The following is a 72,089-nucleotide window of genomic DNA, read 5'->3' as shown; positions in this document are numbered from 1 at the left end:
CAAACTGTGTAAACATACCTTGGTAGCCACCAAGGTAGTGAGTTTGCTTCTTTGCATTATTGAAAAAAAAGGGGGAAATTTTTCTCTAGCTTTCAAATAGAATTAGGGCCATAATGTTGGCAGCATCTATGGAGACCATCTTGTGTATTGAGGTTTTACTCTTTTTTGTTTTTTTTTATACAATGAGAAAATTAGTTGCAGAGACTTAGAGAAGTTGGCAAATATTTTACAGCAGAGCTCAAACTTCGATCTGAGTAACTGGACTTGCGTTCATCTATTCTTAATGTCATTTACTGCCACCACGTGTGATCCATGGGATGTTTGGGAGAAGAGGGAAGGATTATTTTCCATGTTCTTAGATCCAGGTTGTGAAAAGGTAGTTTCTGTTTTGCTGGCTTTCAGTGATAAGAGCCACTTATCTGAAAAATTTGTTTCCCTCTTTGTTAGCGAAAAAAATTTGAATTTTATGACATCTGTTCTGTGGATATAACCTTAGCATGCATACGTTACTTAGATACTGAGTGCTAAAAAGATGAAAAGCACAAGACTACTTCTCAGTGTTACTATAAATATGATGAAACAGTAGCGTAAATAATATAAAAATCATCAGTATGTAACACAACTTAAGGTTTTGGTTACTCAAAAATTTATTTTCCCATTTAGGAGTCATTTAGGTTAACAACAGCATTCTTTTTTTTGGGGGGGGACAACATACAAGCTGATGGAAAGATATTGCAGAAGGGTATTTTGGGTCACTAAGAAGTTATTCTGCATTTCAGTATATGATACCACAGTCCACTGAGTGTATAGGCCACTCAGAGTTAATGTGGAGTTTATTACTTATTAAAGTATATTGCCATTTACTTTGACCCTTGACAAATTCTATTCTTCAAGGTTTTTCCTTTGCCTTCCTTTCCCCCTCTTGACAGGTAATGATTTCAAAAGATCTATTAGATATTATATGCATAATGAAAGTGCAAAGCTTGCTGTCAGGTACAATAGACTGCAGTTTTTATTTGAGGCCTCAAAGTTACACTGTGTCACAGGTATCTGGAAGGTCAGTGAGGACTGTGCCTTTTTCCTATCTCATTTCTTTGGCAGACATTGGCAAAGTGACTTGGTTAATGCACAATAGTTTTCCTTTCCTCCGCTTTTATCTTGAAGGACAGTTTTTACTTTTCCATTAGGAGAAGGTCAATGATTTTCTCTACCCTAGTTTTTTTCCTGTACATTGTTCTGTACTTTGTAAGTTTGTAGTGATATAATATAATAAAAGTTGGCTCATTAATTTATTCTTATAAATGACATTATATCATTTAAATACAACCATTTGTTTAAAGACAAATTCTCAAGGAATAATAACTTTAAAACATCAGCCGTAATTCTACACTGTTTCCATTTCTGTATATTCTCTTCCATGTGCATAAAACATTTTTACATAATCACTCTCATAGTGTATATTACATGTTATGGAACTCTTTTTTACTTAAAATTTTGGTCTTAATAGTTATGAATAGTAGCTATGGTTAGTATTTTAAGGGCTTTTGATAATTTTACCATTTTGATGTACCAGGTTCTGTTTAATGTGTCCTCAAAGTTTGGACTCTTTTTTTTTAGTATTACTGATAATGATGCAACAAAGGTTTTCATGCATATTATTTGAAACTCTACTGAATTATTTCCTAGGGTAAAATCCTAGAATCAGAATGACTTAGAAAAGGCATGTACATTAAAAGACCTTTGCTGTGAGTTCTCATAATAATTTCCAGAGTCTACAAAATGATAATCCCATCAGCTCTGAATGAAAATGCCAATTTCATGACAACTATGGCAACCACTCAGTACGGTCATTTATATTTGGTTTGTTATAAAATTTTTGCTCACTATTCCAGGTGCTTTTCCACAGTTCTTTGATAACTTGCAAGAAAGAACATTGACATAAGTTTTACTCTACTAATTTTATTTCTTTTTGTATAAACTCCCATAACCTTTTATATACTTATATTGGAAACTTCCCTTTTTCTGATAAATGTTTGAACTATTACGTATCTTATTATCTTCCTTTTTTATTTTTTATAAGACCAAAGTTTGAAAAGTTTTTATCTTTAATTTTGTCATTTTTTTATGATTTATTCTGTAATTTAAAAGCAAGGAAATTCATAATTGGTCCACATGGGTAACATATATTCCTTATCTCTTATGAGTGTGTTTATATAGATCTTACAATGTTTGATTTTATGTGAAGTTTATCATGGTTCGCAGTGTTATATGACTATGCTTATTGCTCCTTGAGTTATTATTCAGTTTTCCTAAGGTTGCTTTTCTCTAAGTAATACTTTTAACTTACAGTTTTGGAATTCTCATTATATGTGAATAATAATTTTGTCCTGGGTGTTCATTTTTTGGAGGTATCTCCATCAGGTAAAGTTTCAAGAACCATGTTTAATAAGTTGGTTATGTTTATCATATATTTTTTCATGAATTTTATTGTAAAATAAGTTTAGGGAAATGAATCATGGACATTTTAAGAAATGGTTCATAGTTTAGAGTGAAAAAAGTTTACTAGATTCTTGATCTCAGATATTTTGTTTTTATCTAAATCCTATTTTACTTCTTTGCATTATAGCTTTTACAAGTTAAAACTTGGGTGAAATCTTCCTTTTTATTTATTTTTTTTGGCAAAATTTTCTCCTTGCATGCCTGTTAGTTTTGACTTTATGCATTTTTATGAGACGAGTTGGAACATTTAGATTTATTACTATTATTTAAGCATCATTTTTATTAAAATATTCGGTTTTCTTAAATCAGAAGCTTTACTTAGTCTAGCACAAAATTAGTACCACATATATATTTATGAATTACTCTGGTCATCATTTCCCATATAGTCATTCATATTTTTATGTTATTTTGAGGCTTTGTTGTTAGTCCCAAGTCATTGGGATTTTTTTTTAATACTCTGCAAGTTTTCATTTGTTGTCTTTGCTGATTTTATTCATTAGTAAGTTTAAATCATAATCGTATATACCACGATTGGACTGTCACTGTATTTACTTTTAAATACAATTTGTTGGAAACTCTCTTTTCAAATGCTTTTGAATAATCCACAATAGTTTATTGTTTCCTTTCAAATCTTATAAGATTTTGAGTGCAAATATCAAATTAGCATTATTTGTGATTAATTTGCTATTCAAATTTTTTTTCATGCCAATATCCTCAATAATAACCTATTGAATCATAATCATGTTCCTGCATTATTAATTTTTTAAGTATTGAATTATTAAGGGCTTAAAACCTCTTGCTCTATTTTCCATTTCCACTGTCTATTACAAAATTAAAAATTAGGATCATGATTTAGGCTTTGGTTACAGCTCTGTTTGGATCCTGTGCACCTCTAACGTATATCTCAATTACCAGATTGCAAATGTGGGAATAGGAGATTGGGCCAGCCATTCCAATTATTTCAATATCTGGAATTATTTCAGTATCCTATTCTAAATTTGCATATTGAAGTTATTATATAAGTATAATTAACATACAATTATACATGAACATAAAATTTCAGTGAGTTCTGAAAAAATGTTTATCTACATCTAACTAGCATCCTAATAAGGATGTAGAACATTTCCATTCACTCCATAAAGTTCCCTCATTCACTTTCCATTTCATTTCCATCCCCAAAAGGATGGAACATGGCTATTTTTGTCTACTGTAGAGATTCATATAATTAGATTTATACTGTGTGCACTCCTTTGTGTTGTCTTTCCTTTGCTCAACTTATCTATGTTGTATGTAGCAGTGGTTTGTTTATATTTGTTGCTATGTTGCATTTCATTGTTTATCCTATCTTCTGTTGAAGGTTATTAGGGTTGTTAACCAGTTTGGGGCTATTTTGAATAAAGTTACTACACACATTTTTAAATAGTTTTTTTTTTTTTTTTTTTTGGTGGGCCTATATTTTCATTGTTGGGTTAAAAACCTATATGTAAAATTGCTGGATCAGAGGGTAGGTGTACATTTAACTTTGCCTAAGTAGTTGTACCACTTTACAGTTCTTGCTACAATGTATGGGAATTCCAATTCTCCATATCCTTAACAACACTTGAAAGTGTGATATTCTTGATATTTGTTATAGATGCTAGTGAATTTTATTCCTTTCTTGGTCAAATTCAATATATTTTACCAAAGAAAATAGGCAAAAGTAATACCTGATATTTTTACTTACTAACCTTACTAACCTATCTAATTTTTCCTTTCCTTTTTGTAACATTAGAAAAAGTAGTATAATACTTATGGAAAAGTAAAGAAGCATAATTGTTTAAACAATTATCATAAAGTGAAAACCATGTAGACAATACTATAAAACCCCCTCTTGCTACACCTCATTCATTATGTTCCTTCTTCTTTTCAAAAAATAGCTACTATCTTAACTTAGAATTCTATTATTTAGTATTGGTTGACTTACAATTTGAGCGTTATAAAAAAAGTCTTTAATGTTTGAATTATTTCATCCAATAAAATGTATGAAAGGATTACCCATATTATTGTGTGTGGCTCCAATGCAGTAATTTTAATTTACTTAGTTATGTCCTCCTTTATCTATTCTGCTAATGAACATTTGAATTGCTGTTATTAAGAATAAAACTTCTGGGGCGCCTGGGTGGCTCAGTGGGTTAAAGCCTCTGCCTTCGGCTCAGGTCATGATCAAGCCCCGCATCAGGGTCTCTGCTCAGCGGGGAGCCTGCTTCCCTCTCTCCCTTTGCCTGCCTCTCTGCTTACTTGTGATCTCTCTCTGTCTCAAAAAAAAAAAAAAAAAAAAAAAAGAAAAGAAAAGAAAAAAGAATAAAACTTCCAGGGCACCTGGGTTACTCACTCAGTTAACTTGACTCTTGATTTCAGGTCAGGTCATGATCTCAAGGTCCTGGGATTCAGGATCTATGCCCAGGGGGGAGTCTACTTGAGGATTCCACACCCCACCCCACTTGTGCTTGCTTACTCTTGCCATCCAAAATAAACAAATCTTACAAAAAAAAAAAAGGAATAAAACTTCCATGAATGGTCTTAAAGATGTCACTCGATACATTTCTGTTGCATATATACCTAGAAATAGAATTGATGGGTCAGAAAGTCAGCATATATTACCCATGGTAGATAATAACAGGGTTTTTAAAGAATGGTTTAACAACCTATACTCTGTTAGCAGTGTTTACAAAATCCAGTTTCTCCACACATTTTCAACAAGTTATATTTTTAGTCATTTTCATTTTAACCCTATCAGTGAGAGAATTCATATGTCTGGATTATTGGAGATCAAAGTTTTGTAAGACATATGGATGTATTTGTTTAATTCTATTATATGTTTTCTATCCAGTTTTCAGTATTTTATCAATTCATGACTTCTTTTATATTATACTGAATAATAGCACTTTCTTATATGTATTGCAATTCTTCCTTTGCATGGCTTACTTTTTCAGTTTATCAGTTGATTTGATCAGTTTATCAGTTCTTTCTCTTATAGCAATTGCTTTTGTATCCAATTTAAGAAACCCTTTCCTTATCTAAAGTCATAAAAATTGTCTCTGTATAGACTTCTAAAAGCTTTATTGAACTGGTCTTCATAATTAGATGTAGAACTTAATAGGGATTGATGGATATGTGAAATCTGAAGCTGAGAATTGGTATCCTTTCTCTACATTGGTTATTTACCAAGTATCCACATTTTATTGAAATGATTGTCATTTATCCATTAATTATAAAGTGTATCTCCATATGTAGGTGTGTCTATATTTGGCCCTGTCTTTGTTACTTTGGTTTTGTAGTTCAATTTTGGGCCAATAGCATGATATCTTAATTATTATAGCTTTATATTAAGTTTGATATTCTGTAGAGAAAACCTCTGATTTTGTCTTGGTAAGTATTAGCATTTCTTGGCTTGTTCCACTGCCATATAAATTCTAGAATTGCATACATTTCTGCATTCTCACCTCACGAAACATGAGTAATTTAATTTAAGAAAATGATAATTTTTATTATGATATAATTGAAACTATATCACAATTTGGGAAAATTTAGGTTTACAGTATTAATCTTATTGCATTTTATTTTCTTGTGTTTTGTATTTAGAAATGAAATTGATTTTAATATAGTATCTAACAAATTCCTGATGGATTCTAAAATTTATGAAATGTTTGTAGATGGTCCTGGGATCTGGATATAGTGAGAATTTTCTTTCTTTTTTCAATCCTCAGATTTTATTTTATTTTATTTATTTTATTTTTTGATCTTGTTTGTTATATCATCTAGAAGCTCCCATAAACCATTCAATTGAAGTGATGTTATCAGGCATCTTTATCTTAAAACCGATGTTGGAGGGAAAATGTTCACTATTTCACCATTAACTGTAATTAGGATATGTTTTCTCTCTTTACTGTTCAAAAAGTAAGGATTCTCAAGTGTTGGTATTATATAAAGAATACTAGTAAGATTAAACCATTGAAACTGAAGTTTTCCCTGTCAGAGGGGATTTGATTATATATTCAAATTATTTAATAAATACAAATTTTTAGTTTCATTCTTGCATCAGTTTTAGCCTATCATCTTAGGAGTTTGTACATTTTATCTACATTTTTTAAAATATAATGTTATAAAATCACTCTTAATGTAGTGTAGTCATATTTTCAGTGTTCATTGAATCTATAATTATGTCTTTTTTATATATTCCTGAAACTATTTTTTTGGATACCCCCTTCCTCTCACATTTTTCTTGATCAAGCTTATCAGAATTTACTGATTTCTTACTTTTTAAAAATCGTTTGATTTTGTTGAGCCTTATTTTAAGTGAGAGAGAGCATGCATGAATGGGAGGGACAGGGGCAGAGGGAGGAGAGAGAGAATCTTATACAGTTCCATGCCCAGTGTGGAGTGGGATGCGGGCTCCCTTTCATGACCCTGAGATCACGACCTGAGCCAAAATCAAGAGTCAGATGCTTAACTGACTGAGCTGCCCAAGTGTCCCAATTGAGTCTTTTTAATTAAATACATATACTTTTAAAAGTTTTAACTAATTTTTCTTACGTACTTTCTTACACTTTATTTGGCTTAAACTTGCTGTTTTAATTTCTTGAAATGATTCCTAGCTAATTGCTTTTTAGCATATCTTGCTCTAAGATATGAATTTATGGCTATAATTTTCCCTCTAAACACAGCTTAATCTACATTCTCCACATTTATATGTATTGTATTTTTTATTTTAAAGTATTTCCTAATTTTTTAGTGATTTCTAACTTGATAATATGAGTTACATTTATGGTTTAATTTCCAAATACTTGGGGATTTTTCCTTTTTGTCTTTTGTTCTTAGAAGCTATCTTAATTCCATTTTTGTCAAAAAGCATGAGTTTAAACCTTTGACATTTCTTGGGGGCTTTTTATTTTTAAATTAAGTTATTTATTTTTTCAGCGTAACAGTATTCATTGTTTTGCACAACACCCAGTGCTCCATGCAATACGTGCCCTCCCTATTACCAACCACCTGGTTCCCCCAACCTCCCACCCCGCCCCTTCAAAACCCTCAGGTTGTTTTTCAGAGTCCATAGTCTCCTATGGTTCACCTCCCCTTCCAATTTCCCTCAACTTCCTTCTCTTCTCTTTCTCCTAATGTCCTCCATGTCATTTGTTATGCTCCACAAATAAGTGAAACCATATGACACTTGAATTTCTCTGCTTGACTTATTTCACTCAGCATAATCACTTCCAGTCCCGTCCATGTTGCTACAAAAGTTGGGTATTCATCCTTTTTTTTTTTTTTATAAACATATAATGTATTTTTATCTCCAGGGGTACAGGTCTGTGAATCGCCAGGTTTACACACTTCACAGCATTCATGATAGCACATACCCTCCCCAATGTCCATAACCCCCTCCCCCTCTCCCAACCCCACCTCCCCCCAGCAACCCCTAGTTTGTTTTGTGAGATTAAGAGTCATTTATGGTTTGTCTCCCTCCCAATCCCATCTTGTTTCATTTATTCTTCTCCTACCCCCCTAGCCCCTCATGTTGCATCTCCATGTCCTTATATCAGGGAGATCATATGAAAGTTGTCTTTCTCCGATTGACTTATTTCACTAAGCATGATACCCTCTAGTTCCATCCATGTCGTCGCAAATGGCAAGATTTCATTTCTTTTGATGGCTGCATAGTATTCCATTGTATATATATACCACCTCTTCTTTATCCATTCATCTGTTGATGGACATCTAGGTTCTTTCCATAGTTTGGCTATTGTAGACATTGCTGCTATAAACATTCGGGTACACGTGCCCCTTCGGATCACTATGTTTGTATCTTTAGGGTAAATACCCAGTAGTGCAATTGCTGGGTCATAGGGTAGTTCTATTTTCAACATTTTGAGGAACCTCCATGCTGTTTTTGAGAGTGGTTGCACCAGCTTGCATTCCCACCAACAGTGTAGGAGGGTTCCCCTTTCTCCACATCCTCACCAGCATCTCTCATTTCCTGACTTGTAAATTTTAGCCATTCTGACTGGTGTGAGGTGATATCTCATTGTGGTTTTGGTTTGTATTTCCCTGATGCCAAGTGATGTGGAGCACTTTTTCATGTGTCTGCTGGCCATCTGGATGTCTTCTTTGCAGAAATGTCTGTTCATGTCCTCTGCCCATTTCTTGATTGGATTGTTTGTTCTTTGGGTGTTGAGTTTACTAAGTTCCTTATAGATTTTGGATACTAACCCTTTATCTGATATGTCGTATGCAAATATCTTCTCCCATTCTGTCAGTTGTCTTTTGGTTTTGTTGACTGTTTCCTTTGCTGGGCAAAAGCTTTTGATCTTGATGAAATCCCAATAGTTCATTTTTGCCCTTGCTTCCCTTGCCTTTGTCGTTGTTCCTAGGAAGATGTTGCTGCGGCTGAGGTCGAAGAGGTTGCTGCCTGCGTTCTCCTCAAGGATTTTGATGGATTCCTTTCTCACATTGAGGTCCTTCATCCATTTTGCGTCTATTTTCATGTGTGGTGTAAGGAAGTGGTCCAATTTCATTTTTCTGCATGTGGCTGTCCAATTTTCCCAGCACCATTTATTGAAGAGGCTGTCTTTTTTCCATTGGACATTCTTTCCTGCTTTGTCAAAGACTAGTTGACCATAGAGTTGAGGGTCTATTTCTGGGCTCTCGATTCTGTTCCATTGAGCTATGTGTCTGTTTTTGTGCCAGTACCATGCTGTCTTGATGATGACAGCTTTGCAATAGAGCTTGAAGTCCGGAATTGTGATGTCACCCACTTTCGCTTTCTTTTTCAATATTACTTTGGCTATTCAAGGTCTTTTCTGGTTCCGTATAAATTTGAGGATGATTTGTTCCATTTCTTTGAAAAAAATGGATGGTATTTTGATAGGGATTGCATTAAATGTGTAGATTGCTTTAGGTAGCATAGACATTTTCACAATATTTATTCTTCCAATCCATGAGCATGGAACATTTTTCCATTTCTTTGTGTCTTCCTCAATTTCTTTCATGAGTACTTTATAATTTTGTGCATATAGATTCTTAGCCTCTTTGGTTAGGTTTATTCCTAGGTATCTTATAGTTTTGGGTGCAATTGTAAATGGGATGGACTCCTTAATTTCTCTTTCTTCTGTCTTGTTGTTGGTGTAGAGAAATGCAACTGATTTCTGTGCATTGATTTTATATCCTGACACTTTACTGAATTCCTGGACAAGTTCTACCAGATTTGTAGTGGAGCCTTTTGGGTTTTCCACATATAGTATCATATCATCTGAAAATAGTGATAGTTTGACTTCTTTTTTGCTGATTTGGATGCCTTTAATTTCTTTTTGTTGTCTGATTGCTGAGGCTAGGACTTCTAGTACTTTGTTGAATAGCAGTGGTGATAATGGACATCCTTGCCGTGTTCCTGACCTTAACGGAAAAGCTTTCAGTTTTTCTCCATTGAGAATGATATTTTCAGTGGGTTTTTCATAGATGGGTTTGATGATATTGAGGTATGTGCCCTCTATCCCTACACTTTGAAGAATTTTGATCAGGAAGGGATGCTGTACTTTGTCAAATGCTTTTTCAGCATCTATGGAGAGTATCATATGGTTCTTGTTCTTTCTTTTATTAATGTGTTCTATCACATTGATTGATTTGCAGATGTTGAACGAACCCTGCAGCCCTGGAATAAATCCCACTTGATCGTGGTGAATAATTCTTTTAATGTACTGTTGAATCCTATTGGATAGTATTTTGGTGAGAATTTTTGCAACTGTGTTCATCAAGGATATTGGTCTGTAGTTCTCTTTTTTGGTGGGATCCTTGTCTGGTTTTGGGATCAAGGTGATGCTGGCCTCATAAAATGAGTTTGGAAGTTTTCCTTCCATTTCTATTTTTTGGAACAGTTTCAGGAGAATAGGAATTAGTTCTTCTTTAAATGTTTGGTAGAATTCCCCTGGGAAGCCGTCTGGCCCTGGGCTTTTGTTTGTTTGGAGATTTTTGATGACTGTTTCAATCTCCTTACTGGTGATGGGCCTGTTCAGGTTTTCTGTTTCTTCCTGGTTCAGTTGTGGTAGTTTATATGTCTCTAGGAATGCATCCATTTCTTCCAGATTGTCAAATTTATTGGTGTAGAGTTGCTCATAGTATGTTCTTATAATTGTCTGTATTTCTTTGGTGTTAGTTGTGATCTCTCCTCTTTCATTCATGATTTTATTGATTTGGGTCCTTTCTCTTTTCTTTTTGATAAGTCTGGCCAGGGGTTTATCAATCTTATTAATTCTTTCAAAGAACCAGCTCCTAGTTTCGTTGATTTGTTCTGTTGTTTTTTTGGTTTCTATTTCATTGATTTCTGCTCTGATCTTTATGATTTCTCTTCTGCTGGGTTTAGGGTTTCTTTCTTGTTCTTTCTCCAGCTCCTTTATGTGTAGGGTTAGGTTGTGTACTTGGGACCTTTCTTGTTTCTTGAGAAAGGCTTGTACTGCTATATATTTTCCTCTCAGGACTGCCTTTGCTGTGTCCCACAGATTTTGAACCGATGTTTTCATTATCATTTGTTTCCATGAATTTTTTCAATTCTTCTTTAATTTCCTGGTTGACCCATTCATTCTTTAGAAGGATGCTGTTTAGTCTCCATGTATTTGGGTTCTTTCCAGCTTTCCTCTTGTGATTGAGTTCTAGCTTCAGAGCATTGTGGTCTGAAAATATGCAGGGAATGATCCTAATCTTTTGATACCAGTTGAGACCTGATTTGTGACCCAGGATGTGATCTATCCTGGAGAATGTTCCATGTGTACTGAGAAGAATGTTAATTCTGTTGCTTTGGGATGAAATGTTCTGAATATATCTGTGATGTCCATCTGGTCCAGTGTGTCATTTAAGGCCTTTATTTCCTTGTTGATCTTTTGCTTGGATGATCTGTCCATTTCAGTAAGGGGAGTGTTAAAGTCCCCTACTATTATTGTATTATTATTGATGTGTTTCTTTGATTTGGTTATTAATTGGTTGATATAGTTGGCTGCTCCCACGTTAGGGGCATAGATATTGAAAATTGTTAGATCTTCTTGTTGGACAGACCCTTTGATTAGGATATAGTGTCCTTCCTTATCTCTTATTATAGTCTTTGGCTTAAAATCTAATTGATCTGATAGAAGGATTGCCACCCCAGCTTTCTTCTGATGCCCATTAGCATGGCAAATTATTTTCCACCCTCTCAGTTTAAATCTGGAGGTGTCTTCGTGTCTAAAATGAGTTTCTTGTAGGCAACATATTGATGGGTTTTGTTTTTTTAACCATTCTGATACCCTGTGTCTTTTGATTGGGGCATTTAGCCCATTAACATTCAGGGTAACTATTGAGAGATATGAATTTAGTGCCATTATTAGCCTGTAAAGTGACTGTTACTGTATATTGTCTCTGTACCTTTCTGTTCTACCACTTTTAGGCTCTCTCTTTACTTAGAGAACCCCTTTCAATGTTTCCTGTAGAGCTGGTTTGGTGTTTGCAAATTCTTTCAGTTTTTGTTTGTCCTGGAAGATTTTTATATCTCCTTCTATTTTCAATGACAGCCTAGCTGGATAGAGTATTCTTGGCTGCATGTTTTTCTCGTTGAGTGCTCTGAATATATCATGCCAGCTCTTTCTGGCCTGCCAGGTCTCTGTGGGTAAGTCTGCTGCCAATCTAATACTTTTACCATTGTATGTTTCAGATTTCTTTTCCTGGGCTGCTTTCAGGATTTTCTCTTTGTCACTAAGACTTGTAAATTTTACTATTAGGTGACGAGATGTGGACCTATTCTTGTTGACTTTGAGGGGGATTCTCTGCACCTCCTGGATTTTGATGCTTGTTCCCTTTGCCATATTAGGAAAGTTCTCTCCAATAATTCTCTCCAATAGACCTTCTGCTCACCTCTCTCTTTCTTCTTCTTCTGGAATCCCAATTATTCTAATGTTGTTTCATCTTATGGTGTCACTTATCTCTCGAATTCTCCCCTCGTGGTCCAGTAGCTGTTTGTCCCTCTTTTGCTCGGCTTCTTTATTCTCTGTCATTTGGTCTTCTATATCACTAATTCTTTCTTCTGCCTCATTTATCCTAGCAGTGAGAGCCTCCAGTTTTTATTGAACCTCATTAATAGCTTTTTTGATTTCTACTTGGTTAGATTTTAGTTCTTTAATTTCTCCAGAAAGGGCTTTTATATCTCCAGAGAGGGTTTCTCTAATATCTTCCATACCTTTTTCGAGCCCGGCTAGAACGTTCAGAATCATCATTCTGAACTCTTGATTTGACATATTACCAATGTCTGTGTTGATTAGGTCCCTAGCCTTCGGTACTGCCTCTTGTTCTTTTGTTTGTGGTGATTTTTTCCACCTTGTCATTTTGTACAGATAAGAGGATATGAAGGATCAAATAAAATACTAAAAGGGTGGTAAAGACTTGGGGGCTTTTTAAAGCTCATATATGCTGAAAGTTGATAAATGTTCCATGTGCATTTCAAAAGAATGTGTATGGGGACGCCTGGGTGGCTCAGTGGGTTAAGCCACTGCCTTCAGCTCGGGTCATGATCCCAGGGTCCTGGGATTGAGTCCCGCATGGCCTCCTTGCTCGGCAGGGAGCCTGCTTCTCTCTCCACCTCTGCCTGCCTCTCTGCCTGCCTGTGTGCTCTCGCTCTCTTTCTCCTTCTCTCTGAAAAATAAATAAAATAAAATATTAAAAAAAAGAAAAGAAAAGTAAAGAATGTGTATGCTGAGTTTGTCCAGTGCCTTGTGTTATAGAATCTGGTTAGGTCATTCTTTTAATCTTATTATTTAAATAGGTTTATCCTTCCTAACTTTTTTTCCTGTTTGTCTATTAGTTACTGAGAAAGTGTTTCAAGATATTTTTGTTATTTTTTTTGTTTTTACTTTTAGTTCTCTCAGCTCTTGCTTTATTATTTTTAGATAATGTTATAAGGTGTATACAATAATGCTTTTTGCCCTAGTCCATTTTTGTTTGATAGTAATATAGCTATATGAACTTTGTTTTAGTTAAAGTAATCATTACATTTTTTTTCCATTGTTTTTCTTTCAAATGACTTACATACCTGTTTTCAGGATCCTTTGCAAGCAGCATGTAGTTGGGTTTTATTCAGGTGTATAATTCTTGTCTTTCTGCTATAACATTTATTATAAAATAATTACATTTTCAGTTTAAATTTATTATAATGTTGCGTACTTTTAATTGCTTTCTTCTCCCTCCCCTTTTCTTTCTTCATTTCTTTTTGATTATTATTATTTTACCTTACCTCCCTGAAAGTTTGACCATTATAGACTCCTAGTTTTCATTCCTTTACCCTAGAAACTGAGACTTGCAAACTTGATTTCTCAAGGCTTTTATAATGTTGTATTTTTATCTTTTCCCTCCAAATGCAGAGGTCTTAGACTTCATTAGCACCATTTAACCTTTTTATGCCTACGTGCTATCATTGACAATTTTAATTCTATGACTATTTCAAACCTGTAAGAAACATTGTGTTTGTTTTTAAATTTCATATTTATTTTGAGTTAATGACATTTCTGTTGTTTTCATTACATTTTCGGTCTTTGGCCTTCTTTCTGAGATCTTTTTCTTCTAAGCAATACCCTTTTACTATGTCCTTGGCTGAACATCTGTTGGAGGCAAACTATGCTGAATTAACACTTTTCCTTCTAAAAACCAATGTTTCCAAAACCAGTGGGCAATCTACATGTTGCTCCATTGAAGGTGGTTGTTTTGTTTTGTTTCTATCTGATTTAAAAATGTGCCTTGTTCTTTTCTGCTTTTTTATATGCTCAGCCATGAGTGCCTCAAAACTGCTTCTCCTCTATCATCTTATTTTTTCTGGCTGAGATTCCAATTACAAATTTGGTTGGCTTTATTTTTCTCTTCTATGGGTCAGTAAACATTTTCTATAAGTGGCCATGGAATATATATTTTAGGCTTTGTAGGCTACATATAGTGTCTGTTACAAAACAGGCCAAAGGTCAGTTTTTTGGCCCGTTGCCCTGTTTTGTTACAGATAGTAGTATATTTAGATTTTTGGGGACAGGGGAAAATGCTAGTATAGCTGGAACAAAATGAATGGAGATGAGAATAGCAGGAATGAAATCACAGTAATAATAAGGTGATAGACATTGTACGATATTTTTCAGGCTTAGATCCACAAAATAGGTCTTAGTGGATCATTTTCATCCACTGAGAATTATTCAAACTTCTTATGACCCTTAATCCCAGTTTCAGTAATATTCCTAGTTCCTGTTTATTTTCCCAGAGTTTTTTAAAAGCACTTTGTACTTTTCTTATATAACTTTGATTAACTTCACATTGCTAGGTTCAGTTTTACTCTATTTGGTTATATTGTAGTCTCTAATTATACAGTTTAACTATGATTATGTTTAACACATTAATACATTAATATGAGTTTGTCAATTTATTGAATGATTAGAATAAAAATATTGACCAATCTCAGATATCGACATTTAAGCCAAATACTTGTATTTCTAATATGACTGGATCAACAGAAGAAACACTTTCATGTTTAATGTAAAACATTATAGACCAGGCTAGGAACAAAATTGTCAGGGGATATGTATTATCATATGTATATTCCCAAGTAGATAGCTGCTAATTGAACATCTCTATCACAAACAGTGAACAAAAATCTTTGAAGACAGACTTTAGCTTCTAATTAGAATGTGGAAAGCTGCAAGAGATGTCACTCTTGCCTTAACAAAACCATGTAGATAACTACAGATATTATAGTGGTGGTGGTGGTGGTTTTGTTTTAATCCATCTGAGAGATAAAGATGAAAAGAAATGGTAATGAACTAAATTCTAAGTAAGGAGCCTTTTATGGGAGCACAGGGATGCATGATTACTTTTCATACCTGCTGGAGTCCTAGAAAAAGTGGAAATTTACCATATCCTAGGGTAAGGAGAAACTTGCTGAACCTTCAGAAACTTTTGGCCTGAAGAGCCCAGTCACAGCCCGAGTCTGCATCTACTTATTTTTTTCTTTCCCATGAGTTATCCTATAGCATAATGCAGTATTAGGCTGAAGACTGGAAGGGGAAAGGGAAATTTGAGTGATACTTCTCCTGGGTATGTGGGCCCTTCTGCAAAAGCAAGGAAGGACCCTCTAAATGCTGATGAATGAAGTTCTCTAGGGTATTGCATGCCTTACAGAGGGTAAGACAGCTCTCTTCTAAAAGCTTGGAAAGCTGAAGCAAGCATGGAGAGTAAAAAATCCTCATGGCCCTCCAAAAAAAAAAAAAAATTGATTGCTAGGAATTAGAGCAATTTGAAAAGCTGGTCAGTAAGCTATAAAACAAAAGAGATTACTTGAATCTCGTCATTGCTCAGATTTCCATTTCTGATATGAGTTGAATAAAGTTGCAACAAAGCCCAGGCCCAGCTGAACTCAGGTCATATGGACTCAGCATCCTAAATCTAGTGGTCTTTTTCTGGAGGTAAATATTATGTACTTGAATCTTTACTGCTCTTATTGGGTAATAAATGTTGAGAAGTTATAAAATACATAAACATTTGGGATTTTGTGAAGGTAATCTGTCAGATTAAGGGCCTTTGAATATTAAAGTATTCTATTCTAAGTCACTTAAGTATAGGGTGAAAGAGAATATAAGGCTGAGCAGGCTCAAGGAAGAATGGCTTTGTTTGAGGGGAAAATGCTGAGGTTTGTGTTGATTGGCATCTGTTCTAGAATTTTTAAAGATGAAAAAAATGTAACTGCACCAGTTCAGTTAGCTACTTCTGTCTAGCAAACAACACCCAAACTGAATAGCTAAAAAATAAATAAATAAAATAAATAATTAAACAAAAAACACAAACAAAAACAACAAAAGCCACAAAAAAACAAAGAACTTATTGTTTAGCTCGCAAAACTATTTATTGGCTCAGTTAAGTAGTTTTTCTGGAGTCTTCTGGGACTTCTCTTCTATCTGGGTTCAGTTGCAGGTTTAGCAAAGTCTCCTGGTGTTGAGAGTTGACTGAATTTTGCTTGGAATGACAGGCTGGGGACTGGAGAATGGTTTACAAGGCTCTCTTCTCATCCATCAGGCTTGCATATACGTATTTCATGGTGACTGTGCAGGGCTCTGAGAGAACTAAAAACTGCAAGGCTGCCTGAAGCTAGAAAATGTCAGTTTCACTATTTTTGATTGGATAAAATAAATCAAAAGGCAAAGCTGGATTAAATGGCTAAGGAAATGGTCCTACCTCTTGATGGGAATGACTGCAAAATAACATTGCAGTGAGCTGGGGAGATGATTTGGTGGCAGTAGAACCATTATGTTTTGATAATCCAGGAAAAGAGTTCCTGAACTAAGGAAGTGACACTTCTAAGTGAAAAAGAGGAGAACTACTCTTTATATGTGGAATACGTATAGAGTACATGTACCTGCAGCACATTTTCTCTTTAATCTCTTCCATGTCTATTCCTTTTTTAAGTTGTGATTATCACACAACACACAGCTGTTATTAAAAAACATGTTTAGAAGTACATGTATTTTCTGCGTAAGTAGAACTGGGCATTCTATAGAGAGAATTTGGAGTTAGAGGTCAACAATGCATAACTTTATAATTTTTCTTGGAACCCAGTGATGTTATTGAATAACAAGAACAAAGCTTCTTCTCCCAAAAGCTGCAGTGTAAGCTATGCCATCCTTTTTTATTTGATAATGTATATTTCAGAAAATGATAGTGTATTATTTGAAAAGCTCCAATCTATAGGGCATTATTTGGTTGCATTTGGAGTCAAAATATTCTTTATGTATGTATTATAGACAATAGATTGACATTTTAAGTGTTTTATTGCTCATTTTTCTGCCTGAACGTCTCTATTTTTATAGTCACCATTGGGTGAAATGTAAACTAAATAGAGAGTTGCCTTTATATAAGAAAGTCAAGAAGTAACACAGGAAATCTGGAATCTGACTTTATTGATGATATGGCAATAAAGAAAACCACATGTTAGAAAACAAATACCAGTACTAACACTGCCTAAATTTGATGAAGTGAGAAAACTGCCACCAGAATATCTCTCAGAAATCATGTGATGAATGAAATATTTTGTCACCATTATATGAATATGGAAATGTTTATTCTGAAGCAAAATCTTGTACTTATTCCTCTCTTAAAAGACAACCTTAAAAAATACTGAATCTTCAAAATATTCAATATTGAATGCTGGAACTCGAATTAAGCATGTAATTTCACACTGTTTTAAATTGAGACTCTGTCATTTTAACATGACTATGATATTTAATGACCTATGTCCTTTCTTTTGCTCTTTTAAAAAATTCATTATAATTAACATACAGTGTTATATTCATTTCAGGTGTACAATATAGTGACTGAACAATTCTTTACTCAGTTCTCATCACAATAGGTGTACTCCTAATTCCTTTCACTTATTTTACCCATCCTCCCACCTCCCCTTTGGTAACCACCTGTTTGTTCTTTATGGTTAGAGACATTAAATCTGTAGTTTACATTAGGTAGTATGGACATTTATCTTATTTTTTAATTGCATTTTATTTTTAAATGAGGTCAATAGTATATATTTCACTGGTTTACAATGAGGATTTTTTTTAGTTTCAAGTTTTAAATTCCAGTTAGTTAACATAGAGTGTAATATTAGTTTCAGCACCAGAATTTAGTGATTCATCAAACCGACAACAACCAGTGCTCAGCAGAACAAGTGCTCTCCTTAAGAACCATCACCCATTGGATCCATCCCCTCACCATCTCCCCTTGAGCAATTGTCAGTTTGTTCTCTATGGTTAAGAGTTCATCTGTTTTGTTTCTTAAATTCCACATATGAATGAAATCATATGGTATTTGTCTTTCTCTGATGGGCTTATTTTGCTTAACATAATACATTCTAGCTCCATCCGCGTCATTGTAAATGGCATGATTTCATTCATTTTTGTGGCTGAGTAATAGTAAATTCTATATATATACACAACTTTCTATCCATTCATCAGTGAATGGACATTTAAGCTCTTTCCGTATTTTAACTATTGTTGATAATGCTACAGTAAACATCAGGGCGCATTTAACCCTTTGATTTGGTATTTTTGTATTCTTCAGGTAAATGTCTATTAGTGCAATTTCTGGGTTATATAGTAGTTCTACTTTTAACTTTTTGAGGAGCCTCTATACTGTTTTCCAGAGTAGCTGCACCAGTTTGCATTCCCACCTATAGTGTAAGAGTGTTATCTTTTCTCTATATCATTGTCAACATTTGTTGTTTCTTATTTTAGCTATTCTGACAGGTATGAGTTGATATATCATTGTAGTTTTGATTTTGATATTGAGTGATGTAGGGCATTTTTTCATGTGTCTGTTACTATCTGTATGTCTTCTTTGGAAAAATTTCTATTTGAGTATTATGGACATTTTAGCAATACCTGTTCTTAAAATCCATGGCATGAACTATCCTTCCATTTCTTTGTGTCATCTTCAATTTCTTTCATTAACGTTTCAAAGTTTTCAGAGTTTGCTTCTTCTTGGTTCAGTTTGTTTGTATGAATTTAATTATTTTGGTACAATTTTAATGAGATAGTTTTCTCAGTTTCTCTTTCTGCTACTTCATTATTAGTGTATAGAAATGTAATGGATTTTCATATAGTGATTTTATATCTATTGACCTTACTGAATTCATTTATCAGTCCTAGAAGTTTTTGGGTGGAGTCTTTTGAGTTTTCTATATATACTATCATATCATCTGTAAACGGTGGAAATTTCATTCTTCCTTACCAATTCGGGTGCCTTTCATTTTTTTTTCCTTTTCTGATCACTGTGGCTAGGACTTGAGTACTATTGTTGAATGGACGTGGTGAGAATGGATGTTCATGTCTTGTTCCTGATCTTAGGGGAAAGTTCTCAGTTTTTTAACACTAACTAAGGTTCTTTGTAGGTTTTTCATATAAAGCCCTTAGTATGTTGAAGTATGTTCCCTCTAGGCCTATTTTGTTGAGGGTTTTTTTTAATTAATTTATTTTTTCAGCGTAACAGTATTCATTGTTTTTGCACAACACTCAATGTTCCATGCAATACGTGCCCTCCCTATTACCCACCATCTGGTTCCCCCAACCTCCCACCCCCCGCCCCTTCAAAACCCTCAGGTTGTTTTTCAGAGTCCATAGTCTCTTATGGTTCGCCTCCCCTGCCAATTTCCCTCAACTTCCTTCTCCTCTCCATCTCCCAATGTCCTCCATGTCATTTGTTATGCTCCACAAATAAGTGAAACCATATGATACTTGACTCTCTCTGCTTGACTTATTTCACTCAGCATAATCACTTCCAGTCCCGTCCATGTTTCTACAAAAGTTCGGTATTCATCCTTTTTTTTTTTTTTTTTTTAAATAAACATATAATGTATTTTTATCCCCAGGGGTACAGGTCTGTGAATCACCAGGTTTACACACTTCACAGCACTCACGATATGTTGAGGGGTTTTTATCATGAATTGATGTTATACTTTGTCAAATGCTTTTTCTGCATATATTGAAATGATCACATGGTTTTTATTCTTTCCATTATTGATGTGATATATCAGACTGATTGATTTGCAAGTATTGAACCACCCATGCTTCCCAGTAATAAATACCACTTGATTGTGGTGAATGAATTTTTTAATGCATTCTGGGGTTCAGCTTGCTAATATTTTGTTGAGGATTTTTGCATCTATATTTATCAGAGGTACTGACATGTAGTTCTCTCTCCCTCCCTTTCTTTCTTTTTTTTTAAATTTTTAAATTATTTTATTTTTTTTTTATTCATTTTTTAAAATTTGTCTTTAACTGGTTTGGTATCAGGTTAATACTGACCGCATAGAATGAATTTGAAAGCTTTCCTTCCCCCTTCTGTTTTGAATAGTTTGGGAATAGTAACTCTTCTTTAAATGTTTGGTGAAACTCACTGGTAAAACCATCTGGTTCTGGACTTTGTTGGGAGTTTTTTGTTTACTGATTCAATTAATTACTTGTAATCAGTCTGTTCAATTTTTCTATTTCTTCCTTCAGTTTTGATAAGATATGTTTCTCTGAATTTATACATTTTTTCTAGGTTGTCTAATTTTTGGCATGTAATTTTTTATAATCTTTTATAATTCTTTGTGTTTCTGTGATATTGGTTATTCTCTTTCATTTCTGCTTTTGTTTGAGTCCTCCATCTTTTTAAATGTTTTTGTTTGTTCTTGATTGATTGGTTTTGTCTGGCTAAAAGTTTATCAAATTTATTGATCTTTTCAAAGAACCAGCTCCTGATTTGTTTTATTGATCTGTTTAATTAATTAATTATTTTATTTTATATTTTCTTTATTTCTGCTCTAATCTATTATTTCCTTCCTTCCCCTGGTTTTAGGATTTGTTTGTTCTCCTTTGTTCTAGCTCCTTTGGGCATAAAGTTAGGTTGTTTGAAGGTTTTTTGTTTGTTTGTTTATTTTCTGATGTAGGTCTGTATTGCTATAAACTTCCCTCTTAGAACATCTTTGGCTGTATCTCCAACATTTTGGCCTGCTGTGTTTTCATTTTCATTTCTCTCTCTCTCTCTCTCTCTCTCTCTATATATATATATATATGTATATATATTTATTTATTTATTTATTCTGTAATTTCTTGGGTCATCCCTTCATTGTTTAGTAGCATGTTTTTAACCCCTATGTATTTGTGTTCTTTCCAGACTTTTTCTTGTGGTTGATTTTTAGTTTCATATCATTGGGGTCAGAAAAGCTGCATGGTATGAATGACTTTAATCTTTTTTATTAATGTTCCATATGCACTTGAAATGATATGTGTATTCTGCTGTTTTAGGATGGTATGTTTTGAATATATCTCTTAGATCCATCTAGTCCAATGTGTCATTCAAACCGTTTTTCCTTGTTGATTTTTCTCTTTAGATTATCTGTCCTTTGATGGAGATGGAGTGTGAAAGTCCCTACAATTATTGCATTACTATCAATAGCTTCCTTCATGTTTGTTATTAGAGTGCTTCTCTATTGGGGTGATCCCATGTTGTGTGCATAAATACTTACAATTGTTATATATTCTTTTTGGATTGTTCCCTTTATGATTACACAGTGTCCTTATTTGTCTCTTGTTACAGTCTTTTTCTTGAAGTTTATTTTGTCTGATATAAATATTGCTACGTTGGCTTTCTTTTTTATTTCTATTGCATGATAAATGCTGTTCCATCCCCTCACTTTCAATCTGCATCTATCTTTAGGTCTGAAATAAGTCTCTTGTAGGCAGCATATAGATGGGTCTTTTTTTTTTTTTTTAAACCATTCTGTCATCCTATGTCTTTTGATTGGAGTGTTTATTTACTTTTAAAGCAATTATTGATAGGGATGTATTTATTGCCATGTGGTTGCATTTGTAATTCTTCTCTGTTCCTTTCTTTACTTGCTCTCTTCTCATGGTTTGCTGGCTTTCTTTAGTTGTTCCTATTTCTCTCTCCCTTTTTACATATTAACAACATTTGATTTGTGATTACCATTAGATTTATATATAGCATTTTATGCATATGGCAGTCTATATTAAGTTGATGGTCACTTAATTTTGAACCTATTCTAAAAGCACTAAATTTTTACTCTTCCTCACCTCCATGTTTTAGATGTGTTGTATCATATTTTAAATTCTTTTATTTTGTGAACCCCTTGACTGATTTTTTTCACTTTTTTAAAAAAATTTTAAGTTTTTAATAAACATATAATGTATTATTAGCCCCAGGGGTACAGGTCTGTGAATCACCAGGTTTACACATTTCACAGCACTCACTATAGCACATACCCTCCACAAAGTCCATAATCCTACCACCCTCTCCCTACACCCCAGCCCCCGGCCCCCCTCATTTTGTTTTGTGACATTAAGAGTCTCTTTTGGTTTGTTTCCCTCCCGATTCCATCCTGTTTCATTTATTCTTTTCCTACCCCCCAATCCCCTCCCCCATGATGCATCTCCACTTCCTCATATCAGGGAGATCATATGATAGTTGTCTTTCTCTGATTGACTTATCTCACTAAGCATAAGACCCTCTAGTTCCATCCATGTTGTCGCAAATGGCAAGATTTCATTTCTTTTGATGGCTGCATAGTATTCCTTATAAATATATACCACCTCTTCTTTATCCATTCATCTGTTGATGGACATCTAGGTTCTTTCCATAGTTTGGCTATTGTGGATATTGCTGCTATAAACATTTGGGTGCACGTGTCCCTTCGGATCACTACGTTTGTATCTTTAGGGTAAATACCCAGTTGTGCGATTGCTGGGTTGTAGGGTAGCTCTATTTTCAACTTTTTGAGGAACCTCCGTGCTGTTCTCCAGAGTGGTTACACCAACTTGCATTCCCACCAACAGTGTAGGAGGGTTCCCCTTTCTCCGCATCCTCGCCAGCATCTGTCATTTCCTGACTTGTTAATTTTAGCCATTCTGACTGTGTGAAGTGGTATCTCATTGTGGTTTTGATTTGTATTTCCCTGATTCTGAGTGATGTGGAGCACTTTTTCATGTGTCTGTGGGCCATCTGAATGTCTTCTTTGTAGAAATGTCTGTTCATGTCCTCTGCCCATTTCTTTATTCGATTATTTGTTCTTTAGGTGTTGAGGTTGCTAAGCTCTTTATAGATTTTGGATACTAGCCCTTTATCTGCTCTGTCATTTGCAAATATCTTCTCCCATTCTGTCAGTTGTCTTTTGGTTTTGTTGACTGTTTCCTTTGTTGTGCAAAAGCTTTTGATCTTGATGAAGTCCCAATAGTTCATTTTTGCTCTTGCTTTCTTGCCTTTGGTGATGTTCCTAGGAAGAAATTGCTGCAGCTGAGGTCGAAGAGGTTGATGCCTATGTTCTCCTCAAGGATTTTGATGGATTCCTTTCTCACACTGAAGTCCTTCATCCATTTTGAGTTTATTTTTGTGTATGGTGTAAGGAAATGGTCCGATTTCATTTTTCTGCATGTGGCTGTCCCAAGACCATTTGTTGTAGAGGCTGTCTTTTTTCCATTGGACATTTCTTCCTGCTTTGTCGAAGATTAGTTGACCATAGAGTTGAGGGTCTATTTCTGGGCTCTCTATTCTGTTCCATTGATCTATCTGTCTGTTTTTGTAGCAGTACCATACTGTCTTGTTGATGACAGCTTTGTAATAGAGCTTGAAGTCTGGAATTGTGATGCCACCCACTTTGGCTTTCTTTTTCAATATTCCTTTGGCTATTCGAGGTCTTTTCTGGTTCCATATAAATTTTAGGATTATTTGTTCCATTTCTTTGAAAAAAATGGTTGGGATTTTAATAGGGATTGCATTAAATGTGTAGATAGCTTAAGTAGCATAGACATTTTCACAATATTTATTCTTCAAATCCATGAACATGGAACATTTTTACATTTCTTTGTGTCTTCCTCAATTTCTTTCATGGGTACTTTATAGTTTTCTGAGTATAGATAGCTTCTTTGCCTCTCTGATTAGGTTTATGCCTAGGTATCTGATGGTTTTGGGTGCAATTGTAAATGCGATTGACTCCTTAATTTTTTTTTTCTTCTGTCTTGTTGTTGTAAAGAAATGCAACTGATTTCTGAGCATTGATTTTATATCCTGACACTTTACTGAATTCCTGGACAAGTTCTAGCAGATTTGTAGTGGAGTCTTTTGGGTTTTCCACATATAGTATCATATCATCTGCAAAGAGTGATAGTTTGACTTCTTCTTTGCTGATTTGGATGTCTTTAATTTCTTTTTGTTGTCTGATTGCTGAGGCTAGGACTTCTAGTACTATGTTGAATAGCAGTGGTGATAATGGACGTTCCTGCCATGTTCCTGACCTTAGCGGGAAAGTTCTCAGTTTTTCTCCACTGAGAATGATATCTGCGGTGGGTTTTTCATAGATGGGTTTGATGATATTGAGGTATGTGCCCTCTATCCCTACACTTTGAAGAGTTTTGATCAGGAAGGGATGCTGTACTTTGTCAAATGCTTTTTCAGCATCTATTGAGAGTATCATATGGTTCTCGTTCTTTCTTTTATTCATGTATTGCATCACATTGATTGATTTGTGGATGTTGATCCAACCTTGTAGCCCTGGAATAAATCCCACTTGGTCGTGGTGAATAATCCTTTTAATGTACTGTTGGATCCTATTGGCTAGTATTTTGGTGAGAATTTTTGCATCTGTGTTCATCAAGGATATTGGTCTGTAATTCCCTTTTTTGATGGGATCCTTGCCTGGTTTTATGATCAAGGTGATGCTGGCCTCATAAAATGAGTTTGGAAGTTTTCCTTCCATTTCTATTTTTTGGAATTGTTTCAGGAGAATAGGAATTAATTCTTCTTTAAAGGTTTGGTAGAATTCCCCTGGGAAGGCGTCTGGCCCTGGGCTTTTGTTTGTTTGGAGATTTTTGATGACTGTTTCAATCTCCTTACTGGTTATGTGTCTGTTCAGATTGTATATTTGAGAACTTTCTTGTTTCTTGAGAAAGGCTTGTATTGCTATATATTTTCCTCTCAGGAATACCTTTGTTGGGCCCCAGAAATTGAACCATTGTGTTTTCTTTATCATTTGTTTCCATGAATTTTTTCATTTCTTCTTTAATTTCCTGGTTGATCCATTTATTCTTTAAAAGGATGCTGTTTAGTCTCCATGTATTTGGGTCCTTTCCAAATTTCCTCTCGTGATTGAGTTCTAGCTTCAGAGCATTGTTGTCTGAAAATATGTGGGGAATGATCCCAATCTTTTGATACTGGTTGAGACCTGATTTATGATCCAGGATGTGATCTATTCTGGAGAATGTTCCATGCGCACTAGAGAAGAATGTGTATTCTGTTGCTTTGGGATGAAATGTTCTGAATATATCTGTGATGTGCATCTGGTCCAGTGTGTCTTTTAAGACCTTTATTTCCTTTTTGATCTTTTGCTTGGATGATCTATCCATTTCCGTGAGGGCAGTGTTAAAGTCCCCTACTATTATTGTGTTATTGCTGATGTGTTTCTTTGATTTTGTTATTAATTGGTTTATATAGTTGGCTGCTCCCATGTTAGGGGCATAGATATTTAAAATTTTTAGATCTTCTTGTTGGACAGACCCTTTGAGTCTGTGTCCTTTCTCATCTCTTATTATAGTCTTTTGTTTAAAATCTAATTGATATGATATAAGGATTGCTACCCCAGCTTTCTTCTGATGTCCATTAGCATGGTAAATTGTTTTCCACCCCCTCACTTTAAATCTGGAGGTGTCTTGGGTCTAAAATGAGTTTCTTGTAGGCAACATATTGATGGGTTTTGTTTTTTTATACGTTCTGAAACCCTGTGTCTTTTGATTGGGGCATTTAACCCATTTACATTCAGGGTAACTATTGAAAGATATGAATTTAGTGCCATTGTATTGCCTGTAAGGTGACTGTTACTGTATATTGTCTCTGTTCCTTTCTGATTTACTACTTTTAGACTCTCTCTTTGCTTAGAGGATCCCTTTCAATATTTCCTGTAGAGCTGGTTTGGTGTTTGCAAATTCTTTCAGTTTTTGTTTGTTCTGGAAACTTTTTATCTCTCCTTCTATTTTCAATGATAACCTAGCTGGATATAGTATTCTTGTCTGCATGTTTTTCTTGTTTAGTGCTCTGAATATATCATGCCAGTTTTTTTTTTAAGATTTTATTTATTTATTTGACAGACAAAGATCCCAAGTAGGCAGAGAGGCAGGCAGAGAGAGAGGAGGAAGCAGGCTCCCCACTAAGCAGAGAGCCCAACATGGTGGTTGATCCCAGGACCCTGGGATCATGACCTGAGCCCAAGGCAGAGGCTTTAACCCACTGAGCCACCCAGGTGCCCTATCATGCCATTTCTTTCTGGCCTGCCAGTTCTCTGTGTATAAGTCCACTGCCAATCTAATATTTTTACCATTGTATGTTACAGACTTCTTTTCCCGGGCTGCTTTCAGGATTTTCTCTTTGTCGTTAAGACTTGTAAAGTTTACTCTTAGATGATGGGGTGTGGACCCGTTCTTATTGATTTTGAGGGGGGTCTTCTGCACCTCCTGGATTTTGATGATTGTTTCCTTTACCATATTAGGGAAATTCTCAACAATTTCTCTCCAGTATACCTTCTGCTCCCCTCTCTCTTTCTTCTTCTTCTGGAATCCCAATTATTCTAATGTTGTTTTGTCTTATGATATCACTTATCTGTCAAATTCTCCCCTCGTGGTCCAGTAGTTGTTTGTTTCTCTTTTGCTCAGCTTCTTTATTCTCTGTCATTTGATCTTCTATATCACTAATTCTCTCTTCTGCCTCATTTATCCAGCAGTGAGAACCTCCAGTTTTGATTGCACCTCATTAACAACTTTTTTGGTTTCAACTTGGTTGTATTTTAGTTCTTTTATTTCTCTAGAAAGGGCTTTTACTTCTCCAGACAGCGTTTTTCTAATATCTTCCATGCCTTTTTCGAGCCCAGCTAGAACCTTGAGAATCATCATTCTGAACTCTAGATCTGACATATTACCAATGTCCATATTGATAGGTCCCTAGCCTTCGGTACTGCCTCTTGTTTTTTCTTTTTTTCTTTTTTTTTTTTTTTTTTTTGTGGTGAGTTTTTCTGCCTTGTCATTTTGTCCAGATAAGAATATATGAAGGAGCAAATGAAATACTAAAAGGGTGGCAAAGACCCCAGGAAAATGTTTTAACCACATCAGAAGAGACCCCAAATCATGGCGGAGGGTGGGGAGAGAAAGGGGTTAAAAAGAAGTTCAGAAAAGAAAAAAACAGAAAGTAAATAAAGAAAAAATATAAAAAGAAAAAAATATATATATTAGACTGGTGACTAGAACAGGGTCACCCCTTAATTTTGTGAGCATTTTGGTCTCTTAGAAGAAACTACCTCTCAAAATTTTAAAGAATGAAAAACATATATAAGGGCAAATGCAATGAAGTGATGGAATATGACTATTAAGATGAAAAAAAATTTTTTTTAAATTTCTAACAAAGGAGTTGATAAGGTAAGTTGGTTGGGAGAATAAAGAAAAAGAGAGTGGAGAGAATTTGCTCGGGCTGGAGACTAGATCAAGCCTGGTGCTAGATTTAGGGTGTATATTCATCTATTAGAAGAAGTTGTACCCCAAATTTTTTAGAAGAAAAAACCCTATGTGTATATAAAAAATAAAGTTAGATACAATGAAGGATAAAATATGACTATAATAATGAAGGTTCAAAAAAAAATTTTTTTTAAATGAAAGGCGTTAAGATAAGCTAGCCAAAAAACGTTAAAAGAGGAAAGGGTAAAAGTTAAAAAAGTTAGCAGAAAAAAAATTAAAAAAAAATTAACTTTGCAATAATAAAGATTCATGGGGAGAAAGCCATGAATTCCATGCTTTGCTTTCTCCTCCTCTGGAATTCCACTGTTCTCCTTGGTAAGTGAACTTGGGCTTGGCTGGATTTCTTGATGATCTTCCGGGCAAGGGGTCTGTTGTAGATTCTCAAGTGTCTTTGCCCAAGGCGGAATTGCACTGCCCTTACCAGGGGCCGGGCTAAGTACTCCGCTCGGGTTTGCTTTCAGGAGCTTTTGTTTCCTGTATGCTTTCCGTAGAGTTCTGGAGGACGGCAATGAAAATGGTGGTCTCCCGATCTCCAGCCCAAAAGAGCCGTGAGCTTGGGGCCCCCCTCTTCAGTGTGCTCTTGGAGAAAAGCGCTCAATCATTCCCATCTCCTGGCTTCCTGCTGTGCTTGGAGAAAAGTGCTCAATCACTCCTGTCTCCCTGGCCTCTGGCTGGGCTCTGAGCTCACCCAGCCTGTGGCCAAGCATCTCTGTCTCTGGCACACAGCTCCACCTGGAGTCTCTGAACCCCGCAGATCCCTGAGCTCTTTCAGGGCGGGGTCTCCCCGGATCTTTGGGGACCCCACTCACAGAGCAGTGGCCTGTGCCACAGATTACAGTTCAAGGTAACCCTGAGTTGAGAGCTCACTCCTCAGCTCTGTCTCTGTAGTTGGTTACCCCACTCTAATACCTGCGAGCTCTGCGACACTCAGACACCCATGATCCTTCTGTGACCCCGCAGGACCTGGGGCCACTCTGTCCCCACATGGGCTTCACCCCAGTTTAGTCTCCGGAGAGATGTCTCTTAGTGGAGTAGACTTTTAAAAGTTCTTATTTTGTGCTCCATTGCTCCGCCAGTTGCTGGGAGCTGGCCCCTCACCCCACAGTCTATCTTCCCGTCACTTTGGATTTACTTCTCCACCGGTCCTACCTTTCAGAAAGGGGTTGATTTTCTGTTTCTAGAATTGTTGCTCTTCTCTTTGATCTCCTGTTGGATTTGTAGGTGTTCAGAATATTTGGTAAGCTATCTAGCTGATCTCCTGCTACCTGATGTCATCTCAGACTGCTACTTCTCTGCCATCTTCAAGCCTGCCTCCCCTTGACTGATTTTTAGAGATATACCTAATTTTACTGCTTTTTTGGCTTTCTATTTCTCTTACTCCTGCTTATGGTCTTTCCTTTCCACTCAGAGTCCCATTTAACATTTATTATAAGGCTGGGTTAGCCTTCCTGGGTTAGAATTCCTTTAACTTGTTTTTCTGGGAAACTATCTCTTCTATTCTGATGATAGCTAGATAGAGAATTCTTGGCTACAGATTAGTTTTTATGTTTTGTTTTGTTTTCAACACTTGGAATATATCATGCCACTCTCATCTGACCTGCAAATTTTCTGGTGAAAATCAGTTGACAGCCTTGTGGGAGTTTCCCCTTATATGTAACCATTTTCTTTTATTTTGCTGCTTTAAAAATTCTTTATCACTATTTTTTTTTTTCCATTTTAATTACTCTGTGTCTTGGTTTGGATCTCCTTGAGTTTATTTTCCTGGGGGTTCTCTATGCCTCTTGGATCTGGATTTCTGTTTTCTTTCCCAGATTCAGGAAGACTTCAGCTGTTATTTCTTCAATAAATTTTCTTCCTCCTTTTCTCTCTCTTCTCGTTCTGGGATCCCTATAATGTGAATATTATTACACTTTATAATGTTGATGAGTTCCATTAATCTATTTGCATTTTTTATTTTCTTTTCTCTGTCCTATTCAGCTTAATTGCTTCCACTACTTTGTTAATCTATTCATTTGCATGCTCTAGTCCACTGTTTATTCCAACTATTGTATTTTTAATTTCAGTTATTAAGTTCTTAATCTGTTCAGTTATTTTTTATGTCTTTTTGCTGAGAGTCTCATTGATGTCCTCCACTTTTTCTCAAGTCCAGTGAGTATCTTAATGACTATTATTTTAAATTCTGTATCAGACATATTACCTGTTTTGTTTGGTTCTCTTACTGTGATTTTTGTCCTGTTATGTCTTTTGGTACGTATTCCTCTGTCTCCTCATTTTCTCTAACTCTCTGTGTCAGTCTCTGTGTGTTAGGAAAGATGGTTCCATCTCTTGCACTTGAAAGTAATGGCCTTATGAAGAAGAGGTCTTGTGATACCCTGCTGTGAATGTCCCCTATTCACCAGAAACTGACACTTGAGGGGTGTTGTCTGTGATGCATATGCCCTTCTATTGTGAGTGAGCCACCTTTTTTTTTTTTCTGTCATTTACAATGTCTATCTTTGCCTTTGTGGGTAGTATTCCCTGTGGTGTTAGTGAGCCCATCTGGGGACACTTTCGGCTTAAATTGAGTCAGACTAGGTATTTGCCAGAGTTGTAGTCATACCAAATGGCAGGGTGTTTCCCTGTGTTGTCCCCTGAGATGCTTTTGTTGATGGGATCTGTAATCAGACCAGCTGTCTGTCTCCAGCCCAGTGCTGGGAACTATCTCTGACTAGTGCGTGTGGTTTTCTTTCCCTCTCTCTGGGCCAGGAGTCACTTTGGGGTGGTTCTGGTTCCTGTGGCAGCTACTTACACCCTGCTAGGCTTGTAGCACTGCTTTGCATGTACTCCTTACAAGGGCATGTTGGAGGGTGAGGGCTATGGTAGAATGCAGGGAGTGGAGTGCATGGTACCAGTAAGGCTTATGCTTGTCTACTGTGGGAAGGGATCTGCAGCAGCATGGGAAAACTTCTGTTGAGGCCATCTGGGTTGGAAGGTGTAGATCTATAGAACTATGTGGGTCAGAATGCACTGCTAACAAACTAGATGCAGAGTGTTGATGCTTTGCTGCTTCCTGCAGGTATGTATCCCTGAGTTTAGGCTAGAAGATAGGGGAAGTGGGAATGGTGACTGCCAGATCCTTTGTTCATGGAGAAGTCTCCTAAATATCCTTTCTCCTCCAGTACATGCTCTGATATTGGTAAATAAATCTTCCTGTATACCTCAGACACTTTTCAAATCGTTTCTTCTGTACTGTATCTCCATGGGTCTTTGTTGTGCTGTCTCTTTAAAGGCTGATAATCAGGGGCACCTGGGTGGCTCAGTTGGTTAAGTGTCTGCCTTTGGTTGGGGTCATGATCTCAGGGTCCTAGGATCAAGCCCCACCTCAGACTCTCCACTGAACGGAAAGTCTGCTTCTCCCTCTGCCTCTGTGAGCCCTCTCCCTCTGTGATTGCTTTTGCTCTCTCTAAAATAAATACAACCTTTATTTTATATATTTATTTATTTTTTATTATGTTAGTCAGCATACAGTACATCATTAGTTTCTGATGTAATGTTCCATGATTCATTGTTTGTGTATAACATGCAGTGCTCCATGCAATAAGATCTTTTAAAAAAATAAATAAAGGCTGATAATCAGTTTCCTATTACCTACTGGGCCTGCCAGGGCTGAGCCCGCTGATGTTTAAAGTTCCAGGTGCTAAGTCCCACAGATTATAAGAACTCAAAGCCAAACCCTTCCGGTTTTCAAACCAAATATTTTATAACCAAATGTTATGGGTATTTGTCTTCCCAGTACACATTCTCCAGTGCCTTGGGTGACTGGTGTGGGATCTGCTCCTTTCTTCTACCCACATCCATGTTGCCCTCCCTCCCTTGGGTAATCTCATGGATCCGTTTAGTTTCTGGCTGTGTCTGCCCTTCCTACCCTCCTTGATGTGGCCTCTTCTCTACATTGTGTTGTGGATAGTTTATTCTGACAGTCTTGTATCATTTTCTGGGTTATTTATACTGATATTGGTGTTATCTGGTTCTATTCATGTGACAAGGTCAGTCCAGGATCCTCTTACTCCACTATCTTCCCTCTCTGTTGTTCCTTTTTAAAAAAGAATATTTATACTAAAATTGTTCACTAAATGAATAAAATATTCTTAAAAATAATACAGCCTCCACTTCTAAATGGGTGATTGATATTGCTATGGACTGAATGTTGATGTCCCCCTAAAACTCATATGTTGAAGTCCTGATCCCCAAGGTGATAGTACTCTGAGGTGAGACCTGGGAGGTAATTAGGTCATAAAAGGAGTCCTTATGAGTGGGATTAGTGCCCTTGTAAAAAGAGACCTGAGAGAGATGATATCTCTCTGCCGTGTGAAGATACAGGAAGGTGATTATCTGCAAACCAGTAAGGTGGTCTTCAGCACTGAATGTGCTGTCACAAGACATTTTCCAGAACTGTAAAACACAACCAATGGTATCTTGTCCTAGCAGCCCATACTGACTGAGTAATTAAAAGTGCTTCTCAAAGGATTTACCTCTCATTTCTTTCTTGGAATGAACAGGTGACTAGAAAGGGCTACTAACAAGGAGAAATTTTCTTCTACTTTGTTTTCATTTTTCAAAATTCTAACAAGAAATTATAAGAACTGCCCACTGCTAAGGTCAGTGTGCCCTAATTAGTTTTGCTATATTGCCACCATAATTTTGCTTGACATGACATTGAGAGGAGGCTCAGAAGCCAGTCAGCATCTAACAGACATGATAAGTTTTAGTTACACCTACTGACAGAGTAATTAGCAACAGGATGCACCACTTAAAATGAAAGGAAAGAAAAATTGTGATGCCTTGTCCCCTTATAAAAATGCCAGTGACTATCACCTTCCTACTAAAAATTTCTAACTCATTGAAATCTTTCAATAATAATAACAATAACAACAACAATAACAATAATAATAAATCTGTGTCCTTTACTGGTTGTATAGACCCTGGGTTGACTGCAAGTTTGGGTAATGACGTGATCTAGTAATTCATCAAGTTCTGTGGTATTAAATTCCTTTCTGATTTTATATCATCAAAATAAATCTTATTTGAAGAATTGCAGAAAGCTTTTTGCATGATAAAGTGAAATTTAGCATCTTTTTAGTGACCATATTTTTGTCCAAGGGTCTGTTTAGAGAAATATTCTGGGAAATTGAATTTTCATCAAACTTATATTAAAAGACTTTAGTCAAATCCTTTTTCAAAGCTGAAGTGAAGACCAAATATTTTAATTTCTTGATAATCTATTTTCCCTTGATGATATTAGAATTTACCTAAATTTCAAAATTTGTTCTGATTCTTAGTGATTAATTCACTTCATTAGGTTGATATATTGAAGTTTGATTCATAATATTTTAATTTCTTGAGTGTCTACTCAAGCATACTACTCAGTGTCTTTTAAGCATAAGAGATCAGGACTTATTTAAATTCTGAGAGGTTTCCTGATTTTTTTCACAAACTCTTCTATTATGGAATTTAAAAAATTGAGAAATTCTCCTGTTGAAGTTTAAATGATTTCTCTTGATTCATTGCTCAAAAAATAAAAAAAGTCTTTTCATCATTCTGTGTGATAATTTTACACTTGACAGAAGTCTCATCTCTCACCTTTTTTTTTCCCCTCATAGGAATAACAAAATATTTACACTCATGGGTTTTCCTCAAGGCATCCATGTTTTCATTTGTGCAAATCTTGCCCCTAGAACTGTAAAGCTGAAATGTTCCCTTTGAATATGTAAAATACCTGCTGACTCATAGTGATGGGAAGTAAAATAAACAGTATTTAATATGTCTGTTTATATTACCACATGGAAGTATAATAACACTTTGCCTGGCTTCATTAAACGTGGTCACTTTGTGATACTCTAACTGTAGAAAAATCTGACTTCCTCCATGTGCTGAAAATACATAAATGGTCAGAGCCACTGATTGATTGCCATTATCCTATAATTAATAATTTCATTTAATCAGTGGCCAAACATCTATTTCATTTTAAAAATATTCTAGAATGTGTACATTTTAATCTCTAACACAATTGGTAAAAATTTAAAGACCATCTCTGGATAGTTTCTTAAGTTATCTATGCAACTGTATTTTTATTACTTTATCTTCCCTCAGACCATTGATCCTGTAGGGAGGAAACCATATTTCACAGAGAAAAAATAGTACAAATTAGCTTATTCTTTTTTGTCACTAGTATTTACTGAGGTACAATTTGCATATTATAAAATAAACCAATTATTCAAATTTTTAATCACCCCAGAAGTTTCCCTCAGAGTCTTGTGGTGAATCCTCCCAACCCAGAGCAGTCTGCTAACACCACAGATCCTCTTGTCTCTTAGGTTAGTATCTCCTGTTCTTGAATTTTATATAAAGAGATAGATTCAAGATACATTCTTCTGTGCCTGGCATATTTCACTAAGAATAATTATTTTTAGATTTATTTGTATTGTTACATGATTTTGTAGTTTACTTTTTTTTTGTATTCCTGTGTAGTGTTCTATTTTCTGTATTAACACAATTTATTTCCAGTTGTTAAGGAGAGCTGGATTGTTTCCAGTTTGTGACTATTATAAATAAAGCTGTTATGACCACTCATCTTTAAGTCTTTTTCTGAACACATATTTTAATTTCTTTTGTGCAGATGCCTAGGAATAAAATTGACTAGTCTTATGATAAGTAAATGTTGAGCTTTATAATATAATCTGTCACTATGTGTTCCCAAGTTATTATACATATTTTATGTTCTCATCATTGATATATGAGGATTCCAGCTGCTCTTCACCAATACTTGATACTAACATTATTTTTAATTTTAGTCATTCTAATGGATATGCCATTTGGTTTAACTTGCATTTTCATGGTAATTAATGACAATGAATATTTTTAAGTGTTTTTGACCTTTTGTATATCTGCTTTTTAAATGTGTCCAAATTATTTACTCATTTTAAAATTGTCTTATTTTTTATTTTTATTTATTTATTTATTTTTAAGATTTTATTCATTTACTTGACAGACAGAGATCACAAGTAGGCAGAGAGGCAGGCAGAGAGAGAGGAGGAAACAGGCTCCTCACTGAGCAGGGAGCCCGACTTGGGGCTCAATCCCAAGACCCTGGGATCATGACCTGAGCCGAAGGCAGAGGCTTTAACCCACTGAGCCACCCAGGTGCCCCTAAAATTGTTTTATTTTTTAGTCGTGGTTCATTTTATGTATGTATTCTCTTTTTAAATTCTACATATTTTATGTATGTGCTATATATAACATACACTCACACACACATATATAATTTTCTTGTAGTCTCTGTGATTCATTTTTTTCAGAAAATCTTTTGAAAAGCAAAGTTTTAATTTTGACAAATTCCAATTTATAATTTTTTTATTTGTGACTTGTGGGTTTTTTTGGTCCTATCTATGAAATCTTGGCTTCTGTAATTTTCTTCTGTCTCTGATCTATTTTGAGTTAAACTTTTTTGTATGCAAAAATAATGACTTTTTTCAAATACATATCTGGGTTTTTCAAACTCCATTTTCCCTTTGAAATATATTGTTACCTTTTCAAAATCAATTTACTATATACATGTGAATTTATTTCAGTACTCTGGTCTTTTCCACTGATCTACATATCTATCCTTATTCCAATTCACATTGTCTGAATTGATGTAGTTCTATAAATCAAAAATCCGATAGTTAGTTTCCTTTAATTTTCTATGTTTTCTATATGACTATTGTGGCTATTTTAGGTCCCTGGCATTGCTGTTGCATCAGCTTGTCAAATTCTCCAAAATGAATTGGTGGATTTGATTGGAATTACCCTGAAACTAGAAAATTTTGGAGAAAATACCAACTTAGTGAGTTTTCTAATTCAGGCATATGGTACATCTTGCCATTTACTTAGATTATCTTTCATTTCTCTTTTTGTAGTTTTCAGTGTGTACTTATACATGTTAAATTTATCCTCAAGAATTTCATGTATTTTAGACTAAAAAAAATCATTTTCCAATTTTATTGTTTAACCAGTGTATACAAGTGTAATTGAATTTTGTACATGAACTTGTATGGTACCGTTTTTCAGTGAATACAGTTAAATAAATCCTGGGTGATATAGAAAAGATACTGGGTTTGGAGCCAATGGCCAGGAAAGAATTCTTGAGACATCTTTGGTGCAAAAAGGAGGTTTTATTAAAGCATAGGGATAGGACCCGTGGACAGAAATAGCTGCACTGGGATCAAGAGGAATGGCTGATTATATACTTTCAGATTGGGAGGGGTTTAAGAATAGTGTAAGCCTCTGAGGAATTTTGGAAGTGAGGTTTCCAGGACCTTGAAGGGGCTAGCTATTGTTAAGAAAAGGTCGTTTATTACTGGCTAATAATTTTTATTTTTGTACACTTTGCTTCACTGATCTTTCTTCTAAAACATATAACCTGTTTTACATTAAGAAGTGACTTGGCTACTCTGTATTTAACTTCTCCATCTGTTTATGAGCTAAAATGAGATGGTAAGTCTACAGGTGCTTGCTTAACTGTGTTAGCGGGAGGATAGAAAAGGAAATATATGAGGAAATGAATTAGAATAGGAAATAAATCATGTTCTAGATTTAATTTCTTTTATAATATATATTCCATTTTCTGCATGCAAGTTTTCATAAAAATAGGTTTGTGGAGTAAAATAATGCTGAATGATTTTTAAGTTTGGCTTGTCCAAGAGTCTATTTATTTACATTTTTCAAAGCATTAAGTAACTATTGCAATAACATGAATGTAGTTATGATTCTTACATATCTTTTGACCTACACAGACCTTACGAAGTATAAAGTTTCAGGAGTGGGCATGGGGTTATGAGTCTGGACAATGAAGGATATAACACTATTGAAGGTAGAACAATATGCTGATGTGTGTGAAATATGGACTACACCATATAAAGAGAGGTTCTATCAGTCCTCATTATATATGGAGTATGTTTCATCAAGTTTGTCTACCAAGGGCACCAGATTTTTAACTGAAATTGCCAGGTAAGGTTAACCTGAACTAATTCTATCCATATTAATATGTAAAATTGATGTTATCTCAGAGAGCTCTCATTACACCAAAAAGGTTAAGCCTGGCTGTAACCACATTACACAAAGAACTAAGCAATATTTACTATGTAGGTAAAAGGTACAAAAATATATAGCCAAATATGTTGTGTAACTAATGTATTTCCCCAAATCTTTTTTCCTAGGAAAGTAGGAAATCTTACTTAGCAAGGTTAAAGAAGAATGTACTGTATTTATACTTCGCTGGAACTTTCCATTTATTATCCTCTTTGTTATTACAAATTAAGCTCAATCAAACAGAGATTCTGTCTCACTTGCTTAAAACCAAATTGCCAGTCTCTCACAGAATGCTTTATGCAGTACTTGGGCTATTTTGAACACTTAAAAATTGCTTTTGGATCAATACCTGTTTTTCTTGGTCTCTGTCATTTGGAGATTCACTCCAATATCCTTCCACTAAAATGTGTATTATCCCTTCATATATGTCCTCTATTTGTGTTGAAGTAAAGATTTATTGAGCATTTACAGATACCAGGATTAATGCAAGGTTTCCAGGAAACAAAGATGAAGGGCAAAACTAAATAGAATAGACATTGTCCGAAGTGCAGAAGATCTCCATTCTGCAACTGAGACCTCATCTGCCTTCTTTTCTCTATACCTATTGTTACGGAAGCCCCACATTACCTAAAGTTCCAGTCCATAGCATGCACTTTCTTATCTCCAAGGCTTTGGTTGTATTAGTTCTTTCCTGTCAATTGTCATACTTCCATTACAGTGTCTAATAATTCTTTTAATATGTTTGAAATGTGCTTTCTTGAAACACATTTCTCAGATCCCGGACCCTGCTTCTCTGTGCTACAGTAAGTTCTGTTACCTTATTGCTTTTCTTTGGGTGATCATGTTTGACTTTGTCCCTAGATTATGAACTCCTGGAAGGCATGACTATATCTCATTAATCTACATTATATAAGATGACAGAGTTCACTATATATTTACTGAATTACTGAATGGAGATAGCCCACTGAAGATTGAGATTTCTTCTCATTTGCTGTGCAGTGCCCTTTGACTATTTACCCTGAGAATGATTTCTCTATATGCAGTTATTATATTAGGGTTCTTTAGATGAATAGAACCAATAGGATATCAATCTATTTAATCATCTATACGTCAAATGATATTTATTTTAAGAAATTATCTTAAATCACACAATTTGGGGGGCTGGTGAGTCCAAAATTTAGAGTAGGGCAACAGGTTAGAAATTTAGAGAAGAGTTGGTATTACAGATTTAAGTCCAAAACATGCAGACTAGAAACTGAAGCACAGTTGCAATGTTATAGTCTTGAGGCTATCATTCTTGAGGAATTAATGCTTCTTTAAGAAATCTCTAGTTTTGCTCTTAAGACCTTAAACTGATTGGACAAGGCCCGCCAATATTATGGTGGTCAATCTACTTTACTCAAATTCTAATTTAAATGTTAGTCACATCTAAAAAGTAACTTTACAGAAACAAGTAGACTGATGCTTGACCAAAAAACTGGGAACTGTAGGCTAACAACAAAGTTGGCACATGAAATTAACCATTACAGTTGCTATATCTTATGTCTTTCTGTCTTCCAAATATCCTATGTCTTTCTGTCTTCCAAATTACATGAATTATTAATTCATGTAATACATTTCATAAGGAATTTTAGAAATTGGTTAGAAAAGAAAAGCATTCATTCTATGTGCAATAGGGAAATAACTCTCTCTTGTGCAGAAGTCTCCAGTCATAAGATACTTCCTGTGTCTTCCTCTCAAATGTTTAGGAGTCATTCTGTCTACATGCACACCTAAAACACATGTTGTTAATGTGTTTGTTAAGTTGGAGGCTGTTCTTTTGTGGACTGAGTCAGAGGTATATTTTCTAACTGGAAAACATTCACATTGGAAGAAAACAAACTTGCTGTGCTGATTATTTTTCAGAAAAGAGTGGCATGGGATCTAAGTTATGGAAGTACATAACATTAAAAAATATAGAAGTTGAGGTCTATTAACAATAACAAAATAGTAAGAGGTTATATTTATATAATGCTTCTGTGGGCCAGCATGTGTAAATCATCCTAAGTGATTTACAAGTACAGACTCATTCTCATAAAAATCCTACAAAAAATCTCTCAGAACAGATGAAGAAATAAAAGCTAATTAAGTTATTTTTAAGTTACATATACAACACTTGCTATAGTATCAACTGGCTATTGCCATATTAATGCTGCATAATACAAAATCCCAACATTTAATGGATTAACTCAGTGGCTGACAACAGTAATTATTTCTTCTCCATCACTACCTGGTTTGGCTAGGTAGATCTGTTTCAAGCCACAGTTCCTCACTGAGGAACAACCTCAGGTTTTTTCCAGGTGCAGAGCACAGACTGGATACTCAATGATAGTTTTTCTCATGGAGATGGCAAGCCCAACTGTACATGAACATTTAAAAAAAATTTTTCATTGTGTTATGTTAGTCACCATACATGCATATTTTAAACCTTTAGTATGTCACATATGGTAACATCACATAGGCTGAAATAAGTCACATGGTCAAATTCAAAATCACCGCTGAACTGCAAGTAACATGGTAAAAGGTAGAAGCAAAAACCCATAAAGAATTTGAGTTAAAGTACGCTTCCATCAAGTGCCTTTGTGAGTTAAGAATTATGGCAGCAACTTTACACATTCAATTCCCTCACTCACCACTATATAGTATAAATACCATTTTATAAATGATAAAACTGAGACTCACGTATTTTCTCAAGGCTACACAACTAATAAATATTATAGTTCCATGTATTAAGCCATTCTGAAAACATGGTTGTGGTCTATTATAATATATATCCAAACTTCTTTGTAAGGTGTTATCATTCATGTGAATTTCAGTTGATCTTATTTCAGTATTTAGTATTTTAAATTTGAGTTCTCTGTGTTCAAAAGTTAATATAAATTAGATTGCATTTGAGAAATAACACAATATATTGGAAACAAGTTTCTGCTCTTCTAAGCAAAATTCACAGCTGGATAGTGTGAAAAGATAAAATAGAGATTAGTTTGAATTTGAGAGGTCCCTTAAATAGTTATAATTTGGAAAGCGTTTAATCTCTAAAGTAGGGAAAATTTATTAAATAGTTTGTAAATAATTCTTTTAACAGGAATTTTCCAGTGACAGCTAATTTACTGATTTAGATATAATTCTGAACGACTGCTCCTGACACCCTTATGGAAGTGTGTTGATTGTTTATTTAAAACTGCATTAATTATTTTATCAATAAAACCATCTTGATTTTTGTGATCCTTTAAGGCTTCTCTTTTTAGGGATCTGTCCTATCATACATGCAACACTTTACAATTTTAGTCCAATGAGAGTTTAAATATACTTCCCAGAATCTTGAAGAGCAGTAGATCATTCAAGAAACCTCCAGGGAATTACTTGGCCCTTTTCTCCAGCTAGAATCTCTTTTGTCCCAACAGTGGAGTTTGTAAGGATAAAGAAATAATCATAAATGAGTGCAGGACCAGACCTAATAGGAGAACCAGCAGAAGTTTTGATTCTCTTGGTTTTAATACACTTTATGACCTCAGCCCTTCTGGAAGTGAAAACAGTGTAAAACTCTGGGTTCCTGGAATTTCCAAGGCACAGGGATAGCCCTGAGTGCCTGCTCTCTTCCACCATTCAGGATTTGGTATGAGAGGGCTGAATTCTGAATGAAGGGAACACTTCCCATTTAATAACCCATATTTGTTTGTTTTTCCTTTATAAATGTAGCAATTGACAGGTAGAAAGGCTTGTATTTCTACACTTGATCTTGGCCAAAAGACTGAGAAGTGATACATTGCTGTATTTCTGAATGACAAATATAATAGAGTAAAAACTCTCATTGAGCATTCACTATGTTTTAAACAGTATCTTAAGTTCTTTAATAGTATTTTATTTAAAATTCACCACATTCCTGAGGGAGATAGGATTTCCCCCATTTTATAGAGATTTAGTAAGTTTATCTGAAAATTAGTAAATATATCAAGCTGATAGCAAGGAAAGGATTTTATTTCAGGTATTCTGACTCTGGGACCCATGCCAACATTTATGCTTTGTCTTTATGACAGATATATTCACTGGGTAGTAGGGAATCCTATAGGAAAATATCCTAACCCAGAGAAGGAACCTGGAGGAAGCAGTTGGAGGAAAGTCTTGTGGGAAAGATGACATGTTTAGATTTACTGAGGGGACAGCATGATGTAGTAGTTAAGTTTATCATCTGTGGGGACAGTTGGTCTTTTCTATACTGGATTTGCCATTGATTGGCAGTGGCACCTTTTGTCTGTTCTACCTGAGTGCCTTAAACTCTGTGTCCCCTTCTGTAAAATAGGTTTGAAGGTACTTACCTCACACTGTTTCTGTAAGGGTTTAATGAAAAAGTTAAAGCATTTGGTACATAATTTGGTGCTTAATAAATGTTTGCAAAATTATTGGAGGTTAATTATGAGTGGGCTACTTCAAAGGTAAGAGGAGGAGGGAGCTGGTAGACAGAGTGTGACAGGTAGAAGGACTGCATGCTCTTTCTCTCTGCCCCTTAATGTCTTAGGTTTGTCTTTAGAAAAACAAGATATCTAGTTGGTTTAAGCCAGAGAATAAATAGTTGAGAATTTGTGTAAGAGGAAAGAGATGTGGGCTTATTTACATATGGGGAGAGATGGAGATATTAAATATGATGGCTTTCCTCTGAGGGTCTCTTCAATGTGGTTTCCAACTGTGGGGACAACATCAATGTAATCTTTAAAACAAGTTTATTCCTCTATAAACGATTGAGATATACATTGTAAGTAAAAACTGTGCTGTTGAAGAGACCAACAATTTCTTAGATTTATGAGAAAGTAGATTCATTGACTATTTTTAAAGTAAGAGTACTAGTTTTGGAATCAAAGGCATTTTAATTTCATCATTCTTTATCAACTGTGTGACCTTGAACAAGTTGTTCATCTTTTCTGAGTTTTGCCTTCTCTTATTTTCTGTTAATTATGAGAGATATACACACAAATAGGAATATAAAATTTATATTTACATTTTGGGGAAAAAACTCCAAATGCTGTAGTGTATTAATTAACCTTTGTATTCCCCTCTTCCTGTTTGGCATTTCCCTTTTTCCAAGCCCACACCTTCCAGAAGTAGTGTATTTTTGTGTTAATTCCACTGATTTTCTTTATCGGTCTTCCTGTATATATGAATCTCTTAACCATACAGCATAGTTTTACTTTCCTTCAATGAAAATCACTCCCACTTTTTGTTCTGTGACTTGATTCTTTTGCTCAGTATTATGTTTTTAGGATTGGACTATGTTAAAGATAAAGCTTTAAAGATTTATTTACTTACTTATTTGAAAGAGAGAGAGAAAATGAGTGGGGAGGAGAGGCTGAGGGAGAGGGAGACAAGCGGCTTCCTACTGAGCAAGGAGCTCCATGTGGGGCTTGAGATCATGACTTGAGATCATGTCTTGAGCTGAAGGCAGAGGCTTAATCCACTGAGCCACCAGGCACCCTAAAGATAGAGCTTTATTTCATTTTTTTATATGTTGTAGAGCTTTTGATGGTATGAATATACCATAGTTAATGTATTACTTGTGCATTCTACTATCCATGGGCAATTTTATCCTCCTGCATCCCTGTGTGTATCTCTTAAGAGAAAAGCTACTCTGAACATTGCTCCATGTATCTTTTGGCATGTCAATATAGATCCAGGAGTACATTTGCTGGGTAATTTAATGTGTGCATCTGTAGTTCGTTAGTTAATTAATGCCTGACTCTTTCCAGAGTAGTTGTACCAGTTTATAATTCCACTAGAAGTTGTACTTCCCATGTCTCTCATCTCACCATTGTTATTACCAGTCATTATTTTTTACCAATCTGGTAGGTTTGTAATCTTATCACATTATGGTTTTGATTTTCATTTTCCTAATTATTGAAGTGGTTTGTCTTATAATATGCTCATTGGCCTTACGAGCTTCTCCTTCATGAAAATCCTATTAAAGACTCCTAGCAGTTGTTATTTTAATTAGTTCTGAGTAATAGATCTTAATTAGCTATATGTGTTGCAAATATCTTAGCTCAGTGTGTGTCATGTTCTTTCATTCATTTACTGAATCTATTGAGAAACAGAAATTCTTAATTTTAATATGGTCAAAATTATCAGTATTTTCCTGTATTGTTAGTATTTTGGGTGTCAAGAAAATCCTGCCTACTCCAAAGCTGGAAAATATTTTCTGTATTTGTCTTTTAAAACTTTTGTAGTTTTTTTTCCCTTTTATTATTTGTTCTTTACTCCACCATAAAATGATTTCTATGCATGGTGTGAGGTCAGGGTATGTGGTGACCATGAAAATGTGTCACTCAAATCTCCTGACTTGGGAGGGTAATCAGGGGATGACACTCTGAACCTACTGTGTTTGTACAGGGCATACTTCCTCATGAATTAGTGTAGCAGGGATACTAAGGCTCCTCCCTGGGAGAGAGTGATCCCCTCTTGTGACTTTGGCTCACTCCATGGACTTCACCAGACATTAAAAAATTGAACTGAAGGCTGGGCCTCTTCCTTCTGAGGGGTCAGACCTACATCACAGTCTGATGTTTCTCTCGACGTCCCCACCCCCTTCCCCTTTTAACTTGCAAGTGTTTCTCCCAATAAATCTCTTATGTGGCAAATATTTATATTTCTTTCTTGGAGGATCTATTTTATTATATATATATATTTTTTTCCAAAGATAGTTGTTCCTGCATCTGAGCTTCAGTTTTCTTATCTGTAAAATGGAAATTTTACATCTACCCAGTATGCTTGCTCAGAGAGTTAAAGCATTTATCACAGTGCTTCAAGATGTTAGCTATTAATTTATTTCCATACGTCAAGATGTCCTTTACAGAATGTAGATGAATTGTACTTTGGTTGTCATGAACTAAGTACTTATGGGTAAACTCTACTGTAGAGTATCTCTGTGCATTTGGGCCAGCTACTTGACACTCCTGAGTCTCTCCTTCACCGTGTAAAAAGCCAAAAGAAGATAGTCTGCTCTACCTAGTTGATTACTTCAGTTTAGCTAATTAGTTACCGTATTTGACTCTTTCTTTTTTTGGTAATTGGTAGCTAATTAATTAGTTAATGGACATGAAAATATTTTTAAGGCTGTGAAAAGTTACGTAAAACTATAGGACCGTCAGATCTTAGTAATTTTAAACTATTTACTAATTACAAGCCAGTACCATATACAGTGTCATCATGTATGTGCTTACATCCTTTCTACCTACTCCATGGCTCCAGACTACTAAATTTAAATAAATTGCACGCAGGTGATTTTTTCTCAATAATAGACAAAGGTAGGTAGGTAGACACACGGGGATATTAACATAATAAATATTTCTTAACTCTATAATGGATGCTTTGCTTTGTGTAAGCCTATAAAATGTAGCTATATATTTATGGATTATATGGTGATCAGAAGAAAATCTCAGATGTGCAGCATATAGTTTTTCTTGATTTCTGTTCTGGTAGTTTCATTGTTTTGATAGCACACCATATAATATCTGATAGTTGCTAACTTTGAAAAATGACATCAACTACTCACTCTGAATATAACCACATTTCCAGTATTTAAGCACTGCCTATGGTAGAAACAAGAAATATGGAGGAGGGCTTTGTTTTCGACAATTACAGATATTGCCTCAACCTTCAGAGATATGATTCAAAACTTATTTATGATTTAATTTTAACTTCTCCCATTACATTTAATGTAATCTTGTTTATCTTTGATATTTATGTGTATCTCAATATCTTTCTATTATTGAATTCCATTTCTGTACATATTGCTTCTTAAAAAGTTCTCTATGAAAGTACACAGGCAAAGATTTTCAATATCTGGTTACTATATTCAGTGTACCAATTACATATTTCAAGAAGTATTTGACACAGATTTCATTGTAGCCAAATAATATATAGTGAGCTCCAAAATGATTAATTAGTGTATATAATTCTAAGGTAAGGCCAGATTTGGATTCATACAGGCCTGGCGAGTGATGACCAAATAGGCTATTCAATTCAATAATTTTTAGAACCCCAAATTACCATGATGATGATATTCCAAAAAAATTGTAAGCCTCACCTTTTCAGTAAACTGAATTTTTAATAGAGCATAAATTAGGTTGTAAAGATTCAACTTGAGAAAATAAATAAGTCATTTGATTTTGTCTGAATTTTAGTGTGATATTTGCTTTTGAGAAGAAATTTTGTAAGATGCGAATTTAATAAAAACTTTATAACTTCAAAATATACACAAGGCATTATGATTGATTACATGATAAAATTGAAGATGCTGATCATGTTCTCAGTTTGTATCTCCTAGAAACATAGATAGATATATGTTATTAGATATAATCCAAGAAGAGTCCACAGGTGCTCTTCTAATAAGAGGTTCTCTGGCTAAATAACTCAGGCAAATGTTGACTTTGGCAAAGTTAATCAGGTTTTGTTTGTTTGTTTTTTTTCTTAAGTTGTAGAGCTTCTCAAAATTCTATGATAATGTGAATCCTCAATAGGCAGCTCAAGTTTGCCATGGTTTCTAAACTTATTTGACAATGGCACTCTATTTTCCCTTAGAGATTTTTGTGGTACACACACTGACAAATGTTGGTATAGGCACTAAATGTAATTGAACTTTGAAGATGAGAGAGGTGACTATTGGTAAGAAAGTGGACAAAATTTCTGAGGAATTAGTAATTAAATAATGGGTTAGATTTGGGGAATGGGAGAAAAAGGAAAGAAGATTCTAAGAAACAGTTCAGGAAGCATTGTGGTAATGATGGGTTCATAGAAGCATGAGAAAGTTTTCCTATTAGGAAGAAGTGGGCAATATATCCATATCTAAAGAATATCTATAACCAGAGTTTGTGCAGTTCTTCACAAGGAGAAAAGAAGATTAGTTTTTATCTTAATTTTGACTTTCCTGTTTGACTCTTTAATCTATCTGTAATAAAATTTCATGCATAACGTGAAGTAAGAATTGAATTTTATCTTTTCACCATCAGGTTAAGCAGTTATTTCAACACATATATTGAAATGACTGTCTATTCCCTACTTTTGGGTAATTAAGTTGTATCATAAATCGTATTTCCAAATACTGAGTATTTCTGTGATATTTTATTTCATTTGTCTGTTTGTCCATCTCTTTGCTAATAATGTATAATTTATTTCCCAAAGTTGTTAGGGGTTGTCCTTGATCATCTTCAGAAGTATGTTGGAATACTTTGTACTTTTCTCTTATCAAGCTCAACAAAAACAATTAAATAAAAATGGAATTTTGATTGAGATTATGTTGAATCTATTGATTTATTCTGTGTTAGTTGTATTATGATAATGAATCTCCCAGTTCATTGACATGGATTCACTGAATGGGTTGAAATTGGTAATCCTATTTTTAATAGGCCTTTTAAAATATATTTCAGTAACATTTTGTATCCTTATAATAATCTTATATATGATTTATTAGACTTATTCCAATGTATTTACTATTTTGATTACCATTTAAAGTAGTATTTTTTTTAAGATTTTATTTATTTATTTGATGGACAGAGATCACAAGTAGGCAGAGAAGCAGGCAGAGAGAGAGAGAGGGAAGAGGGCTTCCCGCTGAGCCGAAAGCCCGATACGGGACTCGATTCCAGGACCCTGAGATCATGACTTGAGCCAAAGGCAGAGGCTTAATCCACTGAGCCATTCAGGTGCCCAAAAGTAGTATGTTTTAAATATATGTATTTCAAATGTCCCCTGTTGGTGTATAATCAAATGATTTTGTATACTAATTTACTTTCAGCAAATATATAATGATCTCCTGTTAATTAAAATTAGTTTTTTTTTAATTTTGGATTTTCTTCATAAAAAAAAACATGCTAATTTACTATTCAGCTAGATGGTTCCCAACTAGAATGACTGGGTCCCTCTTGTTCTCAGGTTGTAGGCTTTTTTCAGAATTACAGGAGCTGGCTGGGCCTCAGGCAGGCAAAACTCAGTAATGTGAGGGAACTAATAACACAGAAAAATCCTTAAGCAATAGGATTTGTAGTTAATGGATTGATCTTACATCATTCCTTCCCTCAACTGAGGTGATTTGAGGCATGTCCCAAAGGGCTTCTTAGGTGTATAGTACGATTGAGCTCAGTTGTTCACAGCTTCTTATTAATGGTCCTTCTTTGGCTTTCTCTCTTCTCTGCTTTGCTTTTCTCATATCATCATTTGTCCTTCTGGAATCGCCTCTGAAATAAATTGCTTATACTGAGATTTTTTTTTTTTAAAGCCTTCACTTTTGCATTTGGTGGTATATTAATGAGCATTCTCCAGTGAAATAGAACCAATAGGAGATACACACACACAGAGGGCAAGAAGATATTTCTATTTCTATTTACCTATTTATTTATAGAGAGTTGTTATAAGATTGGCTTATGTGATTATAGAGACTGAGAAGTCCAACAATCTGCTACCTGCATGCTGGAGACACAGAGAGTCAGTGGTGTAGCCCCAATCTGAGTCTGAAGTATAAAGAAGCAAGAGAACTGATGGTGTAAATTCTAATTCAAGTCCAAATGCCTCAGAACCAGGAGAGTTGATAAAATAAGTGTCAGTCACAAATGCAGAAGACCAGTGTCCTAGTTCAAAAAAGTCAGGAATATGCAATAGAATATTATGCAGCCATCAAAGAAAAACCCACACAAAATCTTACCATTTACAATGATGTGGATAGGACTAGAGGCTATTATACTAAGTGAAATAAGTCAGTCAGAGAAAGACAATTATCATATGATCTCACTGAGAGGAGGAATTTGAGAAACAAGACCAAGGGTCATGGGGAAGAGAAAGAAAATGAAACAAGATGAAACCAGAGAGGGAGACAAACCATAAGAAACTCTTAATCTCAGGAAACAGAGGGTTGCTGGAGTGGAGGGGTGTGGGAGGGATGGTATGGCTGGGTGATGGACATAGGGGAGGGTATGCGCTATGGTGAGTGCTGTGAATTGTGTAAGACTGATGAATCACAGGGGCACCTGGGTGGCTCAGCGGGTTAAGCCTCTGCCTTCGGCTCGGGTCATAATCTCAGGGTCCTGGGATCAAGCCCCACATTGGGCTCTCTGCTGAGTGGGGAGCCTGATTCTCCCTTATCCTCTGCCTGCCTCTCTGCCTGCTTGTGATCTCCATCTCTCTCTCTGTCAAATAAAGAAATAAAATATTTTTTAAAAAAAAGACTGATGAATCACAGACCTATACCCCTATTATACAAATAATACATTATATATTAATGAAAAAAAAAGTTGGACAAAGAGTGAATCTCCTTTATCCTAGCATGTATTCTATTCAGGCTTTCAGGAAATTGCATGAGGTCCACCTACATTGAAGAGAGCAATCTGCTTGCTCAGACTACTAATTCAGATGTAAATCTTACCAAGGAACACCCTCACAGACATAGTGAGAATAATGCTTAACCATTTATTTGGGCTCCTTACAGCCCAGGCCAGTTGGTACGTAAAATAAACTATCAGAACTAAGAAACTAGTCTATGATTTTGTCCCCTTTGGGTCGTAGAAAGGATCTTCTTGAACCTTTTCTAATAAGAGATAGGCTATCTATAGTCTTTAATTTAGTAGAAGTCCCTCTGCTCAATTTGAATGAAACTGGACCTTGTTGTTTATCTCCTAAATCCTATGAGGGTCTGAAAAGTGAGGATCAGATTTATGGGCTTTAGGTATAATCTCCAGACAGGGATTAACTTTAGGATAGAATTTTCCTTTCTGGATTCCCTTCTTGGCTTTGAATTTTGCTGGTTCATTTGCTTTTGTTTTGTTTTCTTTTTTGAGTAATCATTTGTTCTTTTCAGCTTAGAAATTCATTTAATGGGACACTCAGGTGGCTCAGTTGGTTAAGTGACTGCCTTCAGCTCAAGTCATGATCCTGGAGTCCCAGGATCTAGTCCCTCATTAAGCTCCGTGCTCCTTCCGGCCCTCCCTCCTCTCATGCTCTCTCTCTCAAATAAATAAATAAATTCTTTAAAAAAAAAAAAAGGAAAAATTCATTTAAGAAAAATATATATAGTATATGTGTAAATATATATTGTATATACATAAAAATCATTCTGTGGAAGGATCACTAGTGTATCTACTAATGGACATGGTTAATTGTAGCTTTTTTATATTGAATGATAGTCTTCTTTAAAATTATTTTTATATGAACCAGCTTCCATTTTTATTTAAATTCACCTAAAATACACTTTTGGATTTTTAAAGATTATATTGTAGACAATAGCCAACTCTCTCTAGAACCAACAGTAATGTTTTCTCAAGAATTTACATATATATGGTCTTTATGGTAGATATCCTGTAGAGATTATATTAGTCCTTGGTTCCTTTTGTTACTTTATCATGCAGAAAATTTCCATTTGGAATTTATTGGGGTAGTGCGTTGAAATTCACCCTGCAACAATTTTTAGAAAACTAGAAATGTGCAAAATTGACCAATTTTCCTGATATTTAAATATATGCTAATGTGCAATTTATTTGGACTATATTCATTTTGTTGGACATGTTTTATACCTAAGGATTCATTTTATGAAATGTAAAATGCATGCAAATGTATACCTCATAAAAATGCTGGTCAGATTTTGCTTTTGATTTTATCTGTTGCTTTAGATGCCAATTTTTTCTAATGTATATAAGATATCAGTAGTGTGGCTTATGATTATTTGAAAATTCATCATAACTGATCCTGGCCCAAAAGTGAAAACTCACCCTGCTCAATAATGAAATATTGAGTTGTTTTGTGTCCTACAGTGACACTATGGGTGTTTCATTAATTTATTTATTCACCACATACTTATTGATCACCTATTATGTTCAAAGCAGAAGAGATATAATAGTGACAAATTAAGCAGAGTTAGTGTCTACTATCAGGGAGCTTACAGTTCAGTAAATGAAACTTTTAGCTCAATATATAGAACTCGCAGTAAGCAATTACACGTTTTGGTAATGTCATTGAAGGAAAGTAAAGGTAATCCCAAAAAACAGTGTCAGGAAATACCTGGTTTGGATTCAGGGTCAGGGTGTTCTCTGTTACAGTGATGCTAAGACATAAAGGACAAGATGTATTAGTAAAAATTCAGGGTAAGAAGGGTCCTATAAAGGGGAAGAATAGGAGTTGAAATAGGGCAAGGTGGTTTGAGGGACAATAAATAACACAGAATGAAACTCATGTGGTTGGGGCGTCTGGGTGTCTCATTTGGTTAAGAGTCTGCCTCTAGCTCAGGTAATGATCCCCGGGTCCTGGGATCCAGCCCTGTATTGGGCTCTCTGCTCAATGGGAGCCTGCTTCTCCCTCACTTTCCCTCTTCCTGCTGCTCCCCTGCTTGTACACTCTCTCTTTGTCAAATAAATAAATAAATTCTTTTTTTAATTTAATTTTTTTAATAAACAAATTCTTTAAAAAAAAATAAAAGAAAGAAAAGGAATTCATATGATGAGCTGAGACCAGATCACATGAAATCTTTGTCATGCTAAATATTTGAGATTTATCAGAAGAAAGATAGAAAGAAAAGCCATTTGAGGGTTTTATACTAGGAATTACATGATAAAATTTTTGTTTCTAAAATTTACTTGTGGGATGCCTGGGTGGCTCAGTCGGTTAAGCTGCTGCCTTTGGCTCAGGTCATGATTCCAGGGTCCTGGGATGGAGTCCCGCATTGGGCTCCATCCTCAGTAGGGAGCCTGTTTCTCTCTTGCCTCTGCCTGCCACTCTGCCTGCTTGTGTGCGCTCGCGCTCTCTCTCAGTCTCTCTCTGACAAATAAATAAATAAAAAATCTTAAAAAAATAAAACAAAATTTCCTTTGGTTACTTTGTGGAGAATGGATTAAAGGAAAAACCTGTGGAAAATGAGAATGAGTCAGAAATGCAAGAAAAGCATAGACTTGACAGACTAATGGACTTAATGCCCTCTTATCTTCCTGCCATTCCATACCAGCAGTTGAATCCACAATTGCCATCTTGTTAAATTTTAACTATATTCCAATGTCCTTGGGATCTACGTTATAACATGTTATCTAGAAAGCATTACATACAAGTTGATGGCAGATAGAAAGACTGTCCCTTGGTATGCCACCAGAGTGAGAGTGAGAAAGTGACCCAGGCAGGAAGACAGAGTGAATGTAAACTCAGTACCTGGGAGACAGAGGGAAGTGGATGGAAAAAGAAAGGTCCAGGTAGTATGGTAAAGAAAGACTAATTTATTTCCCAGTTCCCTTTCCTTTTCCTAGGTATATAAATATGCAAATGTAGTATGGAAATCTGATTTCTCTTAATTTCTTGTCAATTCAATAGACTATGATTTAATAAACAAATGGTTTACTCTTGGGGAGCTTGCCTGGCTCAGTAGGAAGAATATAAGACTCTTGATCTCAAGGTCATGAGTTGGGGCCCCACGTAGGGTAAGAGTTTACATAAAAACAAAATCTTAAAAAGAACAATAACCAAAACCTAAATTTATTATCTTATTTTCTATCCTGGCTGATATACTGCTAAAAAAAAAATGTGGTGGAGGGAAAAAACCATTAATTCTATTTGCATACTGTAAAAAACTGCCATCTCTAGTATCTAAGGTGATAGGAAAATGTGGTTTTGGGGAACATGAAAATGAGAAATTCATAGATTCTAAATTCTTCATTTTTCTAGTTGTAAGCTTCTACCCCTTCCCAGTAATATTTTTATTTAACTTACTTTAAAGTAATGAGATCAACTGGCTTTATACTTGACAAGCCTCATTAATCTTTTCAGTATCTGTGTCTTCATTACACTCGGTGACTCTTTGCCTGGAAAAAAAATTAAACATACTCTTACCATATGATGCAGCAATTGTACTCCTTGGTATTTACCCAGGGGAATTAAAAACTTATGTCCACACAAGAGCCATACCCAAATGTTTGTAGCAGCTTTTTCCATAATTGCCCAAACTTGGAAGCCACGAAGATATCCTTTGATAGGTAAATGGATAAATTAACTGTAATATATTGAAGCAGTGGAATATTATTCAGCACTGAAACGAAATGAGCTATCAAGCCCTAAAAAGACATGGAAGAAATTTAAATACACATTACTAAGTGAAAGATGCCAGGATACATATAATATACATACATACATATATGTATGACTCCAACTATGTGACATTTGAGAAAAGGCAAAACCGTGAAGACAGAAAAAGGATAAGTGGTTTAGGATAGGGAAAGGAGGAATAGTAGGTAGCACACAGAGGATTTTTAGGACAGTGAAAATATTCTGTGTGATACCATAATGATGTGTATGTGTCGTTATACAATTATTCAAATCCATGGAACGTACACTAAGAGTGAACTGTAATGGAAACTGTGGACCTTGGGGGATTATGATGTGTCAGTAGGAGTTCTTCAGTTGTAACAAATGCACCATTCTGGTAAAATTGTTGGTATATAGGGAGGCTGTGCATTTGTGAGACCAGGATATATAGGGAAAATCTCTATACCTTTCCCTCAAACTACTTGTGAATCTTAAATTGCTCTAAAAAAGTCTTAATAAAAAAATATGGGCTACTGATTTTTGCTCTGGAAAATTTGTTAACTTATTCTAAATGGAAATAAGTAATTTTAAGTTCTAGTTGTTGTTGATGTGCAACTATATTTTAAAATTATTATATAAAATGTTACTTTCTAATTTAAAATTTAAGGATTTTCATAGGCAGTCCACTTGGGAAGCATGCTACTCTTTGAGACACATTTTAGCTTTTCATTTTTAGAGATTTATTTTTTTAAGAACTATTTATTATGAATCTACTATGTGTCTGAGATTGTTCAAGGTTCTGGGTAATGTGAGTGAACAAAGCAGATAAAAATCCTTGTCCTCGTGGTGCCTGGGTGGCTCAGTGGGTTAAAGCCTCTGCCTTCAGCTCTGGTCATGATCCCAGGGTTCTGGGATCGAGCCCCACATCAGGCTCTCTGCTCTGCGGAGAGCCTGCTTCCTCCTCTCTCTGCCTGCCTCTCTGCCTAGTTGTGATTTCTCTCTGTCAAATAAATAAAATATTTAAAAAAAAAAGAACTACTCTTTTAAAAATCCTTGTCCTCATGGAGAGATAAGATAAAAATGGCTATAGTGGGGCATCTGGGTGGCACAGTTGGTTAAGCGACCAACTCTTGATTTCAGCTCATGTCATAATCTCAGGGTCATGAAATCAAGCCTTGCATAGGGCTCAGTGCACATAGGGTGTGCAGTCAGCTTAAGATGCTTTCTCCCTCTCCCTTTGCATTCTCACTCCCATCTTCCCCCCTTCCCCCACCCTCTTCCTCCTGGTCCACTAGCACATGCACTTGCCTTCTTTCTCTCTCTCTTTCTCTCTCAAAAAAAAAAAAAAAAAGGCTGTTTTTTGTTTTGGTTTCCTTTCAAAAACTAATTTGAGACCCCTATAATAGGGTCCCCACATCACTTATTTTCTAAACCAAGACACTTTTGATAGTATAAGGAATTTTATTAATAGTTACTTTTAGGGGCACCTGGGTGGCTCAGTGAGTGTCCTGGGATCAAGCCCCGCATCTGGCTCTCTGCTCAGCAGGGAGCCTGCTTCCCCCTCTCTCTCTGCCTGCCTCTCTGCCTACTTGTGATCTCTGTCTGTCAAATAAATAAAATATTTAAAAAAAAAACAATTACTTTTAGGCAGTGGGCAAAATTAGGGATGGATAGTGACCCTACTTTAAAAAATAATGGTTCATAGTATTGGAAGTAGGAATGCCCGAAGATTCTGATTCAGTTATGAAAATACGCATACCAAAAAAAATGGTCATCTGAGGATTCTTATAGCTTTCTGAGGAACTTGGTACATGTGGCATTTATATCTGATCTCCAATGCAAGGAAACATTTTTTTGTAGGGGATGCTTGAATTCAAACAACCACTAAAACTGCGGTTTAGGCATGGCTTAGGGCTATGATGCGTTATATTCCCCCGAGTTTCTTGTTCAGAAACGAGATACTATTGTTCAGAAATACTTTGTTGTTTAATATCCCCAAACAGTCTTCACTTTTTTTTTTTTGCCACTGAAAAGTGTTAGAAATTTTTTGAAAATTGGTTTTTATGATCAAAGGCTACCCACTCTCAAAAGTGTCTTCAATAAATTATCAAAGATCTTCCCTGCAGTTTCTTTAGGATATATTGTGTTTTTCCCACCACGATTACTTTAGTTGAGAGTTTTTCATTCCAAAGAGAGCAAGCAAGGAAAGAGATAGTGAAAATGTGTGTTATTCAGGTTTCTTCCAATACATGATTTTATTCTACTTAGACAGAATGGACTCCTAATAACTTGGGATGTGTTTTGTTGTTGTTGTTGTTGTTGTTTTCTGTTTGATGAGTGAAGGGGGAGATGGGGTGGTTTATTTAATTAGAAAGGAAAATTCATCTTGTGTTAATTGAAAAACCTAATTAAATTCCTTGGGAATCATAATTTACATTGCTTATTTATTTTATTGCCATATTTTAGCCCTTGTATCCCTTTTTGTGATCTGATGATTTATTAGTAGAAATTGATCTGGAAGAGAAAACAGGGCAGGATCATGCTGCATTAGATTTACTAGTTAAATTTTTAATTCAGTGCTGATGTTGAAAATACCAGTAAGTTATCTTCCTGACACCATCAGGGAGTGTCATTTGAGTAATGCACTTTATTGGTCTAGTTTACTATATTCCACTCATTTAGGTTTTCTCCCTTCTCACTGATTTATTTAAAGCCATAGGATCATAATTAATAGAAGCAGCAGAATGAGCCTTCAGCAAATTAATTATAATTATGCATGCCATGCATATAAATAATCTGGTTGATAAATTTATAATGGTGAAAACTATTATGTGGATTAAAATGATAAAGGCAGTTTTAGCAGGGAATTGGAAAGAATATATAACTTAAAGATACTTGTAATCTGTCCTTCAGTCTAATTTGGCTCCCAGCTGTTATTAAAGTTTTGATATGAAGCTATTTATTTTGAGTGCAATTGTCATAAATACTCAGAGATGTTATGTGGTGCCATTGTGTAATATTTGATCAGTGAACTGTTCCACAGTACAATATTGTGCTTTTGGAATTATTCACTTTACCAGAATTTGCCAGACACATTAAACTAGACTTTTAAAAATCTTTTATGTATGAAGCACTGTTTGTAATAAAGTAACCATTGTTTTATATACTAAATTTTAATGATAAGAGAGTGGCATAAGTGCATGGGGTAAAATTCTTAGTATTTCTTGGTATTTATCTTTTGTCCACTATCGAGCTAATCAGCTAATCCAAAAGTTTGCGCAATATTTTGTTAAGGCAATAATTCTAAGGAGTTGGTTGTCTTTTGGCATCCTCATCTATATGGTAGTTATATTTTTGTAAAGGTGATTTTGGTCATGTATACTGAATATCCTAAACAGCATTCTTACATCTTCTCTATCTTGGATTCCAAAGCCGGCCATACAACCAATGGTGTGATTAAACTCCAGTTTGGTCCAGAGCAGGGAAGTGGTAGAGAAGTAAGCTATAGTAAAGTTCACTAATGAAAACTGAGATCTGATTCTGGAAGAGATTTAAAGTGAATGCTAAATTCAAAGAGTTCAAAGCAAAAGTCCTCGAGGTTATAGAGACAAGAGTAAAGAGTTGAGAAGATATTATCATGTGACATTAGGAAGAAGTGAGTATAACTGTGTTTGTGTGAGTATGTAGAGATTGCATGTATGACTGTCCATGAAAATTAATTCCATAGTATAATCACCTACAAATCAGTTTTCTGATAGTGTTTCTCAAATGTGACTGCTCAGTAGAATCACCTGGGGGAAATTTTTTAAAAAATCTAATTACCTAGAGTCCCATGCAAGACCAATTTTATCAGGGTTTCTGGGCATGAACACAGATAAGAGTATTTCTTAAAAAACAAATATTTTTGTTATGAGGGCAAAACAGAGAAATCGTGCTTTATGACAATAATATGCAGTTAGACTACTTGTGATCTCTCTCTGTCAAATAAATAAATAAAATCTTTAAAAAAATAATATACAGTTAGAGAGGTTTAGGGTAATAATCCTGCCTTTCTGTCATAATTTATATTGACATAAGCCATGGGAAGTAAAGGTTTGCTTGGATCATACATAAAGGAAATGGATCATACATAAAGGAAACTATTGCCTCCCTCCCCACCCTTCCTTCCTATTCTAGAAACTGATATTATTCACCATCACAGTAATTTCTTCTTTACTTGGTAGACTACTTGGTAGTTCATATAGATTCTGGAAGGAAAAATTATGTTGTTCTATTGAATGATAAATGCAGTGTTTTCATGTACAGTGAACTAACTTGAAAAAGCTAAAGCAGTCCCAAAACAAAATGATTGTCTGCCAATCAGTTATATCCTGAGTGGTTCACCCATATGAACACCGTCATGGGCATTCCTGCAAATTAATTTGCATCTTTTCCTCACTTTTGTATTTATTGGTGTATATGCTGTTGAGGAAAAGACATAGATTTTATAAAATGTATGGATTAAAACTGCAGTGATTATGTATAATTAGCTTAATATTTTTAACCCCTCATGGTTGTTTTTCCTATGAGCTCTACTGATAATATTATAATGCTTAAATACTATATGTAATTCATTTAATATAGTACTTCACAGAGTAGGTGATTGAAAAATACCTGTGTTCTACCTTCCATCCCATACTTTTTCCATTTCTAAGAAGATTTGAAGACATTTTATGATAAAAACCTACCTACAATAAGGTAGACAAATATAAGCTGGAATAAAATTAATGAGGTGCGTATACTGGCCCTAAGAACTTATTAGTTACATGAGTTAGTATTGAAATACCACTCTGAGCTTCCTGGCATCCAGAACAAAATTAGAAAACCAACTTTCACTTTATTTATAACAAGAGAATGCAAATCACTTCTACAGAAAACATTTTCCCCCTTATATGATGTTCTAAAAGGATATCACTCAAGGTCTTTTTTACAGGGAACATTGAATAATGTAAATGGATAATGCCTTCAAAAATGATTTTATAGCTGATGCAGAAGCCATCTGCATATGACTGTTCCTTGCATCAACCCTCAATAAAACCCAAGGACATGGCTTTAAAGGGTAGCAACCTGATCATTATTACATTTTTATGGATGACTCAAACATCCTTCTCCATTGTACAGGGAAAAAAGTCAAATGAGAGATCATCTGACTTCATATAACTCAAAAATATTCCTCTATTAGGGACTAGGATCCATCCTACATTTACAATTCTTCTGAAACTCTTCTGTTAGTAAGTTTGTACACTTTATTTCTCATATATTTCAGAAGATTAAAATAGAACATATTGTAATATTTTAGTGCAAATAATATATATTTGTGTTCCATGGCCCATGCTTTGATATAACAGAAATAATAATGACCTTGGCCTACAAAAGTAACAAGTTATACAATATACTAAATTACAGACGTGCTAAAATTATGTTTCAGCAAAAGAATTGAAGATTAGCAAAGCCAACAAAGTGAAAAATTTCTTAATGTTTATTTTGACTGTCACATTACTTGAGATGAATCTATAAATATGTAGACTTTCAGAAAATTTAACTAATAGGTGGTTGTCAATGGGAGAAGGTAGTGAGGTGTAAAACACATTTCTCTTCATTTGCTTTATAAAAGATTTTTATTTTTGAATATTTGTAAAGTATTTCTTCTTGAATGCATTTGTCCAGTTGCTGACTGTATGGTATTTATAATGTGACACCATGAATGCAACAAATACATTTCAGATCTGTACTCAGAATTGCAAATGTTAAAATGATGGTAAGATACAGTGTGAGGGCAGTGTAAAACACTGAAGTATCAAGAAAGTGGTTCAGATGTTCTGTGACTTTAATTCATAGTAAAACTGAAAGAGAAAAATAGAAAAATCACCCAATTTATGAATAAATTATACACTATAAATTTCTCAAATTATGAAATTCTTAAAGAATTTGTATAATTTCTCTGAGGCCACAGAACTAGATAGAGGTAGAGTCAAGAATTCAGTTTCTTTTCTCCTTATTACCCTAGCAGGTGTCGTTTGATGGATTGGTGTCATATGGTCACTGTGTCCAAGTAACCATGCCTAAAATGCTCCTTTCAGACTGGACAGCTTGGTTTCTTTTAAATTGTAGAGAAGGGAATTAGACTGTGCATTCAATTTTTCAAAGATTCTAACTTCAAAGTGTATAAGTGAGTAACACAAATATTATGATGGCATATATATAATATATACAAAATATACATATATTTCTGTGTGTGTATATATACATATATATATATACATATACATATATATATATGTGTGTGTATATATATATATATACACACACACATATGTGTGTGTAATCAATGACAGACACTTATGCAATTCTGGCCCCAATGGTGAGAATAGCTATAGGAACTGCCACCTTCCCTACTACAATTGTCCACTGGAACCTCTCACTGTCAGCAAATTGCCCAAGCTACATGAAATTTCCTGCACCCATTGTTTTGAATTGAGAAAGAAAACCGAGAATAGTCCCTTGTCCCATTCAAGGCATAAGCAGATAAGTCCCTGGTATAAGATTGTATTCAAAAGACTGCATTTCATTATGTTTAATAATCAGGTCAAGTCTTTGAGCAATGCCAGGCACACTCACTCTGTAAGCTGGAGCAAAAATCATATAACCTCCCTGTGCATTGGTTCCCCATCTGTAAAATGGGGTGATACAACCTATCTGGTAAGGTTGCCTGGATGACACATGTGAAGTGCTTGGCAAAGTGAGTTAAGTGTCTCCCAAAGATCAATAAATGTGAACCATTTTTATTCTTAGACAAAAACTATAAATGTCTTAGTTCTAAATTATTGGAATTGTAGAGGAGGTAACTTTTTAAAAAATAGGTATTAATGGACTAGCAAGATAAATCAACTTCAAATGGAAACAGGGAGTTGTAGACTAAAAACCGCTTTTCGAATTTTCTAGGCTTGTAAGTGCCAAGAGTTAAAAGGACCTTAAAATTGTTCTAGAGCAACTGCTGTTTACTATTTCATTACCAAACAAAATGACCTGACAATGTGACAAAACTCCCCTACATGTGGACACTTCCCACTACCCACAATTTCATCTTCATACATGAAACTCTAGACTGATTTGAATACTACAGAACCGTGCTTCGTTGTATTGAAACTGGAATCTGACAACAATTTTTATTAGAATTTATTAGCATTTTGTTTCCTTTATTTTTTAAACAATGGGTAAGAAATAAATACACATTTTAGAAAAATTTATTTAGAATCCCATCTTCTGAATAAAGCTATTGTTACTCTTTTGGCATGTGTTACTCCATTTTTTCTATGTACGTTTTCATTATTTAGGTTTTACATAGTCATAGAATCATTACTTTTTTTAGCTATCAGGAATTGCATTAAGGACTGCACCATGTAAAAATATTATACAATTTTAATGGCCACATAATTTTTCATTTTGTGAATTTGTTGCTTCTGTTGCTATATAGTAAATTGTCTACTTTTGTTATCGTAATCTCACTAGGAATATACTATGTATTAAATATCTGTTGCATAAATTATAACATTAGAATAGTCTCTGAGATTAGCAGTAGGCGATCAAGGCTATGATATTTTTAGGACTCTTGATTTATATATTTACAAATTACTTTCCACAGCAGTTGTGGCAAGTTAGAACCGCATTAGCGGGGTGTGTGACTGATTACACCACTGCCATCCAGCCACACTGACCTTATTCTTGTGTCAAAAAACACTAACTGATTAATGCAGATCATGTAATTCCAAATCATAATTCTCCTTAAAAATTAATATGCCTAATTTTTTTATAAAATGAGAAAAATAATTAGATAGTAACAGCCGGGTTTTAACAGCTAAAGAACTAGAAGTACAAAGAGGTTAAACGGTTTAGCATTTGTCATAAAGCTGTCTAAGGCCAGAACCAGGATTAAAATTTAAGCCTTTTCATTCTCAGACTACTACAACTAAAGAAAAAAATGTTCTGAACTCCAATTAGGATTATGAGCCAATATTTGTAACACAACACATTCAGTAAATTTTATTCAGACTGGATATAGTAAAAAAGTTTGAATGGGTTAGCAATATTAGAACCAAAAGCAAATGGCAAAGAACCTGGAAAAATTATTCTAATGAAAATATTCAGATTCCTTAAATATGAAGGAGAGCAGTTTGAATATACATATAATATTGGAATGATGGCAATAACTGGGAGAAGTGAATATTTTGTAAACTCAAGGGAAAACAAAGAAATAATAGTGGTCTAAACAGTGCATGGGCTAATGGTGAAGCACGTGAATTTAACTAACAATTATTAAGATTCTCTTATCTGGTAAACTGATTTGCAGCATATCATAAATACATTATAATAGAAGTATAGATATTATTGCAACATTAGCCACATGACTAAATCACAGATTTTATTTGTGTACTTATATAGGGACTCTCAGTTTGTAACAAGCTTGATATTCACCATATATATGCATTCTCATTTAATTCTCCAAACAACCACCTATGTACCTGTTGAGCTGATCAGATACTATACTGGAACTCAGGGAGGATAGATGGCTACACAGTGCAATACATTTTTACAAGATGAGAGATTCAAACATGGGGTAAATCTTTTACTCCATGGGAAAGTGGATCTCATCTCCTGTTTTAGGAAATGCTTCCTGCTGTACTTGACTTCAGTGGCTTAGCATACAGAGCTGCTGTTGCCTGACTCAAGATTTTACTTGAAATGTCATTTTACTTAAAAGCTTCCAAGTATGAGACATCCCATGTCTTTACATGTGTTAAATTATCAGGATGAAGGCTTGTTTTAGAATGCATTCATCACAAATTTATTGAGCACTTGTTCTGTGTACAGCATTCCAGTAATTGCTAAGAAAATGACAAATGATCTTCAAAATATAGATCCTACTCAAATAATTGAGAAGTTTATTATGGCAGATAGGACCATTGAAGTCAGAAATAGGATTTGGGGCTTTATGACTAGCTTTGTGTGTAAGTAGTCAAAGGACTCTATATTGTAATTCTCTGAGCCTTTATATATGGTTTAAAAATATACATACATACTATCTATACCTTATGTGATCTATCTTTCGTATATATGGCATCTATGTTGCATTATTATATAATTAAATATTTTATGTAATGTTTATATTAATGCATTTATTTATATCTAGATATGAATCTTCTCTCACACACTTATCCATGAATATGTTCCTTCTAACTCCAAAAGTTGCAGATTGGCATTTCCAGATTTCTAGATTTGGCCTGAGAAGACTTACTGGTTTATGCTAGCAAATATCTCTTACCTAGATCTAAGGAGACTGCGTTCCTAGTAAGCAGTGGATGGTGGGAGTCACCTTTGGTTTTTCATTTATTCTCTTTTTTCCTCATCATTGAGATCATTTACAGACCTCTGTCATTCTGCATTCTGTATTTGATCCCAGATGCTTCATTTTGACCCTCTCTAAGTTGACATGTGATAATTATGTAATTTTGGAGTTCATCAGGTATATTGAGACTGAAACAGGGATAACTCCAAGTGCTATCAGTGCTGGGTGTTAGGTGTTGGGTAAAGCTCAGTTCTGTGCGGCAAAATTTTTAGTGCTCTGAATGCTGAGAACTTGGGAGCGGACGGTTATAGGAGGTCTCAGAGGCTGACTCTCGCAGCCTCTCTTGCTGTATAGCTCTTTGCCTTTATTATAAGGTTGTGTATAGTGATGAAGAAGATCATGGAAGTGATAAGCACCAGAACTGGGAGAATCAAAAATAGTCCAACAAAAAAGGAGGAAGTTTCATGATACAGAAGTTCTGTTTCCAATCGCTCTAAGAAGGAGATGCTTATGTCTGGCCCATGTGAGGGTCCAGGCAAACTGATAGGAAAAATATGAATAAGGTATCCCAACATACTGTAGTGGTAAACTGTTTTAAAAGTCTTTGGGATTCCCGAGGCCATATTTATTCATAGATTATATCTTGGCATTGTAATAGAGATGACCTTTTGCCTGCATGAGTCGTTGTGTATGATGAGGAGTGACAAAAGTGAATGATCAGAGGAGAATAGAGCCTCTTTTGCCAAATATTAGAATTCAAACATAACTAGTGCGATGTGCCCATGTGTTTCTCAAGCTATAAAAAATAAGCTTGTGTTTCAGAAAAACAACCTGAGGGTTTTGAAGGGTCAGGGGTGGGAGGTTGGGGCAACCTGAGGGTTTTGAAGGGTCAGGGGTGGGAGGTTGGGGGAACAGGTAATGGGGAGGGCACGTTTTGCATGGAGCACTGGGTGTTGTGCAAAAAGAATGAATACTGTTAAGCTGAAAAAATAAATAAAATGGGAAAAAAAAAAAGCTTGTATAAATTCCACCCCTCCCCCCATTTTCCTGGGAAGAAATAGAATCACTATATCCCAATCCTGCATTTGATTTTTCTTCTGTAATATAGATACATCCTGAGTGATTTACTAGGTGTTTTTCTCCTCTTATTTCCAAGACTGTCTGACAGGTGAAGGAGAGAGAGTCTGTCAAAGCATAACATTTGAGAGGTCAGATTGAGACAGAGCAGAATTCATTCTTCTGACAAAGATATAACAAGACGAAATGGATTTTTTAGTTGTTCCTAGCAGATATTTCTATAACGCAACATATTAGACACTTTTAAAAGAAGTGTGGAAAGAGAAATCAGAGGCATGAGTAGGGAAGCGATTCTCTAAGACTAACCACCTGATTATGAAATTTTTAAGAGCTGAAATATGAAGCTTGACTTTAAAGAGAGTTGTTGTTATTATCATGCCTTGTCTCTGCTGAAATAAATATATATGATTCAGCAGAAGAAAATATAATTGAAAGTATATGATGAGAAAAACTAGATATAACTGAAGATAGGAGTGGTCGGGTGGGAGAAGTTATAACCCATGAGCTTGAGAGCTTGAGCTAGGTCCCAAATTTGACTTTAAGCATTTTTGAGGTCATTACAAAGAGGAGCGCATGGCCACTTATAAAATTCATAGACTTCATTACATAAAATCAAATTAATCACTTAAAAGGCACATGGCCATTTTTAATATTGGTGTAAACTTTTCTTTCAAAGTGGAGTCTACATTAAAGGGATACAGATAATGTTTTGAAAAGCTTCCTTAGTATAAATAGTATCCAACAACACACTTTGTCAGAATACTCCATACATGTCTTACATAGACCAGTTGTGTGATGCCAGTCTGTATTATGGTTCATGCAGCCCTGGCTTTGTATTGGAGAGAAAAAGGCTCAGGTGTTTGTCTTGGGACAGTTACTTTGATCTCTCTGAGTCTTAGTCTTTCATCTGTTAGATTTAGAGAAAGGATGATTATGACTTCTGGTACAAAGACAGCCTACCTAGCTAGTTCCAAGTGTAGAACTCACTGAGTAAAGGTCAATCTCCTTGCCCATGAAGTTTTTGTATAAAATTCTACTATAGTTGAGTCGTGCAATAGTATTGTCTATCATCCCCCAAGTGATTATGTGGTGGTTGCAGTGGGGTTGTGAGATTATTCGTGTATATGGACTTCCATTTGCAATGCGTGCCCCTTTCCTCTGCAGTTCCAGGACTCAATCATGCTTAACTCCAGGATGGAGGGACCTTCCGAGGCCTCCTTCCTTTTGTTCTATGCAAAGAGCTTGGCAACCATGGAAACAGATCAGACTGTTCATTTTGCACATTTCTTCCCCAGTGTGTTAATCAGCCACAGCAAGCAGATAGCCCCATGTCTGCTCACTTTAGAAAGGAAACTACTCTAGCTTCTCCCTAGTACCTTTCTAGCAGTCTTAAAGAGAGAGAGAGATGACAGAACATGTGATATACTTTATATTGAGTCAACATTTCTCAGAGAGAAAGTACCGAAATCCAGAGAGGCTATTTGGAGGCTAGCACAAATTCCAGCTGAAGTGGTGGGTGTTTTGTTTATTTCTTCTGAAAGTGCTATTTAGTGTGATTTCACATAGCGGGATGCAGCATTACTTTTCGTTCCCTAGCAGGTGAATAAGGTAATGGACTGTGTGAAATAATACAGAAAGAGAAAATATTAGTATTGAGCAGTATGCACACAGCACCAAGTAGTTTTACTGGTTGAATCTTGTCCATAACAGGAAAGAGGAATGAAAGAGAAGACTGCTAGTAGCCAAAGGGGGGCGGGGACGACAAACCTTAAATTATTTTAAGGTGAAGCCAAATAGTAAACAATGCATTTTCTTCCTTTGGTGTAACCAATCCTAAGTTTTGTGATGCTAATATCTTGTTTTCTTTGCAAATATGTGCATTTTTAACCACATTTTGAATTTTGCCTGAGGTTGCGCTCTACATGAATGGAATTACACTATGTGTGTTGTTTTGTACCCATTTCTTTTGTGTAACCATATGTTTTTGAGATTGATTTGCTATGGGTTAGTGTAGTTTGCTCTTCATTTCACATAGTATCAATTATAGGATTTTATTCCACTTTATTTATTCATCTTAGTGATGACTATTGAGCATTTTCCAGGCTAAGGCTATGAGGAACAACGCTAATATGAGCACTTTTGCACATATGCAACAATCACTAATTTCTTGAGGGTATATATTAAGGAGTCAAACTGCTGGGACAAAAGATAAGTGTATTTTTAAATTAACTAGCTAATGTCAAATTGTGTTCCAAAGTGATTTATCAGTCTGCATCCCCTCCAGGAATGTATTGGAATTCTCATTGCTTCATATACTCACTAATAGTATTGTTGGTGAACTTAACATTGTTTGGGGTGAGGGTATCCACACTGGACCCACCCAACTGGAACCTCAATGGGGTGGCTCATATACACATTTTTAGAAACTTCCAAGGTGTAACAATCGCCAGTCCATTTTAGATTTTAGATTAAGTCTAAAATCACAATCCTTAGTCTTGAAATTGTGATGCCTACTTCTTCCTGCCAATGGGAACAAAATCACTATATGTATAGTTTTAAGTTTCATTTGCTTAGTGTTTTTGAAGTATATTAAGAAGCATTCTATATATATATATATATATATATATATATATATATCTCTAAAGCAAATCAAAATTAGTCCCTTTCTTCCTTAAGGTGGGAGTATATAGATCCTTTTCAGAAACATATCCTTTAAATATTTTAAAATGAAAGTTGCATGTAAAAGTTCATTACTCAGTTTGTAATTAAAAACTGGGGGAAAAATCAGGGTTATTTTTGTTTACTTTGTATAGCAATAAAGAAAATAACAAAAGTAAAGTGGGGAATGAGTGAAATCTAAAATCCACAAGTTAGATTATTTACTCACCATATTTTGTTTCTTAGCTTCAGGGCAAATATAATGACAGAGAAATTTTCCTAATGTGTCTTGCTTGATTCATGCCTGGATTCAGGTGCTCTCAGACACGATCCTGTATTGATTGCCTAAATTTCACCAGTAGCAGAACACGGCTGACTGCTGCTGTTCTGTTTTTATTCCCAGCATCTGCCGGCATCCCACACAACAAATCTGATTATTTTCCTTTTGTTATTTTGTTTTCTGTGCAGTCAGCCAAATCATCCTATTGTCACAATCCACATTGGAACTCCAGGACACAAAACAGAGAAATAGACTTTTTTGAACATGAGGGCTGTGCTCCTTGGGGTACTACCACTTCCTGGATTGACTAGTTGATTTACCATATTGTAAGAGGAAGTGCTGTGCAGGCAACTGCAGTGTGAAAGGAAGCCTTCTATCGCTCTGTAGGAACTGAGGACGCTCACGCACCTTCACACAGTACTCCCAGAACCCAGGGAATTCAAGAAGTGTCCAGAGTCGCAGACATTTTGCTGTCTTTAGCCTCCAGAGTTCCCATCTAAGAAACAAATGACCAGAGCAGTTGCTGTTGATGTGCTCTACAAGAATGGAGGAACTTTCTTTTCCTCAAACACACAATCGTTCACGTAGGCTATTCCGAAACAGAATAAAACTCTCTGGCTCCCTGCCTTGGTGAAAGCCCACATTTTGTAACTTTAGTCTGAGATCCATAAAAAGAAAAATTAACCAGTATTCCATATATGATAGCTCTTTATAACCAGTGTTTTTTCTTAGATACGTAAGCAGGAGTTTTTTTGTTAACTGGGTTTTTTTTTTTTAAATTTATTTAACACACACAGAGAGAGAGAGATCACAAGTAGGCAGAGAGGCAGACAGAGAGAGAGGGGGAAGAAGGCTCCCTGCTGAGCAGAGAGCCCAATGTGGGGCTCGATCCCAGAACCCTGAGATCACGACCTGAGCCGAAGGCAGAGGCTTTAACCCACTGTTAACTGGGGTTTTTAAACAATGACTTTCACCAATTTTGTAAGATGAGGGATATGCAATATATGCACTATATGCAAAATATGCACTATGTTGAAATCAGTTATTTTTTAAAAAAGTAAGTTCCATTCATATAGTGCGGTCAGGTCTATCTTCTATACTTCTTGCAACTTCTTTTCAAGCAGATCAGAGACCTTTGGATGATGACTTTCTAAGTATTATGTCCACTTAAATATAGAAAATAAAGAAGCAGAGATGGCTTAGCTTAGAAAACAACTGCTTTCAAACCAATGTTCATTCAGCATTCAAAATCTATATTTTTAATGCCTACTATAGTGCAGAGAGTAAACATCAAGGATTGCTCTTAAGTTGGGGATGAGGATCAAAGGTTAGGAATTACAAAAAGGGATGTCTTGACTCAGTATAAAACACAACGTCTGATGACAAAATGGGAAGAATAATGGACATTAAACCTAAAATTGTTTTTTAATTTTTTAAAAATTTTTAAAAGATTTTGTTTATTTATTTGACAGAGAGCTCACAAGTAGGCAGGGAGGCAGGCAGAGAGAGGCGGAAGCAGGCTCCCCACTGAGCAGAGAGCCCGATGTGGGGCTCGATCCCAGGACCCTGAGATCATGACCTGAGCCGAAGGCAGAGGCTTAACCCACTGAGCACCCAAAGTGTTGTTTTTGTTTTACCTATCAGCTGAGTGACATTTATTATGGTATTTGAGCTCTCCAAGCTTGAGTTTATTTCATTATTTCACCTGTAAATGCTTTTGGGAAAATAAGTTGTTATTATGATTATTATTTTTACATTTTCACTTTTTTTAGGGGGAGAACAAGTGCTTTTAAAATGTCAATTTAATATTTAAATTATTTTATTATATAATAATGAACTATTATGTAATGAATATTAACCTTATGTAATGATATAAATTATTATATCCTAAATAGTCAATATCATATAATTATAAATGTGTATGATATTCTATAGGTAGAGATATGTATTATATATGTAGTATATGATAGAATTAAATTCTATATTAAAATTAATTCTGTATTTATTTATACAAATATACATATACTATATATACATTCACACACAAACATGGGCACCCAGATCAGACACATGGATCAGATGTATATAAACACGGATCAGACATTCCAGGAACACAAAAGCAATATGTCATTGGAAATGCTCAAGGAGAGATAGGATTCACATTTATCCACAATTCTGTTAGGAACTTAAGTCAATTTATTATGCTGCTACTATCCATAATAATTCAATAGTTGAAGAAATTATGAGTGCAGAATAAGAGAATGGGATGCATTTATAACAAAGAGTTTCATCTAAACTCTCAGGTCAGTAGATTGAGGATAATATACAGATTCTGCCACATCATAATTGTGGGCCTCGGACATACAGGTCACATCTCTAAGCCTCAGTTGCCTCAATTGTAAATTGAGGACCTATGAAACTATTTAGCATGATGCAATGATTAAAGAGAAAATGAATTTTGATCACTCACGTTTTTTGAGTACTTGTAGAATCTGCAGGAATGTTAGAAAGGACCAAAATTGAATACTATAAAACCAGGAACAATGAAACCAGAAACAATGTAGTCAAAAGAAAAAGCAAGACACCATGCGAGTCTAATAATAATTTGTGTCTATGACTCCATGGAACAGATGCTAAAAACTACATGATAGAGAAACCGTATTTTTGTTTGTTTATTTTTTTAATTAAGCTCTATGCTTCTCCTGTCCCTACTTGGGACCCTGAGATCAAGACCTGAGCTGAGATCAAGAGTAGGACATTTAACTAACTAAGCCATTCAGGTGTCCCATAAGAAACCCTATTTTTATATACATAGTAGTTGTTAAATACTTTTAACATGTGGTACTTTGCAACTCCCCAGATAGTTTCTTTAAGATAGATATTATTATTCCTATTGAACAAAAAGGAAACAGAGCCTCCAAAAAGAATATACATATACTATATATACATTTCGTGCACGTTTCCTCATCTAAGTAACTGAGGTAAGCTTCCACATATACCAATAATAACATAGAAAGTGGAAATGTAACTCATCATAGTTTTCATCATTCATTAATGGTAAATACATCATTTATTCATTTCATTACTCAATACTTATTTAGGTCATGGTATATGCTAAGCATTTTGAGGAGTGGTAGAAATAGAACTGTCTACAAACCATAGACAAGTATTCCCCATCTTCTAAGACTAGTGGGAGTATTAGATATATTTAATTTTATATATAATTTAATATTATATATAATATATTGTATATATTATATATTATATAAATTCAGAATATATATTTAAATAGATTTAATATTAAATCATATATAATATATAATTTAATATACATTTATATATAATATAAATATATAAAAATAATAATATATAATATATACTGATATATTAATATATAATAATATATAATTAATAATATTAATAACATAATATAAATATAAAATAATATGTAATATATAAATATATAATTTAATAATATATTATATATTATATTAAATATATAATATATATAATTTAATATTAAATCTATTTAAATATATATTCTGAATTCATGTTTTCAAAGATACCCTCTCTTTCAAACGAAGATTCTCTGCCCTTGTACCACTCCTTTTTGGTATTATATCATTCACTAACTTTGTATTTTATTTAGTTATATACAAAAGTTTTGTATTACTTTTTAAAGTACATCGACTGCATGAGGATAAGAACAATACCTTCTTTACACCTGTATTCCCCCTGACCACTACACTCAATAAATATTTGCAAGATAAATGACAGTTCAAGGTCATGCCTATTAAAAATGCCATAGAGGCTTAGAGAGGCTTAGTGTTTGTCTTGGTGGTTCCAGAAATTCTTTCCCCAAAGAGTTGAGGCTTAAGCTGGATGTTGAATAATTAATCAGAGTTGCTCAAGTGAAAAATGGGTGAGCAAGAAAAATTGACTGTTTGTTCCTGATATTAGAGATTAGAGGTCATTGACACCAGAAGAAAGAAAAGTTAACGAGAGGGAAAAGGATATGAAAGGAGGCCTCCAAGTCAGAAATTTGTATTTCCTAGTCTCAGAATTTAACCAACTGCTGAACCTCTGGAAAGCAGACTTGGAGATGGAGGGTGTGCAGGTTGATCAGAGTTAGATATTTCTGCCTTCTGAGACTGCTAACAGCCAGGCATAAGGTCCTGAATGAAAGCATAATAAACAGGGGGCGCCTGGGTGGCTCAGTGGGTTAAGCCGCTGCCTTCGGCTCAGGTCATGATCTCAGGGTCCTGGGATCGAGTCCCACATCGGGCTCTCTGCTCAGTGGGGAGCCTGCTTCCCTCTCACTCTCTCTGCTTGCCTCTCTGCCTACTTGTGATCTCTCTCTGTCAAATAAATAAATAAAATCTTTAAAAAAAAAAAAAAAAGAAAGCGTAATAAACAGGCAGAGGGTGCGACTTGATCCTGCCCTCTTTCTAGGTGAAAAGTTTTATTCTGCTTAGAGCAAAGTGCTTAATACATACTAATTTTTATTAAGCCTCTGTTACTCAGTTTTGGTTGCCACTTCATTAAAAACAACACATAAACTTTTAAAGCAGGTAAAAAAATATAGTTACTCCTTTTTTGTCTATTATTAGAAATAGAACATGCGAAAAATGAATTTGCTATATCCAAACACATTTAGGGAAAGGAACTGAGTGGGACCTGCATAAAAGGAGGTGAAGATAAATCAGAATGCTGTAACTTACTTTACTTTCTAGAAATCATTAAGTTCACGAAGGCAATGAGGAATCATCCTTTGTAAGGCCTCGGTTTTTTTCCTTTTTATCATTTTTGCTTCCAGAATTGAACTTTAAATTTACATTACAAAGTCTGTAATTGGAAGTCTAACTTGCAAATATGAGCTGCTTTCCACACTAATTTCCATGAAAACTAAGAATCAATCTGTGGAAATAAAATCTATGGAGATTTCTTAAAATGTATACATAATTTTGGCTTATAAAACTTTTGTGTGTAGTTTGTAAGATGCTCAGAGAAATAAAACATTTTAAACTGATTTGTCATCAAGTTATAGGCATATTTCCCATTGACTCATGAACTTTTCTAGCTGGAAGGAACATTACAGATTATGAAACCCCATTTCTTCAGTTGGCAGAGGGGACTTAGGGCACAGCAAGGTGAAGTAAGCTTGTGGCTGAAGGGAGAACATGTCATAGAACATGTCAACCTCATAGACTCTGTCCACTAATGTAGTCTGGTGTAGTTGCGAGTGCAAATTGCTTTGCTGATACTTAGGAGTCCAGACTTTTTGTCCAATGATCTCCTTACAAGCACTTTACCTTTTTCCTGCATAATATATAAAAGACAAAGATAACTATTCTTTTCTTATAGGATTGTTGTGAGAATTAAATGAATGTAGTTACTCATCCGGGAGCATTATAAGAGATCATCAATACATGCATTTATTTAAAAAAAGATAGATTATTCTGTTGACGTTCATCATCATTATATTAAATTAACATATAATATTTTATAGTTAACAAATCTGCTGTCTATGTTTGTGTGTGTATTCCCTTATGATCCACTTATGCTTCCTAGTGCAAAAGAATATTCAAATAAACAAAATTAATCTCCAACCAAAGGAGAGAATTACAGAACAGGAGTGCAAAGGGAAATGGTACCTCAGAGATTGTGATCAAGTTTTTCAGGGGTTTTGAGGAATATGGAGTCAATGATTTGACAAGCAAAATGGCAAGGCTCAGGAGATCTCCTCCTTTTTTATAATGTAACAAATGACCGAATGGCTTTGTTGAGGATATTTGAGAACACCACACACATTGATGTACAAGTGGAATTTCCCAAGCATTTTCCTTTTCACTATTCTCAATGCGTTGCTGTGATGATTTTATTCATATTCTGTTTATTGTCTGTTCTCCTCCAAAGACTTCAAAAAAATCCTCAAAGTAAACATAATCCTCTAAATCACCATGAAAAGTATGTAGAGTTGCAATTATTTCATTAAAATTCTAATTAAATTAAAAAGAAAATCAACAACAAACTTAAGCATCCTGTGACTACTGATGGGAAAAGTGACTCTGGTTTTAAACCCTTATTGCAATACTGGGAGCAGGGAGGGAGGAGATGATGTGAAGCAGACAAAAAGCCAGAATCAGAAAGTATGTCAAAAAGAACAAAAGAAAACAACAAAATGTCTTTTGCCTAGCCGTCATGGTTTGCATTTGGATAATATTTGCAACATTTTCTTTCTTTCTTTCCTTTCTTTTTTTTTGTTTTTTAAGATTTATTTGTTTTAGAGAGATGACATGAACAGAAGAGCAAAGGGAGAGGGAGAGAGAATCTCAAGCAGATTCCCTGCTGAGCACAGAGCCAGCACAGGTCTCGATCTTAGGACCCTGAAATCATGGCCTGAGCTGAAACCAAGAGTTGGCCACTTAATCAACTGTGTCACCCAGGCTTTCTTGGAACATTTTCAAAGCATTTTTTCATCTGCCATTTCATTTAATGTAAATGTGATGGACCTGTGGCTTCACTGTCATCTTCATTTGTTGCTAAAGGAGTTTGAGAGTCAAATGGTAGATTATTTTGGGATTTCTTGAAAATATCAGATCTGGGACTCAGGTTTCTGAACGCTTTACTTTTTTTTTTCTTTCAAATGTGTAGTATATAATCACCTTATGGCATAAATTCAGAGTATACTTAGGTCTAGAGATATTAGCTTTTTATCCAAGTCCAGAGTTATGGAGTATTTGATTTTATTAAAAGAGAGAGTGATTGAGATTTCCCTAGAGAAGGGACAAATAATAAAAAGTCTGCCCTTCTAGACAGGTGTGGCCCTAGGGAATGTGCCTAGAAGAGTGAAGGGTGCTTTGGTATGAAGAAAAGAGCATCTTTTTCTCCAGGCTGGCATAACCCAGAG

Source organism: Meles meles, chromosome 11, assembly GCF_922984935.1.
Source record: "Meles meles chromosome 11, mMelMel3.1 paternal haplotype, whole genome shotgun sequence".
Classification (NCBI taxonomy): Eukaryota; Metazoa; Chordata; class Mammalia; order Carnivora; family Mustelidae; genus Meles; species Meles meles.
Note: the sequence above shows the minus strand (reverse complement) of the source record.